This window comes from Eucalyptus grandis, chromosome 6 (genome assembly GCF_016545825.1).
Source record: "Eucalyptus grandis isolate ANBG69807.140 chromosome 6, ASM1654582v1, whole genome shotgun sequence".
Classification (NCBI taxonomy): Eukaryota; Viridiplantae; Streptophyta; class Magnoliopsida; order Myrtales; family Myrtaceae; genus Eucalyptus; species Eucalyptus grandis.
In genome coordinates this window covers 56,980,458-57,049,940 of record NC_052617.1, presented here as the reverse complement: position 1 = coordinate 57,049,940, position 69,483 = coordinate 56,980,458, and the positions used below count along the sequence as shown (strand labels likewise).

At 40.2% G+C, this 69,483-nt stretch overlaps 9 protein-coding genes and 1 pseudogene across 14 annotated transcripts in view; 6 read left to right on the top strand and 4 right to left on the bottom strand.

Moving 5' to 3' along the window:
* The window catches only part of LOC104452390 (probable LRR receptor-like serine/threonine-protein kinase At1g56140), a 19,968-nt gene extending 10,882 nt beyond the window's left edge, over positions 1-9,086 (top strand). The window contains exons 13-17 of one of the 2 annotated variants that reach the window (XM_039316120.1): positions 1-48; positions 138-256; positions 7,974-8,086; positions 8,190-8,340; positions 8,479-9,086. The exon at positions 1-48 is cut by the window's left edge and continues 163 nt beyond it. In XM_039316120.1, the coding sequence (XP_039172054.1) occupies positions 1-48; positions 138-256; positions 7,974-8,086; positions 8,190-8,340; positions 8,479-8,862 (815 nt within the window). In that variant the 3' untranslated portion in view covers positions 8,863-9,086. Of the gene's footprint in view, positions 49-137; positions 370-7,973; positions 8,087-8,189; positions 8,341-8,478 lie in introns of both variants that reach the window. The other variant, XM_039316119.1, reaches the window with a different exon arrangement.
* Positions 1,697-2,638, bottom strand: LOC120294961. The gene has a single exon (XM_039316126.1). The coding sequence runs from the start codon at positions 2,371-2,373 to the stop codon at positions 1,768-1,770; it is 606 nt and encodes a 201-aa protein (XP_039172060.1). The 5' UTR covers positions 2,374-2,638; the 3' UTR covers positions 1,697-1,767.
* Positions 2,580-6,620, top strand: LOC104452353 (annotated as a pseudogene).
* A 5,533-nt stretch (positions 9,087-14,619) lies between the features above and the next one.
* Positions 14,620-24,595, top strand: LOC104452350 (probable LRR receptor-like serine/threonine-protein kinase At1g56140). Its single transcript, XM_039314731.1, is given in 25 exon segments — positions 14,620-14,715; positions 15,187-15,238; positions 15,640-15,829; positions 15,904-15,975; positions 16,210-16,281; positions 16,386-16,457; positions 16,566-16,637; positions 17,128-17,199; positions 17,301-17,372; positions 17,563-17,634; positions 17,729-17,800; positions 17,899-17,970; positions 18,434-18,505; positions 18,595-18,660; positions 19,062-19,136; positions 19,292-19,336; positions 20,050-20,114; positions 20,797-21,170; positions 21,252-21,450; positions 21,526-21,708; positions 22,034-22,152; positions 23,098-23,308; positions 23,398-23,629; positions 23,735-23,885; positions 24,038-24,595. Coding segments are annotated over 25 exon segments (3,219 nt in total). The 3' UTR covers positions 24,479-24,595.
* Positions 24,596-24,744: 149 nt separating this feature from the next.
* Positions 24,745-25,663, bottom strand: LOC104451005. Its single transcript, XM_010065749.3, has one exon. It carries the CDS (start codon positions 25,594-25,596, stop codon positions 24,991-24,993), a length of 606 nt encoding a protein of 201 aa, XP_010064051.1. The 5' UTR covers positions 25,597-25,663; the 3' UTR covers positions 24,745-24,990.
* A 997-nt stretch (positions 25,664-26,660) lies between these two features.
* Positions 26,661-29,648, top strand: LOC104451004 (acetylornithine aminotransferase, mitochondrial). Its single transcript, XM_010065748.3, has 3 exons — positions 26,661-27,264; positions 27,660-28,094; positions 28,843-29,648. The coding sequence occupies exons 1-3, from the start codon at positions 26,824-26,826 to the stop codon at positions 29,380-29,382; spliced, it is 1,416 nt and encodes a 471-aa protein (XP_010064050.2). The 5' UTR covers positions 26,661-26,823; the 3' UTR covers positions 29,383-29,648.
* A 760-nt stretch (positions 29,649-30,408) lies between these two features.
* LOC104451003 (protein unc-45 homolog A) lies at positions 30,409-33,784 on the top strand. Its single transcript, XM_010065747.3, has 3 exons — positions 30,409-30,849; positions 32,359-32,547; positions 32,887-33,784. Exons 1-3 carry the CDS (start codon positions 30,667-30,669, stop codon positions 33,367-33,369), a joined length of 855 nt encoding a protein of 284 aa, XP_010064049.2. The 5' UTR covers positions 30,409-30,666; the 3' UTR covers positions 33,370-33,784.
* Positions 33,785-34,724: 940 nt separating this feature from the next.
* Positions 34,725-39,750, top strand: LOC104451002 (uncharacterized protein At4g15545). Of its 3 annotated transcripts, XR_005552301.1 has the most exons (11): positions 34,726-35,256; positions 35,578-35,646; positions 36,258-36,311; positions 36,448-36,511; positions 36,679-36,729; positions 37,839-38,084; positions 38,335-38,380; positions 38,486-38,564; positions 38,663-38,755; positions 39,328-39,464; positions 39,558-39,750. XR_005552301.1 is itself a non-coding variant. In XM_010065745.3 (10 exons), the coding sequence occupies exons 1-9, from the start codon at positions 34,963-34,965 to the stop codon at positions 38,753-38,755; spliced, it is 996 nt and encodes a 331-aa protein (XP_010064047.2). In that variant the 5' UTR covers positions 34,725-34,962; the 3' UTR covers positions 38,756-38,789; positions 39,328-39,750. The 3 variants fall into 3 exon arrangements, 2 of the variants coding, with proteins under 2 accessions (XP_010064047.2, XP_010064046.2); XM_010065745.3 differs by having other exon boundaries at positions 34,725-35,256; positions 38,663-38,789; positions 39,328-39,750; XM_010065744.3 differs by having other exon boundaries at positions 39,328-39,750.
* Positions 39,751-40,939: 1,189 nt separating this feature from the next.
* LOC104451001 (valine--tRNA ligase, mitochondrial 1) lies at positions 40,940-53,596 on the bottom strand. Its single transcript, XM_010065743.3, is given in 23 exon segments — positions 40,940-41,345; positions 41,901-42,049; positions 43,261-43,360; positions 44,021-44,127; positions 44,306-44,688; positions 44,691-44,805; positions 44,953-45,077; positions 45,080-45,203; positions 45,855-46,257; positions 46,591-46,790; positions 48,355-48,525; positions 48,608-48,910; positions 48,985-49,042; positions 49,576-49,655; positions 49,838-49,921; positions 50,024-50,101; positions 51,225-51,308; positions 51,395-51,460; positions 52,293-52,365; positions 52,457-52,626; positions 52,833-52,895; positions 53,173-53,241; positions 53,396-53,596. Coding segments are annotated over 23 exon segments (3,177 nt in total). The 5' UTR covers positions 53,399-53,596; the 3' UTR covers positions 40,940-41,176.
* Positions 53,597-56,292: 2,696 nt separating this feature from the next.
* Positions 56,293-58,692, bottom strand: LOC104450999 (LOB domain-containing protein 4). Of its 3 annotated transcripts, none has more exons than XM_010065740.3 (2): positions 58,332-58,692; positions 56,293-56,872 (listed from the first exon to the last, which is right to left on the bottom strand). In XM_010065740.3, the coding sequence occupies exons 1-2, from the start codon at positions 58,506-58,508 to the stop codon at positions 56,561-56,563; spliced, it is 489 nt and encodes a 162-aa protein (XP_010064042.2). In that variant the 5' UTR covers positions 58,509-58,692; the 3' UTR covers positions 56,293-56,560. The 3 variants fall into 3 exon arrangements, with proteins under 3 accessions (XP_010064042.2, XP_018730826.2, XP_018730825.2); XM_018875281.2 differs by lacking the exon at positions 58,332-58,692 and adding an exon at positions 57,040-57,826; XM_018875280.2 differs by lacking the exon at positions 58,332-58,692 and adding an exon at positions 57,350-57,826.
* Between the last annotated feature and the right edge of the window lie 10,791 nt (positions 58,693-69,483).

Here is a 69,483-nt window from a genome sequence, read left to right as displayed (position 1 = left end):
TTGTTTATGAGTATCTGGCAAACAAGAGTCTTGATCAGGCAATCTTTGGTAGGTAGCAGAATCTTCACCTCAATAATGTCTTTTTGTCATGTAAAAAGTGATGATTGGACTTATGATATATTGCTTCCGTTGTGCAGGTCAAAGAAGCTTGAATCTTGATTGGGCAACACGGTATGATATCTGTATTGGTGTTGCGAGGGGTCTTGCTTATCTTCATGAGGAGTCAAGGCTGAGAATCGTGCATAGGGATGTGAAGGCCAGTAATATTCTGCTGGACTCTAATCTCACACCTAAAATATCAGACTTTGGTTTGGCCAAACTTTATGATGATGATAAGACCCATATAAGCACCCGTGTGGCGGGAACCTTGTAAGCTCCATGTTCTTCTGTCACATGCACACAGAGCCATATGCATTAGTTCATTGCGCATATGGTTGCTGAGACTCTAATTCTGCTTACCCATGGTTTTTGTAGCGGATATCTTGCTCCCGAGTATGCAATGCATGGCCACCTTACAGAGAAGGCTGATGTATTTGCATTTGGTGTGGTGGCTCTAGAGGCTGTCAGTGGGAGGCCAAATTCAGACCTTAGCTTGGAAGAAGAAAAAGTGTATCTTCTTGGATGGGTACACGCTTGAACATTGTCCCACTTTACAGTTGTTTTATGGCCATTAAATAAAGAAACGTCTCTCTTTTCTTCCTACTATTCTTCCCTTTTAGTTCAGTCTAATGAGGTTGCTTGAATACATCTTTGTCATTTTTTTTCCTGCTTCTCAGGCTTGGAAACTGCAGGAAACCAGCCGCATTTCCGAGCTGGTTGACTCTAGATTATCAGAGTTCAATGAAGAAGAGGCAAAACGCATGGTTGCAATAGCGCTTTTGTGCACTCAAGCATCACCAGCGCTGAGACCACCGATGTCCCGTGTGGTGGCAATGCTCTCCGGAGATATTGAAGTGCCGACTGTGTCCACGAGGCCAGGCTACTTGACTGATTGGAGATTCAATGATACCACTGGCTTCTTGACTGAGGGTGCTGCTGAGAGCACAGAGGAGAGCCCTTACAACTCACTGTCCACTGTAAGCACTGTTGGAGGTGCAAATCTTTCACAGGAAATTGCTACAATACCCATTTCACCGGAAATTGCTACAAGGCCCATGCTTGATGAGATAATGGGAGAAGGTAGGTGAATATGGACTTACTCGGACGGACCTCTCTGCTACATCCATGTCAGGCTTCATCAGTTGATTACGCTCAACATGCTGTATTGTAGTTAATTACTAGTACATACAGATAAATTTCCTATAAAAGATTACTCTGCCTGTTTCATTTCTGCCATTATATATAAAAATTTGTGGATTAAAGCTGTACGAATTGTCAATTTTCCTGGTAAATTTGGAAAGTATCAATTCAAACCGACGAGAACACAAACCGGTTTACCTCCGCAGCTAACTAACTCCTATGCTTTTCTTTCTGAAACTTTGCAAGAATAAGTGCATCATGAATCACATCTTTCTACCAGCTCAGAATCCTCTGGTCCAAATTAAACTGGTATATTCCTCAAAAACAAAAGAAAAGGATCTGGGGAAATGCTTATTCAACTTCTCATATGAATCCATATTACAAAAGCAGAATAGCATATTCTGCATCTGGCCAACATCCAATTCCAACGAAATTTGGCAACAAAGCAAGTAATCTCTTCCTCAACAAAGCCATTTGCCAATGACCCATCCAAAAAAAAAAACCTGACTACGACACTGCACAAATTCCCTAATCGCAAAGTACGACCCTCATCAACCCCAGCACAAGGCAAGACACGGCGAATAAGAAGAGAGTCACGAAGTCCCTCGCCGACCACTTCCTCACCGGCTTCGCCTCCACGCGCAAGCTCTTCGCCCTCCGCAGCGCGTCCACCTCCTTCAACAGATCGAACTCGACGCCCTTCTTCTTCAACTCCTCCACGCACTTCCCCAGCAACTTGGCGTCCTCCTTCTCCCGCTCCAGCAACTTCTCCAGGTGGACCTCCACGTCGGTCTTGTACCTCACGGCCCAGACGATGCCGAGCGAGAAGGCGAGCGAGCACAGCGAGGGGATCCAGGAGCGGCGGCAGGCGGCTGCGGCGGCGTCCCGGGGGATGGCGAAGAGGAGGAGGAAGGAGAGGGAGTGGAAGAGGAAGAAGGAGATGTGGAGGTGGGTGATCTCGCCGCGGACGGCGTCGATCTGGGTCTCCTTGAGGGCGATGCGGGAGAGGATGAGCTCCTCCTCCTTGAGCCACTGCTTGAGGAGGAGCTTGTGGGTCGGGGTCTCGGCGATTTGGCAGAGCGGGTGCGGCGGCTTGGACTCCATTATGGACTGGTTCGGTGCTTGATCTGCCATGGATTCTGCACTTGTATAGCAAGAGAGAGTAGAGAGAGAGAGAGAGAGAGAGAGAGTAGGAGCGAATTGAGAGAAACGGTCGACTGGGCTTTTTAAATCTGGGAACGACCGCCGTCGTCGCTTGTCAAGCTCCCCCGCGGCGGCGCGGGAATCGCGGCTTGCCTGAACCTGGAGGTGGAGGAGCCTCGCGCGCCGCCTCAGAATATAGGTTGGTGACTACAGCAAGGGGGTGATGGCGGGGGAAGGCGAAGTCCTCGTGGGCACCTACGCCAGAGCTCCCGTCGTGCTCGCCAGCGGCCGTGTTTGTAAGTTGTACGACGTGGAGGGGCGCGAGTACTTGGACTTGAGCTCCGGGATCGCAGTGAACGCGCTCGGCAACAGGGACCCCGACTGGGTGAACGCCGTGGTGGAGCAGGCCAACACCCTGACTCATGTCAGCAACGTGTATTACTCTGTTCCTCAGGTTAGCATCTTCTGATGATGAGCTTTGCTTACACGCTGAATGGTTTTGCGCTCTATGAATCACATCATTTCTTGACTTGATTATGATGAGTATAATCACTTGCATTCTAGAAAAGGTGCATTTTTTTTATCATTGTGCGCCTTCAGGTAGAGGTATTGCAAAATTTGCACGGAATTTTTGTTTCCTTGGTGGATTGATGGAAATTGTTAGTCAAGGGAAACATCAGTCAGATTTTTTGCTGATTAAAATCTCCTACTAGTGAAATGGTTGCTCGGTTTGGGATATGCATAGTGCAGGCGATTTAGACTGTCTGTTGCGTAAGAAGACTTATCTTTATCATCTAATAGTACACGATGGTCCTTTAAGGGATCCTTACCCCTGAGCTAAGAATGGTTTATGGTTGCTGCAGGTAGAGCTTGCTAAGCATCTTGTCACCAGTTCTTTCGCCGACCGTTTGTTTTTCACAAATTCTGGGACGGAAGCAAATGAAGCGGCCATAAAATTTGCTAGGAAATTTCAGAGACACACACACTGATGAAAAAGAGCCAGCCACTGAGTTCATTTCATTCACAAACAGTTTCCATGGAAGGACAATGGCGCTCTCGCTTTGACAAGCAAAGAGAATTACCGAACACCTTTCCAACCTGTCATGCCGGGAGTCACTTTTGTGGAGTATGGAAACATAGAGGCCACAAAAGAGAAAATTAAGCGTGGGAAGACTGCAGCTGTTTTTGTGGAACCGATCCTGGGTGAAGGGGGCATATACAGTGCGACCAGGGAGTTCTTACAATATCTGCGAAGTGCTTGTGATGATGCCAGTGCTCTTTTGGTTTTTGATGAGGTAAAGCCTTTTCCACTGAATGTTGAGCCCAGAATCTATAATGTCTCAAAGAATATGTTGCTTGTGAAGATGTCTGTTGTCATTTGTTTCATGTCCTTTGTTCTGCTTTTTGTGATAAACATGATTATTAGTTAGGACATGTGTTATGTATTATGCTGGTTGCAGCATGAGTTACTGCAAGAAAAGCTTAAAGAATGACATAATTATTGGCTCTCTCTCTCTCTCTTGTTGATTTGGTTTTTGGCTGTGCGTGCATGGAAGATTGGGAAGAGCATGAAATGAAATCCTGAAGTCTGAAGATTAAGATTGTGGAAGAGTGCTTCTCAAATGCTTTCTCCAACTGGAACAATTGTTGATAGCTTTCTTTTGTGTGCTTTTTTATCATAATTTGGAGAAGCCATTTGATACAACCTTTGGACAAGCGTGTAGTCTCTTCAATTCCACACTTATTTTTAATTACACATATATGTGTTACCACTCTGGGATAGCTTTGGATTCACAATAATCATTCTGTTTTTGCTCCTACAAGTGACTTTGAACGTTGATCTGTACACCTCCACTGAATCTGATTTCTGAATTTTCATTGTCATAGCAGTTAAGTCTACCCTATTTACCCCTTTTTTCATCTTTTGACTTCAAATGAAGAAGATATTCTTTCAGAATTCATGCTTTGCATAACTTTTCAACTATTTATTCCTTTACCTTATCCTATAAAGGTGGTTTGTTTATCTGCAGATTCAATGCAGTTTGGGTCGCAGTGGTTACCTCTGGGCCTAGGAAGCCTATGGTGTTTATCCTGACATAATGACACTTGCTAAGCCTCTTGCTGGAGGGCTTCCCATTGGTGCCGTTCTGGTTACTGAAGAAGTTGCTTCTGCCGTGAAATATGGAGATCATGGGAGCACATTTGCAGGTTCGCCTCTCGTATGTAAAGCTGCACAAGCTGTCCTAGATAAAATCTCGAAACCCGATTTCTTGGCCAGCGTGAGGAAGAAAGGAGAATATTTCAAGCAAAAGTTAGTGCAGAAACTTGGAGGGAACTCCCATGTGAAAGAAGTGCGCGGTCTTGAGTTAATCATTGGGATTGTGTTGGATGTATCTGCCTCGCCACTAGTTGATGCTTGTCGAAATTCAGGCCTTTTAATTCTCACTGCTGGAAAAGGGAACGTTGTGAGGCTTGTACCTCCATTGATTATAACTGCGTAAGTCCATGTAATCTTTTCCCCTTAATATGCTTTCCTTTTGTTGAGTGCCCCAACAAGAGGAGGACAGGAGATCGTGTTTCCAGTTACCTTAGATATTCTGCATGCTTGCATCCTGATAGGTGAAGTGAATGGTAACTTTAAATGTAGTAGAAGACAGAATGGTCAAACCAGTTTCTTCCAGTAAGTTAGATTAGGGATAGTTCAGTGGAAGAGAGGAAAAATTAAGGTTCAAGTTACTATGCTAGGTTATTTTCTTAGAAAGGGGACAGCTATGTAGTTTTGATGTCCCATTGTCAGCTCTTGCCACAGACAGATATAAGGCAGGCCGCTTAATGTTCGATAATTGCCTCTCTAGGCTCCCCCTTTATCTGTGATATTTCCCTTGAAAGGGCCTTACTTCATTTTATTAGTACTTTGTGGGTCTCTTCACTAGATTGTGAGAGAACTATCTTATTATTACATTTACAACTGCATATTACAATGCTATGCAACAGACTGTAGGAAGTAAGTTTTGAAGATAAGCATGTGCCATTCATATATATAGTTAAATCAGGCTGATTTTGAAAATTTAATATGTACAAAGTGCATGTCCTTTGGCAGATAATTCTTTTCCATTATGTAATGGAAGTACCTTTCACAAACTCATCATGATCTGCTTTTTTATGTTTGCCATGCAGATTATAATTTTTCAGTAAAATGCGGTGGCCCTCAGATTACTTCGTCCAGTAATATTGTGTATAAGCAGGATAGTATCGGTTTTGGTCCTGCTACCTACTACATGACCGACTCAGAGAGATCGGCAGTGGGCAATGTTGGTTATTTCACGGGAAGCTACGATCCCCCCTATAGTGCTTCCTTGATATCCCAGTTCACCGAAACTTTAGACTCAGAGCTGTTCCAGACTGCGTGGGTCTCTGCTTCATCTCTACAATACTACGGACTAGGGCTGGAGAATGGAAACTACAATGTCACCCTCAAGTTTGCTGAAATAGAAATCCAGAATATTGAATGGAAACGTCTTGGGAGGTGTCTTTTTGATATATACATACAGGTAGGGCCATGCTTTACCAGGCTTCTTGTTTTACTAAGAAAGGTCATGGTCAATTGCCAATGCCATTTGTGCTTATTTCAGGGAAACCCCATCGCAAAGGATTTCGACATACGGAAAGAGGCAGATGGTGCCTCTTTTACAGCTGTCCCAAAAGTGTATCAGGCTCGGGTAACAGCAAACTATCTTGAAATACACTTCTTTTGGGCTGGAAAAGGGACTTGTTTTGTACCAAATCAAGCCACATATGGGCCGTCAATTTCAGCTATCAGTGCTGTCCCAGGTACTATGATAAAAACCTGCTCATACTCCCAGCACCACTTTTTAAAACATTACTAAATTGGCAGACTTTGTGCAGACTTTATACCCACTGTCAGTAACAATCCTCCAACCTGCAAAAAGGATCACACTGGCTTGATAGTTGGAGTTGCTACTGGAGTTGGAGTGGTCGGTTTGGTGGCTGTTCTCCTGGTGTTCTATGTTTTTCGGAGAAGGAGAATGGCACGCGTGATTGAAGATAAGGTAAACCACACTATCAGAAGCTTCTGATAGCTTCCTCATGATAGTTTTCTATCTGTAATCTTGTGTTCTCATCGTGTTTTTGGATAAAAGATGGAAACAATGTTCTGCAGAGATAAAAAGAATGAGAAATCTCCATATCGACATGCCGCTGTTATTAAGAGCTTTTGAGTTCATTGCCCACTGGTGGTAGGAAGTGAAATTTCATTGTTTTCTAGTTGAAGCTAAATTTCATGAATGCATTTTGATTTTGCTGGATGACTAATCCAGCAGCTAACATATTTCCGAAAAGTCAAAAAATAAGTGACAAAAGGTTGCGAAATATATTCCAATAGCCGGAATCTTATCTGCACTATTGTGTCTTACAGAGTTCCTTGGCATGGATGCTAGACCTTACACTTTCAGCTATGCAGAACTAAAGGCTGCTGCAGATGACTTCAATCCCAATAACAAAGTTGGGGAGGGAGGATTCAGCCCTGTTTTCAAGGTTTGTTGTTATCTTAGCTTGTCATAAGAACTAAGTTGATGGTTGATCTTTCTGAAAGTGTTTCTTGGAGAAAGATTGGAAAAAGAGAAGAGAAACAAATTACTAAAGGAACAGTGATTATGGTTTCCGTACCTTGGGCCAAAAAGAAAAAGACTATGGTTTTTGTGTGCTGGTTGACCGAACTTCCGATATTTTCTCTGCCTTGAAAAGAAAAACCCTTCTTCGCATATTGCTTTTTCATTCTTTAGGAAATCATCCTTTGGCTTTGGAGGATGACGCTAATAGATCCTAAATTACATCCAGGAAAGAAAGAAGTTCAATGGACAACATCCAAATATCCGTGGATAATATAACAAATTGTTGATTACGTAAGGTTTCAAGTAAGTAATGAATGGACAATTTTCTTGGTTATATTTGCTAGGTCCAGATTGAGTAACATAAATTAGGTTGGCTGTCCTTCATTTGTCATCTATATGCTAATACAGTGTAGTTCTAGAAGATGGATGGCATTTCTTGATAGTCAGACTTAAGTGGAGCTTCCAGATAGTCTAGGAACTGGAGTATGCATTATCATGGTGATCGCATTATTGGTCTCAAAATGGCTTAAGCGTTTTTTTTTTTTTTTTATATTGAAGTACTGACCATATCAGTGACATCAGGGAACACTTGATGATGGGAGAGTGATTGCTGTTAAGCAACTATCTTTAACATCCCACCAGGGAAAGAATCAATTTGTGACAGAGCTTGCCACTATATCGGCAGTGCGACACCGCAACCTTGTTAAGTTGTATGGATGCTGCATTAATGCAGATAATCAGCTTCTTGTATATGAGTATCTAGAAAACAAGAGTCTTGATCAGGCGATGTTTGGTAGGTGACAGAATATTCACCTCTATTATGTCTTTTGTCATGTAAAAAGTGACGCTTGGACTTATGATATAATGCCTCCACGGTGCAGGGCAAAGGACTTTGAATCATGATTGGGCGACACAGTTTGATATCTGTCTGGTTATTGCAAGGGGCCTAGGTATGTGCAGGCCAGTAATATTCTGCTGGACTCTGATCTCACACCTAAAATATCAGACTTTGGTTTGGCTAAACTTTATGATGATAAGAAGACCCACATAAGCACCCGTGTTGCAGGAACCATGTAAGCTTTATGTTCTTCTGTTACATGACAGAACCATATGCATTAGTACATTCATGCCTACTGTTGCTGAGAATCTAATTCTGCTTTCTTATTGCTTTTGTAGTGGATATCTTGCTCCCGAGTGTGCAATGCGTGGCCACCTTACAGAGAAGGCAGATGTATTTGCGTTTGGCGTAGTGGCTCTAGAGGTTGTCAGCGGAAGGTCAAATTCAGACCCTAGCTTGGGAGAAGAAAAAATATATCTCCTTGAATGGGTATGCGCTTGAATATTCTGCCACTTGTTCAGTTGTTTTATGGCCATTTAAGAAGGAAACATCATTATCCTTCCCTGTTAATTCTATCTATGAGGTTGCCTGATTACATCCCTGCCACTTTCTGTTCCTGCTTCTCAGGCTTGGAATCTGCACGAAACCAACCGTGTTGTTGAGCTGGTTGATTCTAGATTATCAGAGTTCAATGAAGAAGAGGCAATACGCATGGTTGCAATAGCGCTCTTGTGCACTCAAACGTCGCCAGCACTAAGACCCCCAATGTTCCGTGTGGTGGCAATGCTCTCCGGAGATACTGAAGTGGTGACCGTGTCCACGAGGCTAGGCTACTTGACTGATTGGAGATTCAATGATACCACTAGCTCCTTGGCTGAGACTGCTGATAAGAGCACAGACAAGAGCCCTTACAACTCTCCATTCACTGCAAGCACTGTTGGAACTGCAAATCTTTCACTGGAAATTGCAACGACACCCATGCTTGATGAGATAATCGGAGATGGTAGATGAACATGGTTACCTGGATGGATCTCAGCTACATCCATATCAGGCTTTATCAGTTGATTACGCCAACATTATGTACTGTAATTAATTACTAGTACATACGGATGAATTTCCTCTAGAAGATGACTCTCCCTGTCAAATCATTTTTGCCGTCATGTAAATTAAAGCTGTACAAAAAGCTGTACAAACTGTCAATTTTTCTGGTAAATTTGCAGAGTATCATTTCACAACCCAAGAGAACATAAACCTGTTCACCTCTGCATGTGTCTGGTTAAATTGCGAATAACTACTATGATTTTGTTCTGAAACTTACAAGAATAAGTGCATCGGTAATAGCATTTTTCTACAATGGCATCCTGAATAATGGCAAATCAATCAATCCATCCACATTCAGTTTGGTAACAAATTGTCTGGCTTCTTGATCCCATCACATAATCTTGGTACCATAGCACGAGAAAAGAACAGGTGAAAATCTGATATGTTTCATATATTGTTGGGACTATTTTTTCTTCACCTGGTCAATTTAAAGAGAAGACAGTAAGATCACCCAGTTACCACAAAAGAAAAGAGAGAGGATCCTTTGGATTCTGGACCTGCAAGTTGCCATCAGGCTTTGGAAGGACGTGCATAGAGATTGAATATGGAGAGAGGAGGCTGCACTGTGGCATCAAGCTGGTGCGAGAGAACGACCAACGCCACGAAAAAAACGATAACCGTCTCTTTCCAAGAGTGAATGCGTTGACTAATGCCACCACCTAGATGGATGAATCCGTCAATTCTAGACGTCGAATTTGACCTTAGAAAATGGAATTGAAAAGTCCCCCGTATCTTTCTCTTTGCCTTTTCGCCCCCAATTTTAGCATATGCCTCTATCAAACCATGCAAGTCTGATTGAAGGCGAGACTTTGAACACCACACACGATATTAGCCTCCGGAAGCAGCCAACTCGCAAGTCGCCGTGCTTTTTGTAAGAGTGACTTTTCTTCCCAATTCGAATGTATAACTAGCGACTAAATTGCCAAATTTGACTTTATCAGTCTTTCCAAATGGTTGTCCTAAAATATGTAATGAGGATGTACTATGTAATTCCACAACCTTTCGTGCGGTAAGAAGAAGTTCTCAATTGGGTACTCGACTCTTCTTAAGTAGAAAGATTTGCACCTATTCAATGAAGAAACTTTTACTGGCAACAAGAATTACTATTGGTTTTTCTTTGGTGGTAACAAAAATTTCACTCTTCTAACAATCAAGGTTCTCAAATGTGTAGAACGAGCATGAGATATTTGACCCAGATATAGCTTTAGCCAATTTCTCATCCACGGTCAACAACGAGAATTTTCGAAGTCTGATTACGAAAGTAGTCCATTGCTCGAGAATTTATTGGAAAGTGGGTGGGCAGCATTTTTTATCTTTATATCAGACGCCACTGTCCTTGGCTTTCTCATTAAACTTTCTCTACACAAATAAACACATATCTGGGAGTGCGGTTCGTCAGACTTGACACGGAGGCTCTCCAGCTCCAAGGATCTCTCTCTCCCTCTCTCTTTCTCTCTCTCGTTGAACAATGGCAAATTCAAGGGTGATCCTTGCCTTGCATGTAGCAGCGTGCATACTACTTGCAGATGTCGCTCATGCTCAGAACCAGACTCAAGCTACGACCGATCCTTCTGAAGGTACAAAACAAACCCTCTCTCTCTCTCTCTCTCTCTCTCTCTGCGTGTTCGTGTTTGTGTTTAGCGAGTTTGTCATTCTTAAAGAGTGCGGATGATCGTGAGCATCCTTCCTGATAATGGAAAATCATCTCCTTCCTACTGAAGTATGATTAAGATCGTGAGGGACAGTGATTGGGTGACGGCTCTGTTATCTTTCCATGAAGGACGGTGCCCTCTTACTTAAACCAAGGCAACCCGGTAATCAGTTTACCTCGTCTTGCTGGTAAATTCTTGCTTAGTCCTCCAGATTTGCTGGCGAAAAGCAAATCCCTCAAAGTGGGGTTCTTTTATATTAAAAAAATAAAGAAAGACATACATCTGACTTATATTAAATACCTAATTATATTTGATCGCCGGTACGAAAAGTTATTACTAAATAAAACTTATTAAAAGGACCAATTAAATTTCAAATTTAGGAAAAAGAAAACACTTCAAGAAACCATGACTTTAATGTTCTTCGTCTCTGGCTTAACAGTAGTCACGCTGGTGTGAGTGCACTATCATTTAATTTTATGATAGTACTGATTTGGCGACACAATTCAAATGGTAAAAGATGGACCATTGGAAGAGCTAAAGACTTGTGGTTTCTTAAGCAAGCAACGAGACATTGAAGTGGATTTTTTTTATTTTTTATTTACAAATCCACGACATGAAATTATTAAGCAATAGGATATTCATGAAATGCTATTTCTAAATAATGGACAAAACCCCAAAATGGATTGGAAAAAGATACCTAATGTAATTCATTTAATTTATGCATCTACAAATTATCTACTAAGGGTGTGTTTACTTGAGGGAAGGTATTTTCCCAAAATCATTTTTTTTCAAATTTTCACCTGTTTGGTTTGTTGAAAATGATTAATCAACGGAAAACACTTTTCGATCAAAGAAAATATCCATGCATAAAATCAAGAAAGTAAATTCCTAAATATAAGAAAGTGAAGAAACTTTGCAGAATTGCTCCTCTTGAATTTTTTAATATTTTGTTTTTATTGAAAATCAAGTTTTAAATATTTTTCCTTTTTTTCTTTTTTCTTTTCTTTCTTCTTTTTTTCTTTTTCTTTTTCCTTCTTCCTCCTCCACTAGTTGCCGGTCGTCAGCAACTGGCCACAAACACAGGCTAACGCAGGTTGGAGAGGGTTGGCCTTAAGCCCAAGGCCAACCAAGTCGACCCTTGTTGGGCAATGGTGATAGCGCTAGTGGCTTGTTGTGGTTGTCACTAGGGCTTGATGACCGGTGGAGGAGGAAGAAGAAAAATGAAAGGAAAAAAATTAAAAAAATTAAAAAATTAAAATTATTTTAAAAATATTTATTTTTGGGCATGAGATTGAAAAATATTTTAAATGAAATCCAAACATCAAAAAATATTTTCAGTCGCATATTACCAAATAAAAGAAAATTAACCATTTTTCTGAAAAATAATTTCCCAGAAAGTACTTTCCTTTTTCATAAAGTTTTCTCCTAGATAAATGCACCCTAATTATCATTTTATTTTCAAGAAAAATACTTAATCATACACTGACTTCTCCAAATTTCTTTAATTTCTGCAATTCGATTAGGTCCTAATGCATATTTTTCTACAACATTCGATTCAGTAGGTAATAGTCTCACCTAGTAATATCACACTTTTTATGTATTATCATTTTACTATTTCATATAATGTTTTGTATATTGTATTTTTGCCACAGTTGTTATGCATTGTTAATTTCGCCAATACCTTGAATTAACGTCCTCACAACTCTACTTGAATGCAGAGGATCACGAACCATTTAAATGCAAGATGATATCTCAATTAATGTTGAAATACTGCATTGGGGTGGTTTTTTCTTCTTCTTCTTCTTTTTGGAAATATAATAGATCCTTCTAATAACAGTAATAAATTTTATTTAGAACTAATTTTTCCATACCGATGATAAGCTATATTTGGGTTATTTAATTTCATTCATATTTTAATTGATGTTATATATATATATAGATTAATGATTAAAGAACCCCTTTTTGGGGAATTCCCCATCGAGGGAATTTTCAAGCAAACCTAATAAACAGGTTACTGGTTGCCTTGGTTATATAGTTGTGGAGATCTTTCCATCTCTTACGGAAGAATAACAGTGCGGTCACATTATCATTGTCCAATCGAGAATATACACCTCTTTCCTTTTTAAAGTATCAAGATGATCGTTCTTTGGAACCTTTCACGAACTTATAATTACCTCGCTTTATTATCAGAAAGCATTATGTTATGGGATTGCAAGGACCTTTCCCAATGCTGAAGTTCCTGTTACAGCGAGCTTGAAGCACACAGAAAACACAGAAAATAGGAAAGTATAGATGTAGAGATTGAGATTGATCAATGAACAACTCTGTATATATTCTTCTGTATTTGATCTCAATGTACATCAAGATCTTTACATCAATGGAAGAAAAACTCTCTGTATTCTTATCAGTCTCTCTCTCTCTCTAGCTTATTTGATAACCGGAAGAAAGAATTCTTCACAAAACTAACTACTCTCCTTACTTCTCTCTTTCTCATTACGAAGCTTTATATGGAAAGGGAAGACTTAACAGAAGCAACTAACTTCTGTTTTTACTTTATAACTAACCACCGACTGGATCTGTTGAACTGCAGAAGAAGCCATATTCAAGTAGAAAGTCACTGAATTTATCAAACCATGCTCGAGGGGCTTGTCGAAGACCATAGAGTGATTTCTTGAGTGAACACACATGATAAGGTTTCTGTGAATCTTGAAATCCAGGAGGCTGTTCCATGTAAACTGTTTCATTAAGAGTGCCATGTAAAAATGCGTTTTTAACATCAAGTTGATGTATAGGCCACTGTCTCATTTTTGCTATAGACAGAACAATTCTGATTGTGGCATGCTTGATTACTGGACTAAAAGTCTCGGTGAAGTCGATGCCTTCTTCTTGATGGAATCCCTTAGCAACTAAACGAGCTTTCAGTCTTTCAAGACTACCATCAGATGTAAGTTTCGTTTTGAAGACCCACTTGCAGCCAATTACATTCATATGGTCAGTTCGAGGAACCAAATCCCAAGTTTTGTTTTGATATAATGCCTCCATTTCTTCTGTCATTGCTTTATGCCATCCTTCATGTGCTAATGCTGATTTAATTGTTTTTGGTTCAGAAGGGACTTTATATACAGCAAGACAGGCATACCTGGGATTCGGTTTGACAATTCCAGATTTTGATCGTGTCTGCATTGAATGATTAGAGGTAATCCCTTGAGTTTCATGAGAAGTGACTTGCTCAGATGTACTGGTCATAGTATTGGATTGTGTTGTATCAACACCATCTGTGTCTTGATTCTGCTCTGGTGAGGTCTCTGCAGCATGTGTATCCATTGTGAAAGTGTCCTGTCTTGGTTGATCAGTATAAGGAACAAAGGTCTGTTGAGAACTCTGAGAGTTGAGGACAATATTGTTCTTATCAAGTTGCAACTGAGCTGTATGAGGATCATTATAGAGTATATTAGAGACTGTTTCTCTATTTGCTGATTCTTGTGTGAATCGATTCAAGAGTGTCTGCCACACTTCATAAGATGTTTCTAAGCCAATTATTAAGCCTAGTATATTCTCAGTCACCGCTCCACTTATCCATGAAGATACTAGCTGATCTGTTTTTATCCAGTCAGTATATTCTGGATTTACAACCTCAGCTTCAACACCTCCAACTATATTCTGCAGCATTCGAGTAGGTGGTGTAACATCACCATTAACAAAGCCAAAGAGTTCTTGGCTTTTTAGAAACCTACAGATCTGAGCTTGCCATAAAAGAAAATTGTCTTCGGCAAGTTTTATAGTGACAAAGTTCGAAATATTAACATGTATAGGGAAAGGATACTTCGATGCTCTTATTGCCATTGCTATACTCTTTCAATTATAGACGAATCAAGATAGCGATTTTGTCTATGAAAAACTAACAGAGTTACCGTGATACAGTAATCTGTATGGCTTCAGATTCTTCTTGCTCGATCAACCAAGTAGCTACTGAGTGAATCCTTTTTGGCTGAGATGATCGACTGGCTCTGATACCATGAAGAAGATGATATATTCGTACAGAAGATTCAACAATGCTGAAGTTCCTGTTACAGCGAGCTTGAAGCACACAGAAAACACAGAAAATAGGAAAGTATAGATGTAGAGATTGAGATTGATCAATGAACAACTCTGTATATATTCTTCTGTATTTGATCTCAATGTACATCAAGATCTTTACATCAATGGAAGAAAAACTCTCTGTATTCTTATCAGTCTCTCTCTCTCTCTAGCTTATTTGATAACCGGAAGAAAGAATTCTTCACAAAACTAACTACTCTCCTTACTTCTCTCTTTCTCATTACGAAGCTTTATATGGAAAGGGAAGACTTAACAGAAGCAACTAACTTCTGTTTTTACTTTATAACTAACCACCGACTTCATGTATCTCCATAGGAATAATACGAATCCGCATCCACGATCCTTGTTTATCTTCTTTGACTGCTTTTCCATCGTTGATCATCATCTTCATTACTTTGATCTTAGCCATCCGTTTCTGCTGATTTTCTTCTTGTTTTATCAGCCTTAGCAGGAGCAGGATCCTCTGTTTTAATATGAGCAACAGTTTCAGCAGCACCGTCTGCAGTACCACCAGCACCATCTTCATCTTCTTTCTGGTGATATATATTCCTAACAATAATTACCTCGCTTTATTATCAGAAAGCATTATGTTATGGGATTGCAAGGACGTCTGTGGTTCCTCTGTCATCTACTTATGTTGATTCAGTTTTTATGGAACTCAGTTTTATTTGATGACTCGTCGTATAATCAGAAAAAGCAAAATTGATTCCCTTAAAACCATCTGTCTGGCAAATGTGAAGACACTACTCCATATAAGCGGCTGTCCTCGTTTGTACAATTCAACTGGATGGACAGCATGTGCATACCTGTATTATAAATTGCACTTAATTGTCTAAATCATTCTCCATTTACTTAAGGCAAGAATCATATACCAATACATTTAGATTGAGCATGAAGCTAAACAAAGTCTGAGTCGATGACGGTTATGTGGATGTAGTGGCGATTCTGAACTCGACATGGTCAACATGGGGACTCACTTCACAGGCGCCAAAATGGAACATAGGTGGAGAGCCATGCAGCGGAGCCGCGATCGACGACTCCGTTTCCTTCGACGATACGGATTACAACCCTTTCATCAAATGCGACTGCTACTTCAACAATTCCACTACTTGCCACATTACACAGCTGTACGTATCGACACTATCTCACCCACCATGTGTACGTCTCTTCTCATGACCGGGTGGTTTTTCTTTGGTTGCAGCAAGGTTTATGCAATGAGCGTTGACGGTCCTATCCCTGATGAGTTGTGGAACTTGACTTACCTCTTCAATCTGTATGTATTAGCCCATTCCACTTCTTCCTTCTTTTCCAGTAGTTTCTCATTTCACTGGAGTTTTCATGGTGTGCCATGTGTCATGCCTTATAATTAAGCAACACTCAGTTCGACCTTGTCTACGCAACACTCACATGCTCTCATTTGCTGAGCTCCATATTGATTTTACTCACCAAGGTTTCAAAATCTAACGTAGTTTTCCATTGTTCTGATGGTATTATGTACTTTATACAGGAACTTGGCCAAAAATCTCTTGACTGGTTCCTTATCTCCATCCATTGGCAACCTAATTCGCATGCAGTATCTGTGAGCACAACTCAATTCTAGTTTCAAAATTTATACTGGTTCTCTGCTCCTTTTTAAAGCATTTTTCTTTCCTTCCTGATGCTTACTCTGTTGATTTACTTCAGGAGTCTGGGCATCAATGCATTATCAGGGGAGCTCCCACTGCAACTTGGGCAACTTACAGAGCTATTGTCATTGTAAGTAACAGTTCCAGAACAGGATTTGTAAAGTCAAGCAGAAGGATTCAACTGAATTAGGTCCATTGGATGTTCAATGAAATTTGACATGCAAGTTTAATATTGTAGGTCCTTTAGCACCAATAACTTCAATGGCTCTCTGCCATCTGAGCTTGGAAATCTGTCCAAATTGCGGGAACTGTAAGTCCTGCCTGCTTAACATTCTTAAACATGGATTTTTCCTTTTAAAATATTTGCAGGTATTGGAGTTTGGCATGGGCCAGTTTTGTCGAAATAGGTGGCAAACGGACTAAGTAAATTTTTTCATGCATCCTTTCCAATTGATTAGTTTCTTTTAACCTTTCTGACTTGCGGTAGCATGTTGTTGTTACTATCATTCCGCCCATCATCGCATAGCCTAACCCTTATACCTCATATTTCACTTTCACTGTCATCCTCTTGTTGACATTTCAACTGCTAGAGACTCCCGCAATGTTTGGCTGTGTACTTTCTGGGTGTAAACCTTCTCAAGTCTCGTGGATGTTGTGCAAATGTTCCGTAACAATGCGTCACCCTCTCCTCTTGGCATCACTTCTGCTTTCAACTATTCAAAAGGACAAACTATTGAGTTATTTGAGTTGCGTTAAATTAATAAAATTCCCTTGGCTGATGGAAGTCACCTATCGTGCAGTTACATGGATAGTTCCGGAGTCAGTGGTGAGATTCCATCAACATTTTCCAAGCTTAAAAATCTTCAAAAAGTGTAAGAGCTTCATTCCTCCTTTGATACTAGAAAAAAAAAACTATTGACAGGAAAAGCTTTGTGATATGATTTATCAGGAGAAATACCTTTTCCGGCTGCAGGTGGGCATCAGATAACAACTTCACTGGCAATATACCAGAATTCATAGGAAATTGGTCGCAGCTTACACAGCTGTAAGACAATATATATGTTTGTTTTTCATCTAACCACGCCTAGGACTATGAATGTCTACCTTTGACAACAGTTTGTAGGCTCTGGAAATTGAAGTTCGACAAATTCTATAGCATTAATTCTGTATTATATTATCATTAAACAGTATGTGATAAATTCGTCCAATTTTTTCTCAATTTGTTTTGCTTATAGGTTTCTTCAAGGAAATTCTTTTGAAGGTTCAATTCCTTCGACATTTTCCAATTTAACTGCTTTGACAGACTTGTGAGTGGGCCGTGTACTTTCTGTTTCTATGCTTGTAAAAAATAACTTACCACAGCCTTGAACAAACTGACAATGATTTGAGTACATAATGCAGGAGAATAAGTGATGTGTCTAATGTGAACTCTTCACTGGAATTCATCAAAAATATGAAAAATCTGACTATTCTGTAAGTCATTGTGATTCCGGAGCTCGTAGCAGACTTTCTTTTCCTTTCTTTTTCTCTTTTGGCCCGTATGTGAAATGGGCTTACCCATTTGTTTCCAGGACACTGAGGAATAACAATATCTCAGATTCGCTCCCATCAGATTTTTCAGGATACCAGGGTTTATCTCGACTGTAAGTCATTAATTTGGTCGAGATTGATTGAAAATATGCTGAAGTGTGTCGGTCTTTCACTATCATCAATGTGGATATGAGTTGTTGCCATTTACATTGTGAATATATATTCAGTGACTCAGAAGCAGTATCTGAAAGGGATGAATAAGTCACCCTTCATTAATGGTTTATAATAGTAGTTACTAAATGATTTGTGCTTAATATTATCTGGATGATCATATTTTAATTAAAGACCATCTTGTGCCCTCATTCATAGTACAGTACTTCAAAGGAGTATTTGCCTCCACGATTCTTCTCTAGACTTCAATTGACAAGATGTTATATTTATTGGGTATTGTGTTGTTTTTCACATGTAATCAGCTCGATTTTCCCAAAGGCATTTTTTTTTTTTTTATTCAAACTTCTATATCTTGTTTACTCAATTTATTCATATAGTAACTTTGTTGCATCTATATTGGACCAGGGACTTAAGCTTCAACAAGTTAACAGGACAGATTCCAGACTCTCTTTTCAGTTTGAGCTCACTCACTCACTTGTAATGCACCTCATCTGGATTTCATACGTGTTCCCACAGATATGTTCTCTTTGTTAATGCTTTGCAAATCTCTTTGCTTCATTTCTCAGGTTTCTTGGAAATAATAGTTTGAATGGCACACTGCCTGAACAGACAAGTGAATCCCTTCGTTACATGTAAGAAACACCTGAAAGATCTCCATTGCATGATAACCATAATGATGCTCACAACTGTCACTGATCAATTGAGAAGAGCATGGAGTTACGCACAAGTTTTTATGGGCACTTATGGAGTTTGAATGCAAAGAGAATGTGCAGTGAAAATATTCCATGTTCCTTCATTGGTTGAAGGTTCAAAAAGAGGATATAGCTATTTGAATAGATTTTTTCTCCTTTTCCCTTTATAGCTAACTCAGTACTGAATATAGTTTCTTTCAAAGCCATCTATTTTGTGCCTGTGAACGTGGAGAATATAGTCAGCATTTTGCTGTTTGACATATCACGGCATGCTACTCGATACTAACGGGCGACTACCCATTTGGTAACTAAATGACATCTTTCCTGTGCCATTTTTGCAGAGATGTGTCATACAATAACTTGATGGGAAGCTTTCCTTCTTGGGTCAGCAATGAATTACATCTGACATATCTTAAGTGAGGACTCTTCTTTTGCACTTTATCAATCTTTTGTTGCTTGAGGGATGCTGTATAGTACTTGAAGTCATCTTCTAGCTACAGGATGAGCTGTAAGTGTTCCAATTTTGTGGGGAGACTTGCGATCACAACTTTTTCCATGATGCATTTTGCAGTAATCTGGTTGGCAACAACTTTACATTGGACGACTCTAACACTAGGTAATTGCCCTAGCGATTTTTTGCTTATGATGCTTGAGTGATCATAAACAGTAATCAATTCAATCGAAAACAGTTAGCTTATGTGTCCTCAGATTTGTCTTGAATGCCTACTTCACTTTACAAGGATAATCACTAATCCCACTATCCTGCTGGGCATTCTGGATGTTAATCTATCAAATTTGTCCTTTGTCATATTAATTCCATTAATTGAGATCACAGATGCATGCTGAATTTCCACTAAAACTCACATTTGGTTGCTGAATCTACTGCTTGGAACAAATGTAAATCATTTAAACACTGCCTACAAAAGAGCTGTCATAGGTAGTGACTTTCATATGATTGTCCTTGCTCATATGCCGTTGTGGATGTCAGTAATTTGAATAAATACTGATACTACAGTTTCACCATCTTTTAATCCTTGTAATCAATGCAGTGGAGAATCAGCAATCCTGCAAAACTCTGTATTAGTATTCACTAGAAAAGCATGCAGTTTGAAATATGACTTCGAGATGCTATCACCGCTTCAATGATTTAAGAAGTTTTAGCATTTAATTAGCAATTGCATCTTCCATGAAGATATCTTCAATGTTTCAGTGAAAGTCATCAAAAGGAAAAGGAACTTTCCTTGCTATAGAAGTATTTGCTCTTGATTCACTCATAAGTTCATACTGCCATACAAGTCAACTGAATAAAATTTTCTCCTTTTATCTTAGCCTTCTTCCTTCAGGATTAAACTGTCTTCAATGGAATTTTCCTTGCACTACAGGGAATGGAATCTGTAAGTCCACGTAACCTTTTCCCCTGAATATGCTTTCCTTTTGTTGAATGCCTCAACAAGAGGAGAACAAAAGATCGTGTTTCCAGTTACCTTAGATATTCTGTGTGCTTGCATCCTGATATGTGAAGTGAAGGGTGACTTAAATGTAGTAGAAGACAGAATGGTCAAAGTAGTTTCTCCCAGTAAGTTAGATTAGGGGTAGTTCAGTAGAAGAGAGGAAAAATTAAGGTTCAAGTTAATATGCTAGGTTATTTTCTTCGAAAGGGGACAGCTATGTAGTTTTGATGTCCCATTGTCAGCTCTTGCCACAGACACAGATATAAGGCAGGCCGCTTAATGTCCAATAATTACCTCTCTAGGCTCCTCCTTTATCTGTGATATTTCCCTCAAAAGGACCTTACTTTATTTTCATTAGTACTTTGTGGGTCTCTTCATTAGATTGTCAGAGAACCAATTTATTGTTACATTTACAATTGCATAATACGATGCTATGTGACAGACTGTAGGAAGTAAGTTTTGAAGATAAGCATGTGATATTTATATGTATAGTTAGATCGGGCTGATTATGAAAATTTAATATCTACAAAGTGCATGTCCTTTGACAGATAATTCTAGTCCATTATGTAACGGAAGTACCTTTTACAAACTCATCATGATCTGCTCTTTTATGTTTGCCATGCAGATTATAATTTTTCAGTGAAATGCGGTGGCCCTCAGATGACTTCATCCAGTAATATTGTGTATGAGCAGGATAATATCCTTCTTGGGCCTGCTACCTACTACGTGACCGACTCAGAGAGGTGGGCAGTGAGCAATGTTGGTTATTTCACAGGAAGCAACAACCCCGCCTATAGTGCTCCCTCGCTATCCCAGTTCACCAACACTTTAGACTCAGAGCTGTTCCATACTGCACGGGTCTCTGCTTCATCTCTACGATATTATGGATTAGGGCTGGAGAATGGAAACTACAATGTCACCCTCCAGTTTGCTGAAATACAAATCCAGGATACTGAATGGAAACGTCTTGGGAGGCGTCTTTTTGATATATACATACAGGTAGGGCCATGCTTTACCGGGCTTCTTGTTTTACTAAGAAAGGTCATGGTCAATTGCTAATGCCATTTGTGCTCATTTCAGGGAAACCTCGTTGCAAAGGATTTCGACATACGGAAAGAGGCAGGTGGTGCCTCTTTTACAGCTGTCCTAAAATTGTATCAGGCTCAGGTAACAGCAAACTATCTTGAAATACACTTTTTTTGGGCTGGAAAAGGGACGTGTTGTGTACCAAAACAAGCCACATATGGACCTCTAATTTCAGCCATTAGTGCTGTCCCAGGTACTATGATAAAAACTTGCTCATATTTCCAGCACCACTTTTTAAAAAATTACTTAATTGGCAGACTTTGTGCAGACTTCGTACCCACTGTCAGTAACAATCCCCCAACCCTTGACAATTCTCCATCCCGCAAAAAGGATCGTTCTGGCTTGATAGTTGGAGTCGCTACTGGAGTTGGAGTGGTCGGCTTTATGGCTGTTCTCCCGGTGTTGTATGTTGTTTGGAGAAGGAGAATGGCACGCATGATTGAAGATCAAGGTAAACCACACGATCAGAAGCTTCCAATAGCTTCCTCATGATAATTTCCTATCTATAGTCTTGTGTGCTAAATTTGTTTTTGCATAAAAGATGAAAACAATGTTCTGCGGAGGTAAAAAGAATGAGAAATCTCCACGTCGAAATGCTGCTTTTGTAGGGAGCTTTTGAGCCCATCGCCCACTGGTGGTAGGAAGTGGAATTTCCATGTATTCTAGTTGAACTAAATTTCACGAATGCATTTAAGCGGCTATGCGGAACTAAGTGACGAAGGTTTTGCAAGATCTTCCAAGAGCCGGAATCTTATCTGCATTATTGTGTCTTACAGAGTTCCTTGGCATGGATGCTAGACCTTACACTTTCAGCTATGCGGAACTAAAAGCTGCTACAGATGACTTCAATCCCAATAACAAGCTTGGGGAGGGAGGATTTGGCCCTGTTTTTAAGGTTTGTTATAATCCGTTGGATAACACGAAAAAATTAACTGCAGATGCAGTGATGTCACAATTAAATGTCACGGCAGAATTGAAGTGCTTGGCTGCTTGCAAATGCTCATCTTATCACTATTGTATTTTCAACTATAGCTGCTCTGATCTTAGCTTGTCATAAGAATTTAGTCAATGGTTTATCTTTCTGAAAGTGTTTCTTGGAGAAAGAACAGAAAAAAGAGCAACTCGTTACTAAGGGTGTGGTGTGTTTGTTTGAATGAAAAAAAATTTCGCGAATTAGTTTTCCCGACTTTCACTGTTTGGTTTGCTGAAGATGATTAGTCAACAAAAAACCATTTACGGTCTAAGAAAATATCAATGCTTAAAATAAGACAAATGAATTTCCTAGTCTGAAAAGGGGAAAAAAATTTCCTTGAAATTGATTTCCACAAAAAGCATTTTTCCGAAACAAATACACTGTAATTTACTAGATTTTCTCCTTCCAGAAAGAGAAAAAAGGAAACGATCTCCTCACTTATTTCTTTTTCCACCTTTAGGCAATCGTCCTTTGGCGTTGGAGGATGACTGTAATAGATCCTAAATTACGTTCAGGAAAGAAAGAAATGTAACGACCGACACCCACCCATCCGTGCGTTATATAACTAAACGTTGTGATGTGTGTTTTTAAGTAACTAATGAATGGACAGTTTTCTTGGCTGTGTCTGCTGGGGTCCAGACTGAATAACATGATATATGTGGACGCGTCCTTCATTTGTCATCTATATGCTAATACAGTGTAGTTCCAGAAGATGGGTTCTTTGTCATTTCTTGATAGTCAGACTTAAGTGGAGGTCCCGGATAGTCTAGGAACTGGAGTATACATTATTATGCTAATCGCATTATTGAACTTAAAATCGCTGAGGATCTTTTATATCGTAAGTACTGACCATATCAAGGAGAACAGGGAACACTTGATGATGGGAGGGAGATTGCTGTTAAGCAACTTTCTGTGTCATCCCACCAGGGAAAGGATCAATTCATGACGGAGATTGCGACTATATCTGCAGTGCAACACCGCAACCTTGTTTAACTGTATGGATGCTGCATCAATGCAGATAATCGAATTCTTGTTTATGAGTATCTGGCAAACAAGAGTCTTGATCAGGCAATCTTTGGTAGGTGGCAGAATCTTCACCTCAATAATGTCTTTTTGTCGTGTAAAAAGTGATGATTAGACTTATGATATATTGCTTCCGTTGTCCAGGTCAAAGAAGCTTGAATCTTGATTGGGCAACACGATATGATATCTGTATTGGTGTTGCGAGGGGTCTTGCTTATCTTCATGAGGAGTCAAGGCTGAGAATCGTGCATAGGGATGTAAAGGCCAGTAATATTCTGCTGGACTCTAATCTCACACCTAAAATATCAGACTTTGGTTTGGCCAAACTTTATGATGATGATAAGACCCATATAAGCACCTGTGTGGCGGCAACCTTGTAAGCTCCATGTTCTTCTGTCACATGCACACAGAGCCATATGCATCAGTTCATTGCGCATACGGTTGCTGAGACTCTAATTCTGCTTACCCATGGTTTTTGTAGTGGATATCTTGCTCCCGAGTATGCAATGCATGGCCACCTTACAGAGAAGGCTGATGTATTTGCATTTGGTGTGGTGGCTCTAGAGGCTGTCAGTGGGAGGCCAAATTCAGACCTTAGCTTGGAAGAAGAAAAAGTGTATCTTCTTGGATGGGTACACGCTTGAACATTGTCCCACTCTTACAGTTGTTTTATGGCCATTAAATAAAGAAACGTCTCTCTCTTTCTTCCTACTATTCTTCCCTTTTAGTTCAGTCTATGAGGTTGCTTGAATACATCTTTGTCATTTTTTTTCCTGCTTCTCAGGCTTGGAAACTGCAGGAAACCAGCTGCATTTCCGAGCTGGTTGACTCTAGATTATCAGAGTTCAATGAAGAAGAGGCAAAACGCATGGTTGCAATAGCACTTTTGTGCGCTCAAGCATCACCAGCGCTGAGACCACCAATGTCCCGTGTGGTGGCAATGCTCTCCGGAGATATTGAAGTGCCGACCGTGTCCACGAGGCCGGGCTACTTGACTGATTGGAGATTCAATGATACCACTAGCTTCTTGACTGAGGCTGCTGATAAGAGCACAGACGAGAGCCATTACAACTCACCGTCCACTGGAAGCACTGTTGGAGGTGCAATTCCTTCACCGGAAATTGCTACAACGCCCATGTTTGATGAGATAATGGGAGAGGACGGTGATGAATATGGTTTACTCGGACGGACCTCTGCTACATCCATGTCAGGCTTCATCAGTTGATTACGCTCACATGCTGTATTGTAGTTAATTACTAGTACATACAGATAAATTTCCTATAGAAGTTTACTCTCCCTGTTTCTTGCCATTATATATAAAAATTTGTGGATTAAAGCTGTACGAATTGTCAATTTTCCTGGTAAATTTGGAAAGTATCGATTCACAACCGACGAGAACACAAACCGGTTTACCTCCGCAGCTAACTTCTATGCTATTCGTTCTGAAACTTGCAAGAACGAGTGCATCAAAAATCACATCTTTCTACCAGCTGAGAATCCTCTGATCCAATTTAAACTGGTATATTCCTCACCCAACAAAAAGAAGGATCTGGGGAAATGCTTATTCAACTTCTCATATGAATCCATATTACAAAAGCAGAATAGCATATTCTGCATCTGCCCAACACCCAATCCCAGCCAAATTTGGCAACACAAGCAAACAGTCTCTTCCTCATCAAAATCACTTGCCAATGACCCACCTAAAAAAAAACCTGACTACGACACTGCACAAGTTCCCTAATCGCAAAGTACGACCCTCATCAACCCCAGCACAAGGCAAGACACGGCGAATAAGAAGAGAGTCACGAAGTCCCTCGCCGACCACTTCCTCACCGGCTTCGCCTCCACGCGCAAGCTCTTCGCCCTCCGCAGCGCGTCCACCTCCTTCAACAGATCGAACTCGACGCCCTTTTTCTTCAACTCCTCCACGCACTTCCCCAGCAACTTGGCGTCCTCCTTCTCCCGCTCCAGCAACTTCTCCAGGTGGACCTCCACGTCGGTCTTGTACCTCACGGCCCAGACGATGCCGAGCGAGAAGGCGAGCGAGCACAGCGAGGGGATCCAGGAGCGGCGGCAGGCGGCTTCAGCGGCGTCCCGGGGGATGGTGAAGAGGAGGAGGAGGGAGAGGGAGTGGAAGAGGAAGAAGGAGATGTGGAGGTGGGTGATCTCGCCGCGGACGGCGTCGATCTGGGTCTCCTTGAGGGCGATGCGGGAGAGGATGAGCTCCTCCTCCTTGAGCCACTGCTTGAGGAGGAGCTTGTGGGTCGGGGTCTCGGCGATTTGGCAGAGCGGGTGCGGCGGCTTGGACTCCATTATGGACTGGTTCGGTGCTTGATCCGCCATGGATTCTGCACTTGTATAGCAAGAGAGATTAGAGAGCAGAAAGAGAGAGAGTAGGAGCGAATTGAGCGGAACGGTCGACTGGGCTTTTTAAATCTGGGCAACGGTCGGATTCGTATTTTAATGGGGGAGCGGAGGAAGGGTCGAAACGTCGCCGTTCTGGCCCCTTTCGGTCGGCGATTACGATACGCCACCGTCGTAGAATCTTCCTTCTGACAACATCGCGTGATTTCCAGCAAGAGTAACGCTAAGGAAAACCGTTCTACGAAAATCCTATTTATGTAATGCCCCAATTTACATGTATCCGAAGGAAAATCGTTTTATGAAAATCCTATTTATCTTGCGAAATGTAATAAGCTAATATTTTATATATCCAACTCATTTTGTATATCTATTATTACTCTTGTAAAGATAATGAGTTATCCCATATGAAATTGGATGATCTCTCTCTTTTAATTTATGGATATTTGGGGTTAATAAATTAGAAATCATTTACTTTTACCAAAAAAGAAAAATTGAGTACAACAATTATGTATAGCATAAAAAGTGCAGTTCATCAACTAAATTACTGTTGCATACAATTTAGGTACTTTACTATAAAGAGTGGGAGGTGACAAGTTCAATTTTATTTTGTCAATTCCTCCATCCCATTCAAAAGGTTAAAATGAGTGGGATTCCATAACTACGTGATATGATGATATAGAACATGCTATATGGCTTGGCCTATGTAGGACATCATCAATTGGGTTAAGATTGTGATGCTTTATTTGAAAAGCTTGAGAAAAGGGAGAGGGACTGATAATTGTAAAATCGTTGAACTGATGAGAGAGGAAAGGGAAATTCAAAATGCGCTCTCATAAGTTTTCGAAGAAAATACGGACGGGGAGAAAAGTGGGGGCCGGCTCTTCAATCACGCGGCGAGCGCTTGCGCAGGACCGGGTCCACGTGCATCGACGGTCGCGATTGCTTTCGCCCGACATGCGGGGTCCATGCAGCACTGTCTTCAACTACAGGCGTATCGAGAAGCGACACGTGGCCTACCAACCCTGCTCCGCATGCAGGGCAAGGACAAGGGCGATAGCGTTCTTGCAGCCGCCCCCCAACCCAGCGCAGCCCAGCCGTCGTACGCTGTCTGAATCCCCTTCGCTCCTTCGCCTCCGGCGATAATTCGCTGCCAGTCGAGGCCAACCCCACTTCCCGATTCGCTCGATCGCAAGCGCCGAGGGAACCATGACTTTCGCGCGCGCCTCCCTCGACCGATCGATCCTCCAATCCCCCGATCTCCTCCGCCGACGCAACCCCGTCTGGGAACGACCGCCGTCGTCGCTTGTCAAGCTCCCCCGCGGCGGCGCGGGAATCGCGGCTGGCCTGAACCTGGAGGTGAAGGAGCCTCGCGCGCCGCCTCGGAATGTAGGGTTTGGTGACAACAGCAAGGGGGTGATGGCGGCGGAAGGCGAAGTCCTCGTGGGCACCTACGCCAGAGCTCCCGTCGTGCTCGTCAGCGGCCGTGGTTGTAAGTTGTACGACGTGGAGGGGCGCGAGTACTTGGACTTGAGCTCCGGGATTGCGGTGAACGCGCTCGGCCACGGGGACCCCGACTGGGTGAACGCCGTGGTGGAGCAGGCCAACACCCTGACTCATGTCAGCAACGTGTATTACTCTGTTCCACAGGTTAGCATCTTCTGATGATGAGCTTTGCTTACATGCTGAATGGTTTTGCGCTCTATGAGACTTGATTATGATGAGTATAATCACTTGCATTCTAGAAAAGGTGCATTTTTTTTTATCATTGCGCGCCTTCAGGTAGAGGTATTGCAAAATTTGCGCGGAATTTCTGTTTCCTTGGTGGATTGATGGAAATTGTTAGTAAAGGGAAACATCGGTCAGATTTTTTGCTGATTAAAATCTCATACTAGTGAAATGGTTGCTCGGTTTGGGATATGCATAGTGCAGGCGATTTAGACTGTCTGTTGCGTAAGAAGACTTATCTTTATCATCTAATGATACAGTATGGTACTTTAAGGGATCCTTACCCCTGAGCTAAGAATAGTTTATGGTTGCTGCAGGTAGAGCTTGCTAAGCATCTTGTCGCCAGTTCTTTCGCTGACCGTGTGTTTTTCACAAATTCTGGGACGGAAGCAAATGAAGCGGCCATAAAATTTGCTAGGAAATTTCAGAGACACACACACCCTGATGAAAAAGAGCCGGCCACTGAGTTCATTTCGTTCACAAACAGTTTCCATGGAAGGACAATGGGCGCTCTCGCTTTGACAAGCAAAGAGAATTACCGAACACCTTTCCAACCTGTCATGCCGGGAGTCACTTTTGTGGAGTATGGAAACATAGAGGCCACAAAAGAGAAAATTAAGCGTGGGAAGACTGCAGCTGTTTTTGTGGAACCGATCCAGGGTGAAGGGGGCATATACAGTGCGACCAGGGAGTTCTTACAATATCTGCGAAGTGCTTGTGATGATGCTGGTGCTCTTTTGGTTTTTGATGAGGTAAAGCCTTTTCCACTGAATGTTGAGCCCAGAATCTATAATGTCTCAAAGAATATGTTGCTTGTGAAGATGTCTGTCGTCATTTGTTTCATGTCCTTTGTTCTGCTTTTTGTGATAAACATGATTATAAGTTAAACATGTCTTATGTATTATGCTGGTTGCAGCATGAGTTACTGCAAGAAAAGCATAAAGAATGACATAATTATTGGCTCTCTCTCTCTCTCTCTCTCTCTCTCTCTCTTGTTGATTTGGTTTTTGGCTGTGCGTGCATGGAAGATTGGGAAGAGCATGAAATGAAATCCTGAAGTCTGAAGATTAAGATTATGGAAGAGTGCTTCTCAAATGCTTTCTCCAACTGGAACAATTGTTGATAGCTTTTTTGTGTGCTTTCTTATCATAATTTGGAGAAGCCATTTGATACAACCTTTGGACAAGCCTGCAGTCTCTTCAATTCCACACTTATTTTTAATTACAAATATACGTGTTAGCGCTCTGGGATAGCTTTGGATTCACAATAATCATTCTGTTTTTGCCCCTACAAGTGACTTTGAACGTTGATCTGTACACCTCCACTGAATCTGATTTCTGAATTTACATTGTCATAGCAGTTAAGTCTACCCTGTTTACCCCTTTTTTCATCTTTTGACTTCAAATGAAGAAGATAGTCTTTCAGAATTCATGCTTTGCATAACTTTTCAACTATTTATTCCTTCACCTTATCCTATAAAGGTGGTTTGTTTATCTGCAGATTCAATGCGGTTTGGGTCGCAGTGGTTACCTCTGGGCCTACGAAGCCTATGGTGTTTATCCTGACATAATGACACTTGCTAAGCCTCTTGCTGGAGGGCTTCCCATTGGTGCCGTTCTGGTTACTGAAGAAGTTGCTTCTGCCATGAAATATGGAGATCATGGGAGCACATTTGCAGGTTCGCCTCTCGTATGTAAAGCTGCACAAGCTGTCCTAGATAAAATCTCGAAACCCGATTTCTTGGCCAGCGTGAGGAAGAACGGAGAATATTTCAAGCAAAAGCTAGAGCAGAAACTTGGAGGGAACTCCCATGTGAAAGAAGTGCGCGGTCTTGGGTTAATCATTGGGATTGAGTTGGATGTATCTGCCTCGCCACTAGTTGACGCTTGTCGAAATTCAGGCCTTTTAGTTCTCACTGCTGGAAAAGGGAACGTTGTGAGGCTTGTACCTCCATTGATTATAACTGTGGAGGAGTTGGATGAGGCAGTTGAGATCTTGTTCAATGCTCTGCCCGCACTTGATGAGAACAGTTCGAATTAGCGGGGCAGTCACTGCAGACTAGAAGCTCCCAGAGGATTATTCGTTCTGACGTTAGGAAAAGCAGAACTTGTGAATGTGTGTCTAGAAAAGCTATATATTGTTAACTTTAGATGCTCTGAAAATGATGTGAGAAGAATCATTCTAGTGCTTCTGTATGTTTAAAAACGAGTCATTTAAATTGAAATGATCATTGCATTGCTATCTTGTTTGTCTGTCAATGACACGTTCGTGGAGATGACAAAAGGCCATGTTAGTACTCAGGGAAATGAAATTTTCTCAATGCGTATCCTTAGATTCAATTCCTTAGTCTTGAGATGAGCCAACACCCTCATTAGGTGTTTTGACCCTCGGCGTTTGTTGTTATCAGATACCAAGAACTCATTTGCACGGGAGCGTTCTTTATTGCAATTTTTGTATTCGGAAAGGGAACATAATGAAATCACCCAGATTTCAGTTGCATTTGGTTTGATGTTTCTAGACATGAGACTGCACTAAATGATGGAACTCTTTTTCGCAACATGGAAAGACAGATATCCTCCTAGCCTTTGAAAGGCAAATGACACTGTGGGACATGAGAAAGAAAAAAGAAAAAACGAAAAAAGGGTCTTTTTGAGGTTATTTTATTACGTTGTCTAACGAGGAAGCGAACTTTGCTTTGGCCAAAAGGAAAGTAGTTTGATGTTTCTTGACCAGAGACGTGATGGATTCGATTGTCTCTGGATGAGCATATGATAACTTCATCCAACTTTCTCCTCAGAAAGGAACAGAAGAACACACTTTTGCATTTCCACTTTCTTGTTCAAATGATTCACTTGAAACGAAGGAAGTAGAATCGGACTCTTCGAATATGATATGTTCATCATATTCTGGAAAAGATGATGTTGTCTACAACGTTTCTTTTTGGCCACGAGCGTGACCCATGTCCGCGGTTGGGACCAGGCATCGCCGTAAGTTGGAAAAAAACAATGATTTATTTTATTTAATCCCAGACCAATTATTTGTCCCCAAATCTCGCAAATTACGACGTGTCGTTGTCGCATTAGGACTCGCGTAACCTAAAATCAGAGCCACACTCTCCCGCACCTTCCTTCTCCCTCCCCTCCCACGACATCCTGAGATTCCACTCCATTCATGCGGATCGGCCCGATCGCCTCCGACGAATCCGATCCCTCCCTCCGGCGACCGCCGTTCGCGCCTCCTCCGGATTCCGCCATCTCTTGAAGGCCCTCCTCGCCGATCGAGCGCGGGGCGAGATACGCCTCCGGAGGGAGGGGCGGAGGGGCCATGGCGTCGTCGGGGACGCTGAACCTGATCGAGCGGGCCCACCAGATGTACCGCGACGGGCGGTACGAGGTGGCGCTCGGGTTCTACACGGAGGCCCTCGCCATGGCCAAGACGAAGCCCCAGAGGATCGCCCTGCACAGCAACCGGGCCGCTTGCTATCTCAAGCTGCACGATTTCAAAAAGGTCCGCATCTCGGCCTCCTTCGCTTCCCTCTGTCCCGATCGAACCGTCTCTGCTGACGCGGAAACCTAATCCCGTTGTTTGTGTGGATGTATTTTGAGGTCCTTTTGATTGGGGAGCCTTGTTGAGTAACGAGTGGGATCTGCTGTTTCGTGTTTTGAGTGATGCATGACTCATGCGAGTGCACGAAATCTTACTGATTGATGATGGAAGGTTGCTGGTGATTCCAAACCGTCTTGATGTTTTCTTTTCTCGAGGCGCGCCTGGCGGCACTCGTGGTGACACCGGATCGGCATTAGGATTTAGGATTATGACCTGTCTCGTGATTCGCTTCCGAGGATGTAGAGCTCCGAGGGCGTGAGTGATTCTGGAAGATGGATAATTTTGTTGTGTGGAAGATCAGTTGATGCAGTAGGCAGTTGCTTTTTTTTTTTTTTTTTTTTTTTGAATCCTGGGAATGTTTAGTCTTTGCAAGATGGATCTTCATTTCCAGTTCATTTGAATAAGTATTGTAAACAGCTCTCTTCGAATGAGCTTGTTGTGCTTTTCTCCCCGTCCAAAATGCTCCAGTGTGACACTCCGAGGAATAGAAGACTGCAGCAAAGTTGGGGATTGCCTCCGACAATCTTTGATTGATTGTTCGTTCTTTCCTTTTCTTGTTGCTGTTTTTCTTTCCTTTTGGCTTTTGGTGCTTTTCTTGTGGTTCCACGGCACCCCTACACTCTTTTGACTTCCTTTTGACTTCCTTATCTTTTGAGTGTTTGTTCTTGTTGGTACCGGGCCTCCTTATTTTTTGTTGATTTTTTTTTTTTTTTGGTAAAGCCGGGCCTCCTTATTTGTACATTCTTTTGGCAAAATCTATATATTACTTACCTTCACCCAAAAAAAAAAAAAAAAAAAAAATGCTCCAGTCTAGTACAGATATCAACTATCTAGGCCCTTTTGAAATTAAGAATACGTGTCTGTTGATGTGCTTACATAGTTATCAATGAAATAACGAGTCACTTATGCATTTGAAAAAAATTAACACGACCTCTTGAAAATCACAATCATATCTGGTCCATCCAGCTCAACGGTTTTCAGAATTTTGCATTTAACAACATGATCTGAGATAGATGGTTTTTATTCAATGTCGCTATTGGTTATGATATGATTGGAGATATTTGGTTTGTATAGCTATTTGGAGCTGGTGCCAAAAATCTCGAGGCTGATAAAGGAAAATTTTCTCCCGTAGTATACGTGATCTTGTTTTTTTCTGCAACTAATGAAGTAGAAACAAGATCATGATAGAATTTTCTTTGTATATGATGGGAGCATTAGAGCATCTCATACATCTACTTGGTTCTTCTAGCAGGTCAATGTACTACAGGCAGCATGGCTCACAAAGCTTTCTTTTTGGAATGTTGCTTGATATTGTCTCAAATTCTTTCTGCTGTCGCTTCCATGGATACTGTTGCTACTTCTTTTGTCTTTGGGCTTTTCAGCATATTTGACATTATTTTCATTGTTTAGGCAGCTGAAGAATGTACTTCTGTGCTTGAGCTTGATCACAAACATACAGGAGCACTGATGCTACGGTCGCAGACCCTGGTTACCTTGAAGGAGTATCACTCGGCGCTCTTTGATGTGAATAGACTCATTGAGTTGGATCCTTCATCAGAGGTGTACAGGAACCTTGAATCTCGTTTGAGGACCCAACTGGTAGACATATACTTTCTGTTTCTTGCTCTCAGCAGTGTTCATGTTTTTATCCGTTTAGAGTGGTCAGGATTAGTGCAGCGTCTAGATAGGGTGATAATTCATTAGGTGAACACAATTCCACACTTCTTTTCCTGTGAGGAAGCAAAAGCCTAGTTTTGCAGTCATCTCTTTTTTTCATCAATGAGGGAAGCCTTATGCTTGAGGATCGAACTGTTTTCTTGCAACTTTGAGTATACATATCATGCAAGCCATTTCTTTTGTCCTAATAGTTGCTGTTGGTTTCATGTCATCAGCCTTTTGTCACTGAAAAATATTTTCTACCTCCTGTTTTAAGGAAAGTCATTGGCTCCAATACCTGAATCTGAGGCAGAGCTAGAAGAAGATGAAGAAGAAGGAGAAGGAGAAATTGAAGTTGATATCAAAGGAGGTGAAGCAGAAATTCGTCGACATGTAGGACTTAATTCCGCCGGTGCAGCTCAAGGAACAGATCAGGAAAATGAGTCTGACACGACATATCTTGCTCAGTCTGTCTCTAGTGAAATACAGCCTGAGAGGAAATCATTTGAACAAATAGATGATGAAAAGGCTGTTCACGTTGATACTATTCCTGCGACAGGAGTCAGTGTCCCTAATACCCAAGGCACTAAGGATGACTCTAAAGGATGGCAAGCAATCCCTAAACCAAAGGGACACTCAACGCTGGACTATGCTCGTTGGGATAGTGTTGAAGATAATTCTAGTGAAGATGATGATGACGACGATGATGATGAGTGTCAGTATCGCTTCCGCGTAAGAACAGTCGGTGTCCGTCCAGTGAAATGATTTCCCGTTTACTCAAAGATGTATCTGATCCCTACATTTTTCATGGGAAAGAGGTTATCAAGTCATAGCTGTGCAGATCAGGTGACTTTATTCAGATAAAAAGAGCTTTTCCCGATTTCAGTCCCTTTGAGTGATGTGCGCAATATTTATTATAATTCCCATGGTGTACAAAATGGAGATCAATCTTTTAGACCGGGTTCTCAATTCTGTTTTGATCGTCTGTGCAGTTACGTTCTTGTACAGGAAATAAGGGGGAAGTTATTGTAGTGTGATTGAGATGTTGCATTGTGTTGACTTTGATTAGCTGGATGTTGAATTATCAGAAACTTGTCTATTCATTTGATCAAAGCTTCTGAAGTGTTTCATGTAATCAAGTGCCTGAATTCATATACAAATGAAGCAACTTTCTAGTTCAGATTCTTGGCAAAGCACGGAGCGGAACCACCTGTCACTTTCGGGGTTTTGACTGTTGGATAGGTTCTTTCTTTGGCCAAAGACTACTAGATAAGGATCCCATATACTGATGCATTAGAAGATCGGAAGGACTATTGATCAACCTGAACTAATTAATATGATGCGTGTCAATTCTATTGATTGTAATAGTGATATAACTTTAGTGTTAACCTGGAATCGTCCATCTTGCGTTGATTCAATTGTATGGCACATATTTCGATCCAAAGAAGATGGTTATAGAATGGTTCTCACTTACATCATGGCAAATCTTCTTGGGTGAACTCTCTTTATTTTTTCTAATGATCCGAGGTGTTCGAACTCAATCCAATTCTCAGGTTTGTTAAAGTTAGGTATCAAGAGCCTCCTTACGTGGCAAATGACTTTTTTTATTTTTTCCCTGTCGTAAAATAACAGCTTTGACAACAGTAAACTCCAATTCTAAAACAATGTAGGGGACTATAGACCACTGCCTTTCCCTTTGCTTTGGGGTCACTTAGACCAAAATCAGAAATCTATGATTTTTCTTCAAAGGCAATCTATGCTTTGAGCTACTTTCGTTCTTAAGTCTTCAACAATCAAAATGTAAGTTTGGTTTTACACGACAACATCAAACACTTCAATTATTAATACAATATGAATAAAAGCAAGAAATATTGAGATCTGCATACTAATTTAAACAGCCGCTCGCCGTTTGTCATTATATTTAACAAACCCCTTCACTATACAAGTTTTTGGCATTTTCCAGCGGTGGAGCGGAAAACTCCCTCATAATTGTGAAGAAGAAAATATCAAAATCAGGGCCAGCTCTGGTGGCGCCTCTCTTTTCCTGGAAAAAGACTTCCCATTTTGGAGGGAAAAACTGCAACTTTCAAAACGCGGAAAACGACAGGACACCCCCACCGCATGACATTACATTGCACGCCCCTTCTCACCAAACCCTAACCCCCTCCTCTCTCTCTCTCTCTCTCTCTCTTCGAAATCGATTCGTCCGAGGTCGGTCTCCGTCTCTTTCATCCTCTCCGCAAACCTCGACCGACGCCCTTCCTTCGCAATCGCGGTCGCGGTCGCGGTCGCCATTCTTGGTTTCGTGTTGCCTTGAGAGGGAAGGGTGGGCGGGTGGGCGATTGGAATTGGGGTGGTATGATGTCGCGAAGCGGCGTCGGCAATGGGGGCGGTGGCCCCGACTTCGAGCTGGCCGAGGAGATACTGGCGGTGATGCCGACCGACCCTTACGACCAGCTGGATCTGGCCCGCAAGATCACCTCCATGGCCATCGCCTCCCGCGTCTCCAAGCTCGAGTCCGACGTCTCCCGCTCCAAGCAGAAGCTCCACGACAAGGACCGCATCATCTACGAGCTCGAGGAGAAGGTCGCTCACCTCGACCGCTCCCACCAGGAGGCCGACTCGCGTCTCAAGATTGTCCTCGATGAGAATGTAGGTTCAATTTTTATTTTATTTTTTCCTTTTACAGTTTCATTTGCCCTTTGACTACCGATGGAACGGTTGCTGCTTTGGTTTCGTTGATGTCGAGTTTACGTGCTCAAGCTTGTTATTTATGTCGGAATTGACGAATTCGATTCTGGAGAAGTTAATTCTGTCGGAGAATCACGAAGCCATCTATTTAGTGGTACCGGTTCATGTGCGTACGAGATTGTATGAAAAGCTTTCACCTGCTGTGAAAAATTGTGGCTCTTTCATGTCTCGTTGAAGCTAAATTGGAGCTGATACTTTTGTTTGTCTTGTCTGTTGCTGAAGATGAGGCTCTCGAAAGAACGCGATTCCTTGTGCGTGACTGTCAAGAAGCTCAGTCGTGATCTGGCAAAGGTGATATTGCTTTACTTCTGAGTTAATGTCTTTCACCTTGTTTCTGATTAAAAGGCTTAAAAAAAGACTAATCTGCTTGGGTGTGTTTGTTTGGCAGACAATCGATGGTTTAGAAAGTATTTTCTTTAAAATGATTGTTCGTATCACTTACGAAAATGAATTGGCGAATGGTATTTTCATCGTTTAAGAAAATATTTGGGCATTAATTGTTGATAATAGTAAAAAAATGTTTACTGTTGACTAATTTTTGTAAGTGATAGAAGCGGTCAATTTTAGGATAACATTTTCCAAATTCTTGAATTTTTGGCAAATCAAACACATGGTTTCTCCCAGTATATATTTTTTCCCGCAAGGAATGCAGTTATGGAGTAGGATTATTTTTTTCACAGTAAAGTCAGTCAGTGCAGCCTTTTACTCTATACTTGACTTCTGTCATGGATTTTCCTTAAGTTGAAATATCTTCGCTGTTCTTGATGAGTTTGCCCCTTGCCATCAGGCATGTTATGTTCCTTACTTGCTGCTGCTAACATCAAAAGTGATGAAACCTGTGCCTTATGTGCATTTTTATAATCACAAAATATTCGATATTGATGTACATCTCCTATTGACAGCTAGAAACATTTAAAAGACAACTGATGCAGTCGCTGAATGACGAAAATGCATTGGTAAGATTCCGATACTCAGCTTCCATTTATATTCTCCATGGTTTTCATCACTTTTTGCTGGTGTGAAGTCTTTCGTGTTTGTGATTTTCTTCTCTTACAATTTCAATTTTATTGATGGAGATTTAACTCTTCACAGCCTGCTGAAACCGTTGATATTGGGACCTGTGATCAGTCAAATTCAAACTCCTATCCATTTAAGGGTATGAGAAACATGCTTTGAGGAAGCTTGTCGTTGTATAAATGAAAGGCTGCTCATGTCCATCAATTTTTCGTCCATCCATTTCCATGAACAATTTTTTTTTTTTTTTTTTTCGTGCATTTAGCCACTATTTTGGAATTGACTCACAATGCCTGACTTGTGATGTAGATGCAAATGGTTACAGTGGCTCTGCTAATGTTGGCAACAACATGGATGGAGGTATTTCTTCGACAATTGCATAAAAGAACACTGACTATTTCAAGGCTTTAAAGTACTTGTAGATAATGAGGGAATCACTTTCATTTGAGCATTCTCTAACTGTTTCTGTTTATTCTATAGTTTAATAATTTGTTTCTCTTTGATCGATATCATGTGATTAACTTTGTCCCAGGCATACTTCTGAATAAATGATCAATGATTTCAAGGCATTATAAGCCATATGTTAAATTTGACTAACATTATGGTAAATTGAATGCATTGTTACACAATTTCGTTCTATCCAAGTACTTCAAATACTGGGTCAGGAACATTGATTTAAATATGACACTGTAGCTGCATATGCTGGATCTTGTTTGGGGTGGCTTAGATTTTTTACTTTGTGATTTTGGTTATGAAGTTTGTGGAACTTTGCTTTGTAGCTTATAGTCTACAAATACCAAAGGCATAGGTGAAGAATGTTATAATTCTGCTCTGAACACTTCAAAAAGTAATTCTTCTTTTATATTTACATTTCTCTATTGAAGCTTAAAGCACAGACTGAATCTCAGCTACAGTTTATTTTGCTTCTGGTTTCTGCACATACATATATATATTATTGGTCGGCTTTTTTATGGCAAACAACCAATTGCATCGGAAGGTATAGGCCAAAGAAATCTTGCTTGGACTGTGATGACAAATAGAAATGAACCAAAAACCATAAGCTGGGACGCAGAACCAAGGGGCTAAAATGCAACCTGATCACCACTTTCAAAACTGGTCCTCAATTATTCAAAATATTAATCAGAGCGACATGGGTTCCTCTACCATTTACACACCATTGAGAGTTAAATGAGGACTTGGGATGGTGTACACTAGTTGCACAAATTTAAGGTGGTGGATGTCAAAGCATGTGAAGCATATAACTGGGGTGTGCATGTTCTCGCTTTATATGCGCTTTCTTCTTTTTGAGATGTCTTAACTTTGTTTGGATCCTCTGGAACTTTTCTAATGAAGTGTCAATTGAATGTGATGGGCATACTGCAGATTGATATCATGCCATGTTATCTATCTCTACTTTGTAAAAGTAGAAAGAAAAAACATTGTTAAGCACTTCTTTGATTTCCTCACAGCTTCACGGCAGGCTGCACAAAGACTTTCAATAACTCCATATATTACACCAAAACTTACTCCAACTGGAACTCCAAAATTTTTTTCTCAAAATGGCTCTCCTAGAGGATATTCTGCTGCTGGATCACCCCAGAAAACTTCAGGTGCAACAACTCCTACAAAACCCCAATATGCACTCTCTATGTGGTACCCATCAAGTCAGCAGTCATCAGCTGCAAACTCGCCTCCTCGTGGACGCTCTTTGCCAGGTTTGTGATGAAGAGTGATTGCTATTTTATTTTATAACTGTTTGTTTTCATAATTGTGAACTTTAGATCTGCTTGTTGACTGTGTTTGTCTTCTACTGTATACTTTTGTTGAGCCATATTCTCTTTCCAACACTTCGATGCTGTTTTTCCTCTCGTATAAGCCAACACCAGTGTAGATTATGTTAGCTATAGAATATTGTGTTCCTTTGGCGGGCAACTGAGTGCATCTTCCTTTAAAAAATTACCTTAGGTCACACTCCTCGAATTGATGGAAAAGAATTTTTTCGTCAAGCAAGGTACGTTTGCACCAACTCCATTGCAACTTTGATTTGAGTGAGAGACCTATAGTATTGCAACATTTCTGATGAGGCTATGCTTTGTTTGGTATTGGGTTAATGCAGGACTCGTCTATCGTATGAGCAATTCAGTGCTTTTTTGGCAAACATTAAGGAGCTTAATGCTCAAAAGCAAACTCGAGAGGTGACATTCTTAGAGAAAACAATCTCTTTAATTGTTGAGATTGGCTTGTTAGCTTTCAGATATTGTGAACTGATGTGGTTTAATACTCATCTTTCCAGGAAACTTTGAGGAAAGCAGAGGAAATATTTGGGACTGACAACAAAGATCTCTATTTATCATTCCAGGGATTGCTTAACCGCAATGTTAATTAGGTGAGGAGAAAGTCTTTACTTGACATAATAAAAGGTACTTTTGCTTCTCTACCTAACTGTAAATAAGTTCACTCCAGCCCTGTCAAAGTTGGTCTTGAACACATATGGTGGACTAGCCATGTACCCAAAATTTGGAGGAAGTTATATATATCGTTTTACCGATGCATTTAATGAATTTATACACGATAGCACTCTGCAAAGCATATAAAATCATCCTTGGTATTGCTGCTTGTCTTTCTTAATTCCCCTGGGTGCTGTTGCTGCATTTTTTTCTGCAAGTCTTTGACCAACCTTTCTTTAGGTGATTTTTCTGTTACCAAAGAAGTCCACCATTCCATACAGTGATTTGATGGTTGGATTTTATTTAAGCATAAGCTGCTTTTGGTGTGTAAAATCCACCTTTTTTTCTGAAGTTTGTTTGTTGATGGGAATGACTGAATTCCAAAGGTTATTTTACTTAGGAAAGATAATCGGTTTTATGATTCTCTTTTGCTATCCCATAACTATAAGTTCACTTGTCTCTGTTTGGAGTTTAATGAATGCTATTTACACAATAAATTCGTACTCTGCAGGAGCTGATATATATATCATTGTCATTCTGGGGATTGCTCATCACCAACTGTCGCTCATATTCACTGGACTATACTTTCTCTGCAACTCACTATTATTTCAAGGGCGGTTAGTCAAGCTAAGAGGAAGGCCAATTTTGGTATCACTGCTTTCCATAGTTTGCTGTTGTCTGTGTACATCGTAGTTTGCTTGTGCCACCTCAGGCAGTAAATTTGTAGAGTGTGCAATGTAGGGAGGAACGTTTACTGCAAGTCTCGTCGCAAAAATGTGCCCCTAACCAACACCCACCCCCCCGCCGCGAGGACCAAAGATATTTATATTAAGCATCTCTTCAAAGGTTTTTCTTTAAACCAAAAATAATGGGGTTCCATATTCTTATGTAGTTCATTACAATATCATGTGTTTTATGGATTTCGGTCGCCGAATGAAACAAAGTTCATGCTCTAAACTGACACTGTCGACGTACATCAAAGCTGGAAAGTTATCATATATACCCATAATCAGTAGGTTCACTCTGCCAATGTGCATGAACGTTGGTACCATGACTCATTTGTGATGAATGAATATGGATGTTTACTCATTCAGCTGGCAATGGGGATAAACAAGAAGTGCTGGCTTTTGGTGAGTGAATTTCTAACATATATGCCTGATTTACTGAATATTCTCTTAGCTCCTAAAAATTTAGGAGCTAAGAGAATATCCAGTAAATCAGGAGCAATTCACTCGCCATGAATAATTTTGATGAATGAATATGGAGCTAAGAGAATATTCAGTAATTTAGGAGCAATTCACTCACCATGAATCATTTGTGAGGAATGAATATGGATGTTTATTTATTCAGCTGGAAATGGGGTAAGAGTGCTCGACTGCGTGGCCCTTAGGCCCCGGGATAAACAAGAAGTGCTGGCTTTTGGTGAGTGAATCGCTAACATATATGCCTGAGTTACTGAATATTCTCTAAGCTCCTAATTGAAATTCAGCTAAATCATCTTAGTATGGAGCTTCGCGGGGCTATTCCGACATCGTATATTTGTGCGCACGAGCGAGGTGGTGGATAAATTTGGTTTGCGAAGTGGAAAGCAGTCAAACATCCTTTTCGACGTGGCAGCTTTAGAGCCAATAAATTCTCACATTTTTCACGATGGGACTTGACCTAGAAAATTGGCCCCACACCTACCATAATTAAGTATACGATCGACCAACGGTATTTCCTTCGATCAAGACAATTGCGTTCATTACGGACCAAAGTTCCTGAAAACACTAATTTGATTGGTAAAATTATTAGAAAAGTCAATGAGATAATTTACAGCTCATTACCACATTGATATGAAGGTAATCGAGCATATCCATCGTGGAATTTTGGTAGGCCAATACTCATTTAACGAGGCAAGAACTGGCTCAGAAGATCAGTCTAAGCAGCCATGTTGAAGTCGGATCAAAGGCAAATGCACTTTCGCATGCATGCCTTTTACCATACACCTCGGAAACCTTGCAGTAAAGCCCTGAGTTTGCGTCACAATTGAAAGGATCCAATTGCAAGCGCATTCTCTCTCTGATTTGAAAAAGATCAAGCAGCATCCAAACGCACTCCCCCCCTTGAATAAGCGAGATCAATTCGTACCATGGAAACAAGAAATCATTATATAGATATAATAGGCCCAACGGCAGTATATCGTCCCAAGAACTCCTCCAGAACAACCAAACAAATCACTTGGAACAACATTTCCTAGTCTTAGCTGGGGCTTCAAGGTCATAGAAGCCTCAGAATATCCTTTTCTGCTTTTTGTTGCATCAAACTTCATGTCGCCATCAAGCAGTCCAGGGCCAGTAAAGAATGAGAAAACCTGCTGTTTATTTGTTATCCATCGATTCAGCATCTAATCTTGAGTTCTCCCTCAGTAAAAATTCAAATTCCTGGATGAGCGTAGCCAGCTTCGCAGCATTATCTTCCTGGATATGAAGCGGGACCTTCTGTTCATAGCCAGATACATTCATGGTCTTCTTAAGTTTCTCTTGCTGCCTGCATAAGTAGACAAGTCACACCAAGTTATTAGATCCTAGCCATGTAATCAAGCCATATCTTCAAAGTTCAATAAAACTCTAGAGAACCAAGGTAATAACAAGCTTTCTTATATGAAAATTTGCCAAAAGTAGCTCCAATTCACAAGAAAAATAAAAAATAACATGCATCACCATAACAATCGATGACACCAGGTGGATAGATGAGGTCAAGGACAAGTGACTTCTCCTAGAAATGATGCTCGCACGGAAATAACAGGGGAGAAGGAAATACCAGCTCTCAGTAAAGTTATCATAGGACACAACTAGATTCTTTAAATGAACATTTCTTGTCTAACGAATAAGTTCTATTGAGGCTAAAAGGAGCATGCACATTAGTTCTGATAAGCTATCGGTAGACAAGTTGATGTGTGCAAATATTTCTGAGCTGCTAAAAGTAACTTTTCAAGCCAAGTGCTGTTTAGATTCAAGCATGCACATGCGCACAGTACACACATTCAAACACACGTGCAATCACAGAGATAGATGTGGACGCCTCCATTTTCAGTGGATTTACTTTTGAATCTCTTCCATCTTATTCTTGATCCTTTCCCGTTCTGCCTCTGCATTGAGATTTCCTTGAACCTTAAGATACACTTTGAGATTTTCATTAACATTCTCCAAAGCACATCCTGCTGGAGCAACATCTCTTTCACTCAGCAAAACCTGTAAATTAACAGTGAAGTCATCACTTGAACCAAAGGAAAACAAGAGGCATTTTACGAAATTAACGACTAATATTTGAAGCATTTGACCTAGAGATTAAGCAGTGAAACCCTGGCAAGTTTATACAGTAGAACTAAAAGTATTGTCAAGGTACAGATCTTCATCATATTGACTAGATTTTTATCCCCAATGGGCAGCTAAACAACATTCAAGAACAATAATGATTAGAGGCAAGTCATCCTTTGGACCCTAAAAAGAAAGAGTGCCGACTTTTTTTTTTTGACAACAAACTAAGCTTAAGATGAAATGGTGAACCATATTTAAAAGGTAATGAGCACTCACAGGTAGACCCGTTAAACGGGTGGGTCGGGTCGGGTTTAGGTCGGGTCATAAATGGTTCGACCCATTTAACCCGTTTATGACCCATTTATTGCAATGCAAAAAATTTTACCCATACCCGACCCCATTTAACTATACTTAAGAGAGCTTATTTCTTATATATATAAATGGTATTGCTAAAATAGTTTTATACAACACAAATTTAATGGAAAATTTTTATAATTTTTAAAATAATTATTTTAAAAAATCGATTTTTAATTATTTTTATTTTTATTTTTTAAATACTTTTTCTTTTTTCTTTTTCTTTGGCCGGCGGCCGACCACGGGCGAGCCTCGAGCTCGCCCGACACCGGCGAGCTTGAGTCTCGCCAAATCAGCGAGGCTCGAGCCTCGCCGGGACATCGGCAAGGCCTCCACCTCGCCGGATCCGAGCTCGCCCCTCGCCGAATCGGCAATGCTCAAGCCTCGCCCAACGCCCGGCGAGTTCGAGTCTCGCCGGATCGCAAGGCTCAAGCCTCCACCTCGCCCGACGCTAACAAGCTCGAGGCTCGCCTGGCCGGTCGCCGGCCATCACTGTGCTGGCAACCGGAGGAAGAAGAAAGAAAAAAGAAAAAGAAAAGAAAATTAAAATAAAATAATAATTATAATTTCAGTTTTTATAAAAAAAAAAATATTTTTGTAAAGTTAAAGAGAGAAGAGAGAGATTGTGAGGTTTTGGGTGAAAATGAATTCTAAATCCAACCCATTTAAGACCCACTTAAGACCCACCTATCAAAATCTTTAATTGTTAAACCCATTTAACTACTTTTTGTCAAAAAACAAGTAACCTATTTTGCCACCTCTACTCAGGTTAAAAATGAAACACACCGTACCTCTAATGATGATAAAGTAGCAAGAGTTACAATCTCCAATTGATGGCTTTTAATGATGTCTGCAACTTCCTCATTTTGACAATACGCATAAGCAGGTACCCTGAAAAAGGGGGTAATAAACAAAGAAACAATAAAACATACGAATCATTAAGTGCGAACTCAGTTGATCTTATTTTGAGATCTTTTTACCCCCACAGAGCTGGAGTATTATAACATAGGTACCTAAGAAAACGCACAAGAGAATTGAAATAGCTAAACAACCTAGCAGATTAGATAATCGTTTATAGAAAATCTCCTAAATCGAAATATATCTGAGGACTTAATACTGATCAGGTAAGACCCCCAGGTAAACAGCTAGGTATGTGTCCATTTCACCTGATAGATCCTTTTTTGACAACTTTAAAATTTCTATCGCCACATGTTCACCTAAGCACACGTTTGTGGAATGAAGGTGCTATAGTGATGGGATTCCCCAATGTCGCAGTGCATGGTAAGCAAGCACTACAAACTTCAAGCAGCACCTTTAACAGTTAGAAGATACCCAGGAAGGAAGCATGTTATCTTAATTCTCCAGGGGAGAGAAGATACAGGAAAACAAAACAAAGACCTCAGATCAAAGCTGGAAAAATAAATCAAAAAACTCAGTGGACCTTTACTATTAGGATAACCAAGTACGACATCAGCCTAGCAAATGAATGATGGTATCACATAATAGCAAATACATGGCAGCAAACAAAATGGAGAAAAGGCAAACCCATACCTTTCATTTTTGTGTTTTGTAAGCACCCCTGACCTTAGTGACCGAAGAGATTTTACCGTGGACTCAACAAGATCCATCTCAAGCTCCACCCTATCATTTGTCCAGCACTGCACAAAAAAGAAAATCACAGTGATAATCAACTCATTGAATTTTAAATCAAATCCTTAGAATCATAGATTTATAATAGAATCACAATTGTGGTTTGTCCCAGTTATAATATATAATGGCATATAAAAATTACACTGTCAAAAACGAACTTTCATTAGATTATCAACCTAGATTTACCTCCACATAGGACGGGTAATCACATATCATTATGGATTCTTTTCTCTGATTGCCCTGCGATGAAGGCAGCCGCTGCCACAATTCTTCAGTGACAAAAGGCATGAAAGGATGAAGCAGCCGTAGCCCAGTTTCCAGGCATAGCCACAAAGCTTCTCGTGAAGAATTCCTTTCAGAGGAAAAGGTTGGGTCCTCACCAGCAAAGTAGGGCTTGATTGCTTCAATAAAAACATCACAGAACTGATACTGCCACCATGAGTACACTGTAGTGGCTGCATCTGAAAATTCATACGAATCTAGTGATGATACTGTTTTCGATATAGCCTTGTTCATCACAGATATTATCCATTTGCAGCTAAATGGCATAGTTTCTGGATGAACTTCCACGGAGGAACATAATCATCTCCAAGCTTGCTCATAGCAAATCGAACGGCATTCCACAATTTGTTGCACCATTGACGATAGCCAACAACTCTTTGGATATCCAGATTTATTTTATCAGACTAGAAAAGAAGATGGGAAAAATTGTTAACACAGAAATACAAAGGAGATTTTACTGAAATTGCAACTTAGCAGTTGTAGAATGACATTAAGTCCCATAGACAGTAAGTACTATATCAAGGTCAAATAGGTGGGCAAAAAGCATGAACCTGAGCTGTGTAAGAGACAAGTGCAAATCGGAGAGCATCTGCACCACATTCAGCAATACCATTGGGGAAGTCTTTATCCTGTCCTGCTTTTGCAACAGCCAGCTCATTAGGGTCCAAATTGCCCCCTCCAATCTCTTATGAAGACCTTCAAGGCTTACGCCATTAATTACTTCAAGTGGATCGATGACATTTCCTAAAGACTTAGACATCTTTCGTCCGTGTGCATCGCGAATCATGGGATGTAGATAAACCTGAAAAGACAAATCATGGATCAAACCATAATTATAGCAGAAAAGAATTCCACGAGCACAGACAAAAACTCTTCATTTCCCAAGCTGTAGCAGCTCATTAAATTTTAATCACAGCAATCAGACTGAGTGTTGACTCTTGACTATACCAACTAGAACTATTAAGATGCTGACAGCGGGGACTCAACAAGTTAGTTGCAAAAGCAAGAGTCACATCAACATTTGACAGAAAATAACCATCCATGCAAATTTCTGAGTGTCTATGACAACAAAGAAACAAGCTTGTTGCTTTCAAGCATTTATACTATATATTCATATCACTCGCAATCCTTATGCAGTTCGAGTTATTCCAGATCCTCTAGGGGAAGTTAATCTGGAAATTTGTGTTATAATGCAGTTTTAGGTAAGTCTCAACCAAGAACTCAAAAAGATATTTCTGAAGAATCAAACTAAACGCCAATCGATAGACACATCACATTTCTACCAGGTTTAGAGAGGAGCTCAATCCAGGCATTTTCCTGGAAAGAAATCTCCTGCAGAGCCAGTGCTAGCAAGCTGAGCTATTGGAAATAAAAGAGCAATTATCGTAAATTTAGCACCATATCTTCATTTGATAATAGTAAGTCATATGAGCTGGAAGAGGATTTTACTCACCTTCCTAAAAGGTACGTCTCCTCCCAGTTTAATTCCCAACATTACCATTCGGGCAACCCAGAAAAAGAGAATATCGTGACCAGTCTCAAGGACAAAAGTAGGATAAAATGCCTTCAAATCTTCTGTATCATCTGGCCATCCAAGAACAGATAACGGAAGAAGGCCAGATGAAAACCAGGTGTCAAGCACGTCAGGATCTTGGCATAAATCAAATTTCCTCCCTGCATACTTCTTGCTGGCTTCCTTGTGAGCTTCACTCTCATCTTTAGCAACTACCCAGTGATCATTATAAGCACCAAGTTCCTTCAGTTCATCGTCTTCCAACGTGACATACCATGCAGGGATCCGGTGACCCCACCATAGCTGCCTTGAAATGCACCAATCGCGTATATTCTCAAGCCATCTGGGATGTTGAAACATTTCTTTAGTTCAAAAACACTTGCTATAACTTCATAAAAACGCTTACAGTCAAATGAAAAGCATTAAAACACATGGACATCAGACAATTGATAACCACACTGTCCAAAAATGAGGAACCAGTTTTTGCCTGGTAAAATAGCCTGCATCTATGCAAATTGCTAGGAGCTAACCAAAGGGAAAAATTATCAGAGGAAACATGGTTTCATGATTAGCCCATCACAACAGCAAGCACATCAGAGTAAAATATTGGGTGGAAAAATAAACAGCAAGCACTTCATAGACATGGTTCCCGATACTGTAGAGGAGATGACAGCACCTTTTCCAATCGGCAGCATACTGTTTAGGGATGATTTCAAGCTTTCTATTCTCAGCGTCCATTGCTACATCAAGAGCTTGCTTCGCCATAACATTACAATCCACGTACCACTGAGGCTTTATTAATGGTTCCACAACATCATTGCTCCTTGAACAAACTCCAAGCCTCATCTCATTGTTTTTGGAACCTCTATATAGTCCCTAAAAGCATCCAAATAAAATAGCTCAACAACTGGACATGCTGGAGAGAATAAGAAGGGATATGTAAAAGAGTATAAGCTAAGCATCCACGTCAATATTATTCCGAATCAGAGGGAGAAATGCACTGGAGTACCGATGTGTAAAGCAGAGAAAAAGTCAAAGATCCAGAGTTTTGTAGCAGTATTTGTCTTGTGTGACAAAGCGCATTAACCTCACACCAACATTGATAGGAGTGAGTTCAACCTAAATAGCCAGGGCATCCTCCAACCAAATTGAAAGCTGACTGTAGTGATGGAGGACAATGGGAACAGCCTCTGAAGACTTACAAAAGCGCGCCAAATGAAGTGTGTTGTTTTTTCTATTTAATTAATCGGGAATCTTCTTACGTGATTGTAGTCTATTAGGATCTTGAAATGTTTCCTTCTCCTAGATGGAATAAAATTTAATGTTTCCTTTTCCTAGCTGGTAGTGGATATGCATTTCCTAGTTTTGATATATCAGGTTCACTATTTTGACTAAAATAGTACACTAGAGAGTCTACGTATGAGGTTGTAATTCTTTCTTTTGAATAGAGTTGATGATTATTTGAATTTGGCAATTCTTTGTTTTGGGATTGTGTGATGCAATGATGCTTAAGAAACCCTAGGTGTAATGCTTAGGAAGCTTTGGGTGTGAAGCCTAAAGCTTTATTCTTCATCGGGACTAATTGTCCTACATCATGTAGTCAACCATATCATCCAATAAAAGAGATTAAAGATGTAGTGCATGGAAAGTCAAAGAACATATCGGTTGTTTAAGCCTCTGTCAAAGTTAGGCGATTGCCAATATCTTCAATTTGAGGATGCAACTGTTTCAGTATACAGCCTTAGTCCACAGTCAAACTTCTGAACAGATCTACATAAGAAGCAAGCCCAGCAGGCATCTCCCTCACTACACCCATTTTACTAACCAATTTAGGAGTTCCAGCTGGGCAAGACATCTCCAAGTGGGGTTTGAGGGCATGGTGATGTAGGAAGGGTACTGTCTGATGACAGGCCCAGGAGCTTGATAAAATGTTGCAAGAAACAGGTCCGTTCTAATACATCGCATGGGTTTGATGGAACTGCCCCATCATCTAGTACATACCCCATTCTTGTGTATGGGAGAAGCAGTGATGGACTTTGACTCGTGACTTTCAATGCAAGTTGAGTTCTGAAGAACTCATGACAGAAAAACTGATGGATTTATAATGGATTCCTCCCTCTACAACTTTGGCAACTTGAATATGCTTATGTAATACTGATAATCCCGTTCCATTTCTTCAGAAAAATTTGGTTGCAGACCCAGAAATGTTGATATAAAAAATACCTGACTCTGTGGGCTTCAAAGATTCAATCAAATTTGCCTCTCCCAATATAATTACAGAGGAATTAACCACATCAAACAAGTGATAAGAAGTCAAACAAATCTTAGAAGTCAAAATAAATAAATAAATAAATAAAAATCAACAAAATTGAGAGTTGTATTACCATGACAACCTACAAAATAACTGGAAACATCTATTGTGCAGTGCATATAATAGTACCTTTTGCTGCAGTGCCTCAGTAATAGCTTGACGGGCCTTAAAACGTGGCATGCCAACAAAATCCGAACCACCATTGCTATTTATTTTCCCATCATCAGTAAAAATGTTGATAAATTCAAGACTGTGACGCTTTCCAACCTCAAAATCATTTGGATCGTGTGCAGGGGTGATCTGAAAAAGATGGAACAGGGTATAAAAGCTATCGTAGGAACAGACATATAAGGCTTACAATTGCAATCGGTCAAAATTGTACCTTAACAGCACCAGTACCAAAACTTGGATCAACAAGGATTGCATCACAGACAATGGGAAGTCTTCTTCCATTAAACGGATGAATTGCATATTTTCCATGCAGATGAGTATACCTTTTATCATCAGGGTGAATTGCAATAGCAGTGTCACCTAGCATTGTCTCCACCCTTGTTGTGGCAACAACTATCTCTCCCAGGCCTTTCTCTAGTGGGTAGGCAAAGGATGTTAAAACTCCAAATTCCACAGGATTTTCATAGACTGGAACCTTTAGAAGTGTTCTTTCCTTGATATCCACATAATCTACCTACAAACAGATTCATCCAGCTAAGTAATGGAAAATGGCATTAAATGACTATGCAATCATAAGGCAGCACTTGCCTCAATATCTGATATTGCGGTCCTTAAGACGCAATCCCAGTTCACTAGGCGGAGATCCCTGACAAAATTTTCAATTGATTCAATTGAACACGAAGAGAATTCTACCACACAAAGAAGGTATAAAAAGCAGCCATCTTAATTAAAAATATGAGCATGCAAATATAAAACATACCTCCTAAGATTTGAACATATGTGCAAATTTATTTTACTACTTTGAAAATGTAAAAAGAAGTTCTAAAAAAAATACGAAAATTTAATATGCAAATCTGCTAGCCAATTTGTTAATACTGGTCATTATAAAAATCAAAGAGGTAAACCTCAATATTTGAGAAAAGCAAAAGGTACATCAAAAGAATGATACAGAACATCTCACAGTAAATATGTTAAAACATGGTAGCTATACATCCAGTTGATGACAATCAACCATCAGAATCATAGAATGTTTGTTCAGTTGACTAGTTCCCATAAGAAACCCATTACTTTTTTGACATTATTGTACCAAAAATACATGCAGACAGTGTGTTAATAAGTAGGAAAAAGCAGAGAACAACAGGAGAAGAAAAGAGGCTGGAAAAAGTATTTCTCAAATACCTATAGATAAGACCATCTCTGTACAGTCGAACAAATGCTTCAGTAACAGCCCTTGATCTTCTCTCATCCATTGTAAAGTACTTTAAAAAAAAAAGAAAAGAAAGGAACAACAGATATTTCAGGATAATAAGTTTCTAGTCAATAAATCACCAGAGGTAAACTGAGATATTGACACTAATGTCTTCATCAGCTTCAAACTCAAGTGCACAATCTATTCCAGTCCAAAACCTCATCACAAGATTCATGAATTTAAAAAAGTTACCTCACGGGACCAATCAAGCGATGCACCCAAACGGCGTTGCTGCCTTAATATAGTGCCACCATACTCATCCTTCCACTTCCATACCTAGTCACAACCAGACAACAAATAGATTCATCAAGCACAATGTCTTCCACGTGGACAGTGAAGTACAACCAACAAAGCTCAAATTAGCAAGAGGAATTTCACCTCAGACACAAATTTCTCTCGACCAACATCGTGCCTTGTCAAACGACGTTCACGCATTAGCTTCTTCTCCACAACAACCTGCAAAAAATTCCATCAAAACCATCTCAGCATAGTGAATAACCTCCAATTTCGACCAGAACCACAAAACTGACCAAACATGACTATTTTCTTATTTAGATAAAAGCGATTAAGGTGGTATATATTAAAATGGTACATGCCAAAAGGAAAGATGACGAATTCCGTTGCCTCAAGTGGTGCTGTTAAGATCTAGCATTGTCATCTCAATAATATTGCCACGATATACTGCTGGTAATTGTGGGTATATAATGAATTTACTGGATAAATGGCAAGAATTCCAATTATAATGTTTCCTACATACCAGATCTATGAAACTAGAAAATCTATATAAAGGGAAAAATGAGAATGTCATCAGATCCCGTACTTGCCAAAATGACCACATCCAGGGAAAACATGGATCTCACTTCATGAAATCTTGCAATATATAGCAGAATATTATGAAACTACTCAATGATGTTGGTGACATCCGCGCTACATTTTGCAGGAAGCCTTAAACTCACTTTTTTCCAACTTACATTTGCCTGAATTAACTAGACATGACTCGCTCAATTGAAATGTTTAAATGAATGCTAGCATAGCAGTAAAAGGATAAGACTTTGAACTGATTGCACCCTACCCCAATGACAACTACCAACGCAATTGGTATAAACATTTTAATTAGGGTCCCATCATGACAATTTTCCTCCCCAATATCGACACGGTTGCAACCTCATGTGCAGTGTCTCCACTATCAACAAGCACACATCTAATGAAGTGATGCTAATACAGTCGTCCAACCATACAGATGATCAGACAGAAGCCATATTAGTAGTCTCTTCAGATGATCAGAATGTCCACTCCAATCCAACCAAATGATAACCAAGCTTAAGATACTCATGGAACAGAACAGGGTAAAAGACCAAAACTCTAGGGCAAAGGTAGAAAGAATTATCAAGGTCATGTACTATGACAGCAAAAATAGACATAAAAAGATGAGTTCTTGACAACAGTTTTGGCTTTTTCTACATTGAGCTATTGGCAACCAAAGTTCTTGCAATAAGTGAGGATTAAACAGGCAACCTGCCACAGTAACCCCAATATCCCATCTGAACGTTAAAAAAGTAGAAGATGATAGCAACATCACCTGTGTTGCAATCCCAGCATGATCCATTCCAGGAACCCACAAGGCATTATATCCAGACATTCTCTTCCAACGGATAATAGTGTCCTGCACATGATGACAATGTGGACATGAAGGATGTACTTAGTTTTCATGAATGAGCAAGAAGAGACTTGCAGAAACAGTGACGCAACCTGTATAGCAGAGGTAAGGGCATGCCCAATGTGTAGGGCCCCTGTCACATTTGGAGGGGGAAGGACCTGCATGATGAGAAGCATATTGCGAAACAAAACTTAGGAAAGAGATTAATATGCTGAGATTGCAGGCTAATACTTTTCCAATCTACAAAACAATTTTCCATGTGGAAAAATTGAAAATGCAGCACAACTCCCAGTAAAGCACTTTGATAAATATACAATGGCAGTTTTACATCCCAGAATGTAATAGCCCAATTAGTTCATATTAAGCCACATTCACAAGAAGATAGAAATATCAACACATTAGCAACAAAAAAGAAGTATACAAGCAAATGACGATTCAATCCAATTCGAGATCATCTACATATTTTAGCAGTAAGAAGAAGCGAGAATGATACTTTCAGTAGAACAAACCAGAAAAGTCACTTGGTACATTAAATTCACACACCTAAAAGACAATCAAGACACACTACTTCAGACAGTTTCTTTCTTATTTTCACCTTCTGCCTTTTCCATTGTAGTTTTACCATCTACCTATCCTGGGTACCATTTACTAATGACACTGCCTCCATGCTAAAGCTGTTCCTCCAACTATTAGGCATTTATAAAGGTCCATGGTGTTAAATGTATAGGGATTCAATAATAAAAAACCACCCATCTTAAACCTTGAAAAGAGCAGAAGGCACATTGGAAAAGCGAAGTCTACTATTAGTAAGTCAACTATTAGTAATTGCATTAATAGACTCTGCAGTAGAAGCCAAACTAGCGAACACAAACTCACTGCATTCAATCTTAGAAAACCCCAGTCAGTCACTCATATCAAGTTGCAAACAAGAACATGTAATAGAATCCTAATTATGCTGTAAAGAAGTTTCCAGACGTAAAACATACTCACAATTACAAATGCCGGTTTCGGGCTGCTAGCATCTGCCGCAAAGAAGCCTGATTTCTCCCACCATGCGTACCATCTAAATCAACAAGAAGTTGGCCTGAGAATAGATCTTAAGACACGACAATAAGTCAAATCTAGAGTAAAAAACAAAGAAATTAAATTCTCACGTTTTCTCAACGACACTTGGGTTATACTGCTTGGCCATTTGGCTGGATAGCCTTTTCTTCTCACCAAGAGTGGTCTCTGGGTCAACATAATCCTCCGGATTCTCTTCACCTGCATCTCGCTTTATATTCTTTTTTGCACTCTTTTTAGGGACATTGGCACCTTGTTGAGCCTTCAAAGAATAACACAACAAAAAATATCAACCCCCCAGTTTGAAAAGTGTGATGGCATTAAAAAGACCCCACACGAGACAACAGACAAATGATCAACCCCCAACACCGAAAACTTGCTACCAGAGCGAGAACGATCACGCATGAGAGCAACTGCAAATGATCGATAATACGATGAGCAAGAACTCTGTCGGGCAATAATAGATACCTTAAGTTTAGCCAGTTCTGCTTTTTCAGCAGCCTTGAGTTTCTTCAGTTCCTTCTCTCTTGCCTTCAAACACAAAATCAAAATGCAACGTATTAAGAGAGAGTATTCTCACTTAAGTGAGAATGGCGGGATGAGCAACGAAGAGCGAAGCGGAATGCAATTTGCAACAACTCGTGGGTCGCGAGCGAAACAAGATCGAACTCCCTTCCAGTCCCATTTCGCCGCGCTCAGTCACTACTCGAATGAGGTCTGATGCACAACACAAAGGGGAGGGCAAAAAGAACGAACGAGTAACTGAATTTGCAAAAAGGCGAAACAGAAAAAGGGGAAGAAGGGAGACCTTCTCTTCCTTCTTCTTCTTTCTCTCCAAGTCCTCCACGGTTTCCGGCTTGTTATCCGGCTGCTGAGACTGCACGATCAAAATGCATTCACGTTCGACAAAGATAGAAAATAAAAACCCAATCGCCCGTCGAATGAGCACGAGATCATTCGATACCGAAGCGGATCCAACCCCCGCAATCCAAAGAAAACGCGGCGACGAGCGACGACGGAACCGAACGTACCATGTCGACGGCCTCCGTGGAACGGAGGCGGAGAAGATGGAGAGGGAGAGATTGCTCCTGGGGCGGGAGGCCGACGCCAAGTGCGGTTTGCTGTGCGCGTGAAGATGAGGCGGTGGTGGTGGTGGTGGTGGTGATGTTCTCCGGATTCTTGATTCTCTGCTGGCCAGCAAATAAGGCAACTCTGCTAAAACCCCTCCTCCGTCCGTCTCCCTCGTTTACCCTAACGATCGACGGGGTTCTTGGTTTGGGCCGCGCCTCTGGGCTTCCGGTTCGAGCGCGAGCTCAACGGGCCTTTGGGCTGATGTCAGAGGGCCTCAATTGGGCCGGAGTCGAAGAAGAGCCCAGGAACGAGAGAAGGCGTGCGATGGGCCACCCATCTTCTAACAATAGACAGCTAAGCCATACTGCACATTGTCAATCAATTGCTTCGAGTTCAATGATTGAAGAAGTTCGGATCAACATTTGAATGGCCTCACAGCTTTTATGGAAAACACCAATTTAACTCCCCCTAGTGCAGATACATCAGAGACGCTAAAGCTTTATCTATGCCTTACACAGACTCAAAAGACTTCATTCAGCCCCTCCACCATAATTCCATCAATGCCCACACAATTGGTAGAAATTTAATGTAATTCTCCAAATGGTACGTGGTACTTGCACCACTTGAGCCTCATCATAATACCATTGGTCCCAAGTATTTAGTTTAAGTAAAGAGAAACTCAATTGGTAGCAGAGCTCGATACAAGACTTAACTTGTTGCCAAGGAGTTCAACCAATGGCCATGACTTAATTATGACCATTTAATCCCGCCACAATATGGGTGTCATTTGTCTAGCCTCATCAAACGGTTGGCCCATTCTACAATGGAACGTCAATAAGGCCTTCTTACATGACATGCAAATAAATTAAGCCCACTTGCATCAATCATTGAGTTTAGTCGATTAGTCACATCCTAATTACATATGTCGACAGCTCTCCCACTCTTATCGATGGGTCACCTCATATAGATGCAACTATATATAGGACGATTGTCGGTGCTCTATAATGTTTTATATTCAGAAGGCCTGATGTCAACAAGCTCTGTCAATTTATGTATCAACTAACAGAATTACATTAAAGTGCTATTAAACAAATTTTACATTATTACATTATCTCAAATAGACTATCAATCTTGGCATGCACTTGCAAGGTAGTCCCTCTCCATCATTTCGTGCACTTTTTGATGTTGATTGGGCAGGCAATCCAAACGACCATAAGTCTACAACCACCTACATAGTTTCTATTGGCTGGAATCCAATATTATGATGCTCTCGAAAGCAACAATTTGTTGCTCAACAATAGCTTCTGAGCTCACATGGATTCAATCTCTCATGCATGAACTTAGAATATCTTCTTCGACCACACCTAGTATTTATCACGTTAACATCGGTGCTAGATATGTGTGAACTAATCCTATTTTTCACTCCAAGATGAAACACATTACCATTAATTATCACTTTGTTTGCGACATGGTTAATAAAGAACTATTATGAGTGTGTCAACTCATGATCAACTCTCGGATGCACTAACAAAGCCTTTTGCACGACAACAATTTCTTCATTTACAGCCCAATATCGACATTTGCAATGGAACGCCTCCCTTGCAGGGGCGTATTATAGAAAATATCTCTCAACCACAAAACAATTCCTAAAATTGCCTCTCAATCAAGTTAAGACCAATTAAGCACTTCGTGTACTTTTGGCAAGTGCAACGAGAGTTTTCAAAACTGACAAACTAATTTTATCTTTTTTTGTATAAAAGATTTTCTTTCCATGAAAGTGATTGGATTACAGATTTTCTAGCTAACGTCTTTTTATAAACCATTAGCTGCCTCGTCCTTCGAATAAAAGTCAGAAATGACAGTGGGCTGGCGAGGCGGCTAATGGCAGCGGAGAAAAAAGGGAAAATAGAGACGGCGAGAGCGAGGCACCAATGGTAGTATTGTTAGGATGTTTTGGACGCATGTTATTTAAATCAAACTTACAATCATGTAGGTGATATTAGGATCTATTTCGTGTCATCAAAAGTCAAGATTCAATGAAATTTCCCTCCACTCGAGGGAGGGAGGAAAATATCGCCTAGTAAGAAACGGGTTCGTTCTCATGACTAAATTAAATAAAGGAGCGTGCCGGCCGCAGGACCCCATCCTCAAACGACAATTATGATGCATATAGTACCTTTTGATGGCATAAATCTTTGCCCACGTAAGTCCACGTTATGCTCTTTTCAACTTCATATTCCCGACCACTATTGAGATCCGTTCGACCCCAGTTGCTAACGCAGGTGACCCTCCAGCCTTCCATCCCGTAATAAACTAGTCAATGCTTGGAGATCATGATTGGGTTAGGTATGGTGTTGTTGTCTCGCTTTACCTTTCATATATAAGTCTCGTGGGTTCGTTTCGGCACTTTAGAAATACAATGGCAGTGGACAAAACATCAAACTTCCCCATGCATGCATCTTAATCATTAGCTAATACGCACGCACTCGAATGCCGAGTTTGGACTCTTTATCACCTGATCTCGAGATCCAGCTTTTACAAATGTCAAGTGTTGCAGCGGTAAAAGCACAAGAGAAGACGAGCGACACGCGGTGTACCACGACTAAGAAATCTCACTCAGGGACAAACATAGCAATTTTTATATTAAATGCTCCAAACACAAGTCTATCATCCGATTCGATGTCTGCGCAATTATTTCAACGTTCGATTGAAATTTGTCATGTCACTTGATAAATAAGTTTTCCCAAGACTTCTCGGTACCTTCAGCATTTCTAGAGATCGGACATGTTTTCGGCTCCATTCGCCTCATAATCGATAACAGCTCGTTAACAGCACACACGGGTAAAATCAGACGAGAGAAAATGAAGCCATTCTGAAAATTTAATATAAAACCTTTAGACATGATCATAGAGAAGTTGAACACCCGTAAAAAAAAACGTCTCTCTAATGCTATACATTCTGATGAACCATCATATGCTCCGTGATGTCAGGTGGAAATCCGAGGGGATAAGAGAGATCGCCTGCATGAGAAGTACCACGACTTTATAGCTAGCTAGTGAGGAAAATTAGAAGATCTGCATACGAATGGATGAGAACAGTGAAGGCAGCATCAGAAATGATTCATGTCATGACCACAAAGAGTCCTCGACATCGGCCTGCTCAACCCCGTTCAAAGGGTAATATGACCGCCTGGAATGCGAGCTATCGTTGTTGGTGGCCGCGATGGCTGAGCTCGAGGTCGAAGGGAACTGAGGCGTTTGCAGGCGCATGTGGACGACCTCGGCCTGCGCGAGCGCGAGCTGGTTCTGAAGCACGTCGACCTGTTGCTGCAGCGACGATATGGCCCCAACGCAGCCATATACAGGGTCTCGCATCCTTGCATTTGCCTCGTACACCATGGAGCTCACCGCATCACTCCTCTGGTGCTCTGGTAATTCCTGAGAATATAAATGTGACGTTAGCGATTGATGAAATACTCGGGTTTACTAAATCCGAAATGCTCCTAAACCTTTCAAAATTTTCTTAAATTGACACGCAAATTCGTACATAATCTAAGTTAGTACAAGTAATAAAGAAATAGCCGAAAATTATACACATGGTTAACCTGCCGAATTGAGAAACGCTCCTCCATTATTAAACCAATAACTTAGGTCGTCATTGTCGGGTCATGATTACGCAATACCGACTTTTCTTTTTGGCTTGGATTCCCTCATGGTGATATTGCTCTTTATGCTCCAACAAGCAGATAACGACTCACCAGAGTAAAACTTCGTGTGGCTTCCCGACTTTATCTCCGTAAAATCATGTACTTAAAAGCAGAATGACAGGAACGGCTCTCCACGGTCCACACCACTTTTACATTCTAAAGTTGGAAAATAAGCAGACATGACCAAAAGAAAAGGCTAGCGCCTCACCTCATGGTCACAAAAAGTAGGCGTCCGCTCTCCTTCTTTTTCTCTTTGAAATCCTTGATGATCACGCCTAATTCCTTCCTTTCTCCAAATCACCATAAGCGATCATATTTACACAACTGAGGCTTAAGCACTAAGACTTTTAATTTAGCAAATGTATCAATTCCATTAACAAGTACGAGTTTCCAAATTATACTAGTTGTAAATCATTTCTTCTTATTTCCCGTCTTTTTCTCCTTTTTCTTGCAGAGATCTACTTTTTTTTGGTCGTGATGTTTGAGGGTTACTTTAAAATTTATCTACGAATTTGAACTTCGTCGGCATAAAGAAGACAAAAACAATAAAAAAAAAATTAGTGCATATAGCACTTCTATACTTGATGATGTGAAGATCTTTTAAAACAATTAAAGCCTAGTCATCCCATATGCTAAATGGAAATTGGTCAAAAAGTCGCCTTTTGGATAAAAAAAAAAAAGACGGAGAAACCTCGGTAATGGTGGGGTCTCCTTTGCTTTAGCTTTTGCCCAACAGAAATTAACCACAATAACTGACATGAGAAATGGATATGGTCATTGCAGTCGATCTTCTTGTTTCCGTAACAACTGATTAAGTTGATCTTTGCCCGAATTGAATGAACGAAAATGAATCACCGCCACTTATGGAGAGGGGAGTGCATGCATCCAGAGAAGAGGGAAATCAACGAAGAACCAGTATCGTAATTCCTCATGAGCTGTAATTACTTTCATTTCTAGATAAGTATGCATGTTGAAGTTTCCTGCAAGACAGACGGGGTTTTGATAATGGTTTCATAGATGTTCATGTAATTTTCCTCCACATAATGTAAGATAGCTTTGGTTTTGGGGATTCAGAGTTTGGATATAGTGATAACCTATGTTTTTCACTCATCCTAAAATTGTGGAAGGACATTAGAGCAGAAAGTCAGGCATGCAAAAGCCATAGAATGGGGGAATATGATAAGCTAAACCTGTAACATCTTGTTGACATTGCTGGCACCGAAGACCTTGTGAACGATAGCGAATTTCTGGGGCTGATCAGCTGGGAAGTAAGGAGCGAACACGCAGTCTCGAGCGCATCTCCTCCTGAGCAGTTTGCACGCCGCGCATGGCGACAGCGTTCCTTGTTTTCTTCCACTCTCTTTCATGGTTCTCTCTCTCTCTCTCTCTCTCTCTCTGATCCTTTCAGGAAATTAAGCCAATTAAATAATATTTATGATAACAACCAAACTATGGTACTAATTTGAGCTTAAAGATGTATGAACTGAGACAGGAGGAGGAAAAGAAGAGGAAGAAGAAGAAAGTAGCAGAAGAGGGGGAACTGAAGGTTGTGCTGATGGTTTCTTTTATAGAGTTAAAATGAATTGAAGTGTGACAGCATATCTTTGGAGGGTCCTCCTAAAGGAAAAACCCTAGATTTTGCTGGGGCACCGAACATCGTTTTTCATTAAGATTATTTGGACCCACCTCCAGGTATCGTATTTTTTCCCCTTGTCCTTTTTCGTTTTTCCTCTTTGGAAAAGGAATTAAAGTTGAAAGAGACTCTAGTATAATGGGTTATTATTATGAGTATTTTTGTACATCAATATAAAAGTTTTACCTGTTCTACGAGTAAAAAGACAAACTCAGTTATACTCGGCATCTTTCTTCATTTTAAGTGGGCACAATTCTTTAATTTCGTGCCACGGATTTTGTTCTTTTCTGCAGGTACATTTAAATAAATGTCGGTGACTTTCAACTTTTATAAAGAAAATGACCATTTATTTCTTTTTTATATAACTAGCCAGTAGTTTACCAACGCTTGTCAACACTTTGGATTTACTAAATACCACTTTTGTAAGATTAAATTACCAACTATTATAGGGTTATCAACTCCCATTTGATTTACGTATTAACCTTTGTATTGTTATCCTTAATTTACCAACATTTCTATTAAGTTGCCGATTTTTATATGTCTTGGGAGCAACACTTATGTTTACACACTCCTTTTAGAGATTATTAATCTAAATCACAGTGACCGGCCAACTTTTCTCACAATATTAAATTACTAACTCTCATTTGAGTTACTTACCAACATTTATATGATTTTTTTTATTTGGCAACTTTTCTTACTATTTACAAATTTTATTCGCATGTCTTATCATATGGATTACGTTTACCAACTTTTATAAAAAAATATATAATTACTAGTCTTAGTTAGAGTGACTTACCAACTTTTTCTCTAGTTAAGTTACAGTCAATTTGAGGTTATCGACTCTCATTTGAGTTACTTATCGATCTTTCTTTATTAACTTACCAACTTTTATTTATCTCTTTTAGTTATGCCTTAAATTTACCAGGTTTTATATGATATTACTTATTAACATTTAAGTTAAGTGATTTATCAACTCTTTTCTGATCATATTATTAAATAATTATGGATAACCAACTCCCAATTGAGCTATTTACCGATGTTTATTTGAATTTTTTTTACCTAACAACATTCTATTGGATTTCTTCATTAGGAATAGAATTGTTTCATCATCAAATAAAGGTTGGTAATCTCATGTGATGGGCAGTAAATTTCATAGCTTGGTAAGAAAGTTAAAAAAAAAAAAAAAAAAATGGAAGGAATAAGATAAAAAAAAATTGCTAGAGAAAACGAAGTTAAAAATTTGAAAAAGTTAAATAGAAATTGATAATTAATTCAAATAAGAGTTAGTAACGTAGATGTTTAATTAATGATTTATTAGTAGAAAATGATTGATGAGACAAGATTTGCACGATAAGACTTTTGAATCAAAACCCTAATTTATTGTGGAGTACACGAACCGAGACTTTAATTGGTGGATAGTATTACTAAAAGCTATTTGATGCAACTCATTGCTGATCTCATCGATAAAGAGTTGATTTGATATTTGGGCACGAAACTATTATTGGAGATTATTTTATCCTTTACTTTAAATTCCCAGGGCATTACAATATTCATCATCTCAAGCGTAGTATCACCAATATGTATTCGAAGCTTTAGGTTGGAAGTCAATAATAAGATTTTTTCCATCGTTTTCATTGGTCAAAGAAGTGTTGCTTCGTGTGGCATGAGTTTCCATGGCATATATAGTATTCGAATAGTTTATAGGCTGATAGGTTACCCAGAAAATCCACCGAATCACGATTACCCAATCAACTGCAATGCCTGTCGAAGACCTCACGAATGGTGAGGCTATCAAACCAATACGTACAAGGTTCCTTCTTGTCTTTATCGTTCATATCATGGTCAAAGTACATGATTGGTTACTTATACTTTCGTACCTCTTATGTTTTGTTGGGGGCCAAAAGAATAAGGAGACATGTCCGGGTAGTCACAGAAGAACTTTGATCAAAAAGCCTGCGAATGAAGATTTAGGTGGAAAGTAAAGTTACTAGGGAGACATGTCTAGTTTGTCTAGGAGGGTTGGATATCACCTGAGATGATTAAACGAGTCATTTATAACTAAAGACTCGGCCTAAATAATCAATACTCGAATATAGCCTCCATCATCAAGTCAGCAGATAGAAATGGAACTAAAGCTGGATTCCCAGCAATTTATGTGCGGTTCAATGATGGACCAAAGTCCATAACAATTCAATAAGGGCGGGTAATGATAGAAGGGTCAAAAGAGCTTGAACAAGTTGTGAATGAAATTCATAACTATTTGAATTACACATTTTACATAAAAAAAAATTATGTCGGGCTTTAGTGACTCAATCACTAATAAGGATGTCTATACTTTAAGTGTAAGAAGTTTGACACATTCTTAGGAAGTGCAGGACAACTGCTTATTTCTATTCCAGAAATAATTTTTCTATTCCAGACCCATTTCTGGAATAGAAATCTGTTTGATAAACTTATTCCGTTTTTCTATTTTCGGAATAGATTTCTATTCCAAAATAGGTTTGGAATAGAAATCGAAGTAGAAATTTTTTTACTTCTCTATTTTTGAAACAGAAATGAGAAATAAAAATTTTCTCATCGTTCGTCAATCACCGTCATTCATCCGTTGTCGCCGACAACTGTCCGTCGGTCGCCCGCTGGCCCTCGCCGCCACCAATAGCAGGCCCCCGCCGCCACCGGTCGCCGCCGCCGCCGCCATAGCCGCTGCTGTCCGTCACCGCTATCCGCTAGTCCGCCGTCATCCGAAATGAAAAAATTTTGTGTCGTTATCAAACGAATTTCTATTTTTAGAGTAGAAATTTTATGTCGTTATCAAACGGTTATTTTTGCTTAGAAACTCTTCTAGAAATAGAAATAGAAAAATCTATTTACATTAAACTATTTCCAACGAATGGTTGTCATGTGTGCCCTTAGTCATCCCATATGAAATGGGAAGAGTCTTGAGATTTGATTTATATATAGGCAAAGAACCACCCTAATTGGGTACTGTCTAGATGATTGAATTAGGTCGAGTTGTTGCAAACGCTCTTTGCTTAGGCTTGATTTTTGTGGATTTCGATTAATGTGACAGGGTCAACCACAATATTTCATCACGGAGACTCACATGAGTCGTTTAAAATCAATACACACCTTAAAAATCTATTGTGATGGCATATGGTTCATAAATCATGATCTATGCAAGTTTTTAAGTTTTCAATCTACTCAAACTCACTTACATTCACTTAGGACCAGGTGGATTGCCGGGACCCGGTTGACTTTTCTATTACAAACTAGCAAATGTGCTCGCGCGTATGTGCATGAAAAAAATTGACATATGCACAATTAGCTAAATCATTTTATTATGAAATGCCTGAAAAATCAGTGCAGAAATAAATTATTGGTAGAACAACAGTATCCAAAGAAACTGTATATGGGAAAGACAAGAAAATGTCAAGATTTGAGTTTTCTTAGGGCTGTTATAAAAGAAATATAATATTCAAACTTTAATACCGAAGCATGCAAGAGATTGATAAATTATTAACTTACGCATATGTCTATGGGTTACAATATTTATAAAATAAGTACCTGAGGATATTAGAGGAAGAAAGAAAAATATCTGAGATCCCTAAAAAGTAGGAGGTCCTCTTTAATTTATATATTAGCATAGATAACTAATCAATTTCTAAGTGCAGCATGAAAACGGATTTCTTTCAAAGCGTTTCGTGCAAGTTTGGTCACGTATTTATACTTTTCTTCATTATAAAAACTTAATGAAGAAATTTTTAAATCTGGGAGGGCCACAAAACTTGCTAGTTGATTAGTAGAAGGGGAATTAGTAATGCCGTCCGTTTGCAACTTGCACGTGAGGATGGACTCTTTTGGAGCAACTCTTCTTTTAATTCATCGACCATCAATTGCATGCAATGTGATCTCCGTACTATGGTTCTGAAATGACTTCTAAAATGCAATAATTGGCGTGATAAGATGTAAATAAGAAGATTTCAATGCCACGGATTCAAATAATTGGTGGATCCACCTTTGACGTAGATGATATGTAATGTCTGTGACCAGAGATTAGGGAGAGAAAGAGTAATTTTATAAATGAGTGGTTGAAGATTTATGCCATACGGAACGATGGAGACCGCTTCTTTTGGAGTGATAGACGCATGGATGGCCACGATAACGTTTGTTAGAAAGCAAACAAAAGGAAAAGCATGGAATATGATAGATCAGAATGGTACCCCTATGTCATCATTTCGCAAATTGTCGTAATTCAGTCTCTTTTCCATTAAAAAAAAAAAGTCTAGACAAAATGAAGCCGGCTCTTGAGTGTTTGAGGTCATCGCTCGGTTTAATTCACAGGGAATATGGTAAAATATACCTCACCTCCATTTTTTTTATTGAAAGAAAATTATATTCATTACTCAAAAGAATATATAAAAAACGCGTAATTTTCATGACAAAACAAATCGAAACATAGCAAAAATACTGAAAAGTAAAACCAAATCCAGCAAAGTTAAGTACACACTAGCTCAAGAACAATGGATCCGTCAAACAAAATAATTAGCGGCTGATCATTGTATCTTGTGCCTTTTGTCAATGATGAGTATACACCGGAAATTCCTTCTCCAAGAGGTTGGTGGAGTGGCAAGGGCTTGGGCTTTTGGGTGATTGACCCCAAGTTCGAGTCCTTCTGCCCTCCATCTTATGATATCCTTGACCTACATGGAGGCTAGTTTGTGAGGCCAGGCTAGTTCTCCTTCAGTTGGCGCCTACCCGGACAAAAAAAAAAACTATGACATTGACAGTATATGCCTAGATTCAACTTTCTCTAAACCATCACCATATGAAGACAACGAAAATAAGTTGAACAAGCACAGATCTAACATGTGAAGGAATAGACTTCCATAATTGAACGAGACGTCAAAACTCCTATGATCATTATTGAAACCGAAAGCAAAGTACATGTACATGGACAAAGCATAAGGGTATTAAATCCCAAAAAAAAAAATATATATATATATATATATATATATATATATTAAACTCTCAAATCAATATCGGGAGAGGATAATATCTAAATTTGAGAGTTCATAACTTGCTTTTGCTCAATGACGGTTGCATCGATTGAAGTTTATGCATATTGTACTTTAGTATTATGTCCATGATGGGGCACAATTAAGACACACAATTTCATCTTGATATTATTGGATATCAGAATCACATAGCTCTGATAACACTCTCACAAGAGAAGCTCTTTAAGGAATGAGATGAATATACTACTTGCTGAAAAAAATAAAAAATAAAAAAACTTTTCACTCTCTATTTTGAAACGATTACAAGACTCGTTTATATATTGGCTTAAAGCACAACTCTTGACATTCCTTAGATATATGAAAACACATGTCTAAAAAAATAGTAACAAAGACAACATATCTAAATAATAATAAAGACACTTTAATATGTGTGCTGAAACGGCTTCCATTGGAAACTGAACAGCCTTTCGACTAAAACACGAAGAGTCACGAGAGATAAGCAGTGATATATTCAATACTCCCCCTCACCAACTACTCTCTCTAAGGATAGTTCTCGCGACCATACCAAGCTGAGCTCGAAACTCTTCAAACTTTACAGCTCCAAGACCTTTGGTAAAGATATCGGCAACTTGATCACCTGTCTTAATGTACTTCATCTTGATCTCGCCCTCCAATACTTTCTCTTGCAGAAAGTGATAATGGACTTCCACATGCTTAGTCCTAGTATGGAAAACTGGATTCTCTGTCATGCTTATAGTGGATAGATTATCACAATACAATATTGTTGAATAACCTACTGACTGATGAAGATCATCCAATAACTGCACTAGCCACGTGCTCTCCTGAGCTGCCATTGCTGCTACTCTATATTCAGCTTATGTTGTAGACGAGTATCCAGTAGTTGATCCAAGATTAAACGAGTATCCAAAAACAGTCTTTTACTGCACCAGGATACTACTGCTGATCCAAGATTAAACGAGTATCCAGTAGTTGATCGTCGTGTGTGTTGATCTCTAGCATAGTCGGCATCACAATGACTGACCAACTCACTCGATGATCCCTTTTTATACAAAAGCCCAAAATCAAAAGTCTTCTTTACATACCTCAGGATATGCTTGGCTGCATCCAAGTGAGGCTTCATTGGCTTCTCCATGAATCGACTCACTGCTCCCACTGCAAAAGAGATGGCAGGCCGAGTTATGGTAAGGTAAATTAGACTGCCTACCAGTTGCCTATACATAGTCGAATCTTCTAGCTTTCGACCTTCTTCAGCACATAGCTTTGCGTTCCCATCCAACGGAATAGATATAGGTTTGCAATCAAGCATTCCGACTTTTTTCAAGAGATCTCATGCATACTTTTGTTGACATAGGAATAATCCTTCCTTTGTCCTATCAATCTCGAGCCCCATAAAGTGTTTTAGTTCTCCAAGCTCCTTCATCTAGAACCGCACAGAGAGGTTGGCTTTAATTCGACATATCTCATCTTCATCATCTCCAGTAATGATGAGATCATCCACATAAACTAGCACAACTACAACATTTCCATCTTCTGCCTTCATGAACAGGCTCGAGTCTACTGGAGCTACATTATAATCGTTCTTCAACAAGAATTTTGCAATTTTTCCATACCACGCTCCCGAGACTTACTTCAAGCCATACAATGCTTTCTTTAGCTTGCAGACATATTCTGGATGAATTTTGCTCTTGAAGCCATCAGGTTGCTCCATGTATATCTCTCGCTCGAGTTCTCCATGCAAGAAAGCATTCTTCACATCCATCTGCCACACATTCCACGACTTGCTTGCTGTAAGTGCTAATAGAACTCAAACAGTGGTAACTTTTGCCACCGAGCTAAAGGTCTTTTCATAGTCCACCCCATATTTTTGTGAAAATCCTCGAGCCACTAGACGTGCTTTATACCTCTCAATTGACCCATCTGGTCGATTTTTAAGTTTATAAACCCATTTGCAAGAAATGAGACGTACCTCTTCAGGTTTCGATACCAAGTCCCATGTCTCATTCTTCTTTAGTGCAAGGATTTCTTCTTCCATGGCCTTCCTCCATTCTGTACTCTTCGAGGCTTCTTCATATGTCGAAGGCTTGACCATGCCAACATCTTCAGTCAATGCTGCATTGGCATACTTGGGGTTCAGCTTCCTTTGCCTCGTCGATCTTCGAAGTTAAGGCTCCTCCTCTTCAAGTTCTTCAACCTGACTTGGTCGAAGTTCTTCTGTTGACCTTGTATGCTCACTAGATGAACTTGTCAATCCTGGTGATTGTGCTTCAACATCTTTTTCCACAAGTTGATTCTCATTGAATTCTTTCAGCCTTTCTTTGACCTCTTCGTCGAAATGCTGTGAATTTGGCAATTCGACTACTTGAGGTGACCACCAAGATGACACTTCATTAAACACCACATTCCTTGAAGTATAGCACCTCCCTATTGTAGGGTCGCAGCACTTCCACCCCTTTCGTTGATCATCATATCCCACGAATATGCAGCGGACCGCCTTGTCGAATTTGCTACGAAGATGATCAGGCACAAATGCATAACATACACATCCGAAAACTCTAAAGTGACTTACCACAAGGTTGCGATTCCATAGCTTCTCGTATGGTAACATAAAACCAAGCCTTGCTTGTGGTAGCCTGTTAGTCACGTGAGCCGCCGTCTTCATACATTCAGCCCAAAACCTTGATGGAACATTCTTTGTGTGCAACATGCTCCTGCATGTCTCAGCTAGATGTCGACGTATCTGGACAACACCGTTCTGATGCGACGTATATGGACAAGTATACTGTCGACGTATCTTGTACTCTTGCAAATACGTCGTAAACTCATAGGAAGTGTACTCTCCCCCGTTATCGGTGCATAGGCAATGAATTTTTCTATCTACTTCAGTTTCAACCTTCTCCTTAAACACCTTAAATTTAATAAACGCCTCAGATTTTTCCTTCATGAAATCAACCCAAACGTACCTGGAGAAGTCGTCAATGAAAGTGATCATATACTTGAATCCACTAATAGATTGTTGCTTCACTAGACCAAACAAATCCGAGTGAACGAGCTTGAGAGGTATTCAAGCTTTGAACGACGATTCCTCATATGGAAGTTGATGTGCCTTTCTGTACTGGTACCCGGCACAAACCACATTTTCTTGCACTTCCAACTGGGGAAGAATCCTCAGCATGTTCTTTTGCATCATCACCTTCAACTTGTGATAACTTACATGCCCAAGCCGCGCATGCCATAAATTGGGTGTATCATTCCTTCAGGTTTTGTTTACGTATGCCGTTTGAGCAGACATCACGTAAACGGACTCCAACCGACGTCCCTCCATGATTGGTCGACTAGTGGGCTTCAAACTTTGGTACACCTTAACATCTTGTGGACCGAACACCATATAATTACCCGAGTCTGCGAGCTAGGAAACAAACAATAAATTATTCTTCATTCTTGGCATGTGATACACACTTTTCGATTCAACTTGCTGTAAATTGAACCGAGGAGTTATCATCGTCTCGCCAATATGAGTAATCGGCAACCTCAAGCCGTCTACAGTAATAACAACACATCCTCCAATATAATTACGCATGTTCGGTAGTTTGCCTTGATCTCCAGTCATATGACTCGAACACCCTGAATCAACAATCCAATCATAATCATAATTAATCGACTTTTCACTTATAGAGATTAATACCATCGCATCGTTTAACTCGACTGCGAAAGAGGCAGCGAACTCGTTTGACACCACTATTGCAACAGACGTTTGGAAATCCCATTCCTTATCTTCATCGAAATCATTCCTCTTCGATGATGCCGCGACATTTCCTTCAACTTTCTTCGCTTGACAATCTCTGGCAAAGTGGCCCTCCTTGCCGCAGACGTAACATCGTCCACTACGTCTTTGGCCATCGCGTCGCCCGGCTCCCCCTAGTCAAAGGCTCAACTCTCCTGGACGTTTTTGCCATCCTTCACGAGCTGGTTGCTTTTGCCATTCAACATGGTTTTTCCTGGACTTGCCATCTTTATTGTCAGCACCGGTTCACCTCTGGCCCTTGAACCCTCTTTTATCACTAAAGAGGGCACTTTCTTCTTCCTTAACCGAAACCTTAGACATTTGACTATCTAAAGTCTCTTGGTTAGCTAGAAAATTCTTCAGATCGGTCAACGTCGGTTGAGTTGCCCATCCACGAGTAGCCGTAATAATACCATTATATTCCGGCTTTAACCCGTGAATAATAATTCTTCTCATTCTTGTTTCTAAGATGGCATTAGCAGGATCCAACTTTGAAATTTCGTCACATATAGCTTTAACTTTAAAGAAATACTGACTCATCGTCATATTTTGTTGTGACATTGACAGCAGCTCATTCTCCAGCCTTAGCTCATTCTCCAGCCTTTGTAGCTTAGCATCATTCGACTTTGCAAATAACGCTGCCAAGTTATCCCATGCCTCCCTGGGAGTCTGCACGCTCCTAATGTGTGGCAATAAATCATCTTCGACAGTTACAACAAGAGCGTAAAGAGCCTTACCCGCTTTTATCTTCCGTCTCCTCTATGCATCATCGTCTCTGGGTGTCGTGGTGTTGTTGCCGCCAACAATATCCCATAAATCTTGACCTAGCAAATAAAACTACATCCGAACACTCCAATTATTGTAATTGGAGTTGTTGAGCTTCTCAATGCCATTCGTCGAATTTGAAATATCCGCCATCTGACTTGAAATAATGCCCAACACTACTCCAAGAAACCTTGATCCTCGACCAATCGATCACAGTCCCTGGCTGTACATCGGCAGAACTTCGACGCATTTCGGTCATCGACCGCCTGTGCACGAACAATGATCCTTGACCACCGTCTTCAAGAACTACGCTCCGAAAGACTTGACTCACGGTCCTTAGCAATCGTGCTTTCGGTCCCAGATAACCTTGCTCTAATACCAATTATTGAATATCGGAATCACACAGCTCTAATAACACTCTCACAAGAGAAGCTCTTTAAGGAATGAGATAAATATACTACTTGCTGAAGAAAAAAAAAAAAAAACCTTTTCACTCTCTATTTTGAAACGATTACAAGACTAGTTTATATATAGGCTTAAAGCACGACTCTTGACATTCCTTAGATATATGAAAAGACATGTCTAAATAAATAGTAATAAAGACAACATGTCTAAATAGTAATAAAGACACTTTAATATGTGTGCCGAAACGGCTTCCGTTGGAAATTATATAGCCTTTCGACCAAAACACAAAGAGTCACAAGAGATAAGCGATGATATATTCAATAGATATGTATGATAGAGAGACACCTTTTGAAAAAGTACAAGGGAAGTCATGTAAATAACTTCAAAAGATAACCGTTGGGTTGGGCTTAGCAGAAAGAACGTTCAGAAAAAAACTGTTTTCTCTTCTTCTCCTCTTTCCATCAAAGAAAAAAAGACATTCCATTACTCCTTTACGAAGACGATCGGCATTAACACTATGGAAATTGGATGTTTTCCTCGTGATTGCATTCAGACTATCGTGAAGTCATATTATTCGAAATTCACCTGTAATTCAACATTTGTTCCAAGGTAAATTGTTCATTGCGCATCAAAGAGGTTAGTCGTCTTCCGCCAACAATACAATTAGGTGGATTACAATTCTTCTCAATCTATATGTATTGCTTTGCTCAATCCATTTTTGG

What these genes read in the sequence shown, in the direction of transcription:
- LOC104451002 (XM_010065745.3), top strand. Translation starts at nt 34,963, where the DNA reads ATGATGTCGCGAAGCGGCGTCGGCAATGGGGGCGGTGGCCCCGACTTC. An exon ending in TCAGTCGTGATCTGGCAAAG is followed by an intron (nt 35,647 to 36,257) that starts GTGATATTGCTT and finishes TCCTATTGACAG; the next exon opens with CTAGAAACATTTAAAAGACA. An exon ending in CTCAAAAGCAAACTCGAGAG is followed by an intron (nt 38,565 to 38,662) that starts GTGACATTCTTA and finishes TCATCTTTCCAG; the next exon opens with GAAACTTTGAGGAAAGCAGA.
- LOC104451004 (XM_010065748.3), top strand. Translation starts at nt 26,824, where the DNA reads ATGACTTTCGCGCGCGCCTCCCTCGACCGATCGATCCTCCAATCCCCC. An exon ending in TGTATTACTCTGTTCCACAG is followed by an intron (nt 27,265 to 27,659) that starts GTTAGCATCTTC and finishes TGGTTGCTGCAG; the next exon opens with GTAGAGCTTGCTAAGCATCT. An exon ending in CTCTTTTGGTTTTTGATGAG is followed by an intron (nt 28,095 to 28,842) that starts GTAAAGCCTTTT and finishes GTTTATCTGCAG; the next exon opens with ATTCAATGCGGTTTGGGTCG.
- LOC104450999 (XM_010065740.3), bottom strand. Translation starts at nt 58,508, where the DNA reads ATGAAAGAGAGTGGAAGAAAACAAGGAACGCTGTCGCCATGCGCGGCG. An exon ending in ATGTCAACAAGATGTTACAG is followed by an intron (nt 56,873 to 58,331) that starts GTTTAGCTTATC and finishes TTATATTCTCAG; the next exon opens with GAATTACCAGAGCACCAGAG.
- LOC120294961 (XM_039316126.1), bottom strand. Translation starts at nt 2,373, where the DNA reads ATGGCAGATCAAGCACCGAACCAGTCCATAATGGAGTCCAAGCCGCCG.
- LOC104451003 (XM_010065747.3), top strand. Translation starts at nt 30,667, where the DNA reads ATGGCGTCGTCGGGGACGCTGAACCTGATCGAGCGGGCCCACCAGATG. An exon ending in AGCTGCACGATTTCAAAAAG is followed by an intron (nt 30,850 to 32,358) that starts GTCCGCATCTCG and finishes TTCATTGTTTAG; the next exon opens with GCAGCTGAAGAATGTACTTC. An exon ending in CTCGTTTGAGGACCCAACTG is followed by an intron (nt 32,548 to 32,886) that starts GTAGACATATAC and finishes TTTTAAGGAAAG; the next exon opens with TCATTGGCTCCAATACCTGA.
- LOC104451005 (XM_010065749.3), bottom strand. Translation starts at nt 25,596, where the DNA reads ATGGCGGATCAAGCACCGAACCAGTCCATAATGGAGTCCAAGCCGCCG.